The following is a 72,089-nucleotide window of genomic DNA, read 5'->3' as shown; positions in this document are numbered from 1 at the left end:
CATAGCATTAGAATTTACTTCAATCAACTATGAAGCGAGAAAATAAAGAAAACCATATATTTAAAATTAAAAAGTAAGAAAAATTTAGCTTACATGGAGTTGTAAGCTTTCCTTTGACTTGAGGGATTGAGGGTTCTACTCTTGTTTGAAGCAAGAGTAGCCACCAATTACTTTGGAGAGGATTAAGCCAAAAACAATTGAATTATCAAGAAAATTCAATGTAAATGGCTCTGGGTAGGAATAGAGTAAATGGCTCTGGGTAGGAGTAGAGTAACAGTGCATAAACACCATTAAGCTTTTACAGAGAGGCTTCTATTTATAGGAAAAAGTGAGCCTCTAACCAATCAAACTGATTCTAGAATTTTCCAGATCAGTTTGGTCAATTTCTTGACCATTTTGGGTTAGTTTATCTCACTTTTTGGATCTAGTTGAAATAGGAGAGAGGAGAGATGAAAATATCTCATTATTTTTTAGTTTAAAACTCCTCCACACATGTGAAATAGGTGCCTCCTTCATGAGGGGAGATCCCCACACTGAGGTGTCAAAAAATGCATCATTTTCTCTAAATATCTCTTAATTTTTAACTAATAAACCTTCCATGCAGTCAACTCTTTATCTTATGTGAGCATTTACTCATTTTTGGGGTTTTTTATTTTATTCATCAATTTATCTCCTCCCTACATTTGGATTAATCTTATTGGTCCATAGGAACCTTAATTGGAGCATAATTCAAAAATTTCTGAAAATCTGGACCCTTAGGCTAAGATCCTTTATACTTATTTTTAATTAATTCCAATTGCACATTGGAAAGTTCTTTTTGAATTTCCGTTTCAGGGGAAATCATTTTAGACACTAGGAGGATTTTTATATCCAAAATTATCTCAATTTTGAATTACGTCCCTCTAGACATTTTCTCTCTCTAGGCCAAAATAGGGTAAAATAGGATCTTTCTTTTATTTTAGAGAGGGGAATAGTTATAAGATCAAAAGGGGAGGTTCTTACACTTGCACACCTCAAAAGCTGGAGGAAGGAATCTTACAAAGTTTATTACCTTGTAGCTTGTATTCTTTTCTTGACTCCTCCACCACTTGGATTAAGTTGATCTATGTTCCTCAGATTCCTTTTTCTTGCTCTCACACTACAACAGAATGAGGGTTTAGCAGTGAAAATAGCAATGCTTTTATAACTAGAAGGGCACGAAGATGTCGGGCCTATATCGCTGCTAACATGCTGCCATTTTCACTGCAACAAGTTCGCTCTGCTAAGCAATGAAAGTACTGCATATGCATAGTAAAAAAAAGCTAGGGCAGACTAGGGAGTCTGCACAGGACTCCCCCCAGTCTGCCCAGCTCTTTTTTTTCTAATGTAGACATCGTAAAACTAACACAACACACATCATCATGGACAAGTGTAATTTGTAAAACTTGACAAATACCAAAAAGAAAAGACAATTGCAATTCATGCTTTTAGGAATGTCAAAATTAAATTACAATACTTAGCAAAATTACATAAGTGTATGATTCCAAAAAGCTCATATGCAAGATAAAGCGTAATGAAAACATATAGAGCTAGGGGCTATCTAGATCTCATGCTATGCGATTATTATTGTTCCTTGCAGCTCCACCCCCTTTGCTTCTCACATTTCCACTGCTACTACTGGCATGGACATTTGCACCACTGTTTCTAGTTACATGATCCTAAAACACAATAAAACTAACACAAGTGAGAATCAGTTTTGCAAAAACAAAGAGGTTTAGGGTTTAGGAATTTAATTACTTGCCATGCTTACCATTCTTCAGCCCTATTTGTAAGTACTTCTCTTGGTGTTCTTTTTAATTGTTGTACTGCAATTCTCTATTGTATTAGAGTCTAATCAATTAGTCCTTCTGGTATTAAAGTGTATTTTATTATTTAATCATTATAATTTCATGATTGCACCAATAATTTCAATACTATGTAGGTACTGTACAAGAGCCTCTAGTGCTCCATTATTATCTTTATATTATAAATTAATAAATCAAGTCCATGGACCTAATAGAATCACCCAAGATGCATGATGTAAATTGCTTTACTTTTCTTTTTGTTTACAACAAGTAGGTTCCATGGGTCATGAAGATTTAAGTCCACCACACTATGAATATTCTCACAATAGCAATTTAACTGTCCAAGAGGTAGATGAAAGCTGGAACTCACAGCAGCCACCTACCTCTCAAAGGAAAACGCGTCAATTTGGGTTGTTCAGTAGTGTGACATTTTTAACAAATTACACTCAGCCTTGATTTGGAAATGAAAACTGGAGTTCTCAGGAAAGTTTTGCAACATCCCAAAATGTGAGATGTCATGCAAGCTACCTCTCTTCCCATCATGGATGTCAAAAGTGCAATTGTCGAGAGCTTGAAGAACTCACTTTCTAATGTAAAAGGAGTACATAGCAAAGATAAGTTGGCTGCCCAAGAGGGCAGCACTACACATGATTGAAAATTGTAGCCATGTGATTCACATAAGTAATAGCAATGTTGCAGAGACTATTAACATTCAAGCTCGATGTTTGAAGAAACACCAAGTTGACATCCATGGTGTAGATTTCAAATGGGCCTAGGGTGTGACAAATGCAAAATTTGACTGTTTAAGTCCAGAGGTAGTGGACCTTGTGGTGGATTTTTGGAAGTGTTATACTAGGGTCTCTCCAAATAAGAAAGACATTTGGAGAAATTGAGTTGGTCGCAAATATTATGAAGTCCATCCTATCCATTTTTTGGAGGTGACATCAGTACATATCTCCAACTTTAATCATGATTTGCCTTGATGTTACAATTTTCCTCTTTTTTCACGTTTGAATCCTTTCTATTTTTTGTGTTGTCCTTTTTCACATGCCATAGTATCATCTCATTATCATATCAATTAGTAGAAGTGCTGTAAACGAAGTAGATTTGGTGTCACATGTACATGGGGGATGGGGCCTAGGCACTTGGGCTTAGGGTCATTTACATATGTGCCTTTGGGGGCCTTGGGCTATATGATACATAGGGCTCATGGGCATTGTACACACATTATTGATCATTTGACTATTACCTTTCTTGGAGCTCTCATGTCCAAGATTTCATGGTAAGCTTCTCCCATATGAGATGTGAGGATAGTGACCCACACCCATGTTATCACTCCATGCCTTGTGAGTGGCCAACCCTACTTTCTTGCATTGGTATCAAAGCCTAGCCTTTAATCCATTTTCAATTTAATTTCAAGAAAATTTGAGGAATTCTTGATTTTCTTGATCAAGAAATGGGATATGGATATCTTGCTTGATTTGATTTGATCTTTTGACTCTCATTTTGCTAAGCTTTTGGAGACTATGGTTACTTTGATTCATGTTTTGGTCATTGCAAGAATTTTCTTGATTTTTTTCTGAAATTTCTTGAAATTTGCTTGTTTCTTAATTTTCTTGATTCTAATCTTGCTCAAGAATGCTTAATATACAAGGATTAGTTAGCTTTGATTGAGATCTCATTAGATCCTTAGGGATTATGGTTCATTTTGATCTACTGGGGTTCAAATTTTGGACCGTGGACTAGATTTTTGGGCAATCGGACCAATTTTTGGGAGAAAATTAGCACTAAAATCACCAGTTAATCATGTTTTTGAAATTGTCTCCTTCTTCCTCAAGCTCTCCAAGGCTAGGGCTTAGCTTGCAAAAAGACTTTGCACTAAATTCTATGCTTTATGGTAATCTTTTTAAGGCTATGCTACACTATAATAATAATAAATACAATGCTGTAATATATCATGAAGTGTTTTAAAGTTGAAACAGGTTCTTCACTTAAAGTGTATTGAGCAACGCTTCTTTGGTAGTGGTAGCTTCAAGGGTCTACCATCAAGCTCCTCCCATGTGCATGGAAAGGGATCCTTAAATAGCTCCCGCAAAATGTCTTGTCTCCCCTCAGGTGTCTGCTTTGCCAGTCCTTGACTTCAAAGATAGCTTCCTTCAGCATTGTGCACAGACCAGCAGAAGAAGTAATAGTCTCCACAACTTGAGCATAATTGTATCTCTCTACAAACTCTAGAATAGTCCTAGTATGAGTGGACAACACCCTCAAGTATGGCAGCACACATTTCATCAACTCATTATCATCATCAACCTGCCCTTCATAACTACTTAAAGATATACAAATATGTTTTAGATTGAGCACTACTTTTTGAGCATTGTCCTCCCCACCAACAAAGTGTGCCTTGGATGAAAAGAAATATGAAACTCAATTAGCACTATAAATGGCTTCAAGAAAAGAAAGTCCGAAGGATGACTTGGATGTGCCTTATTTGCAAGCCCACTTGACTCTCCTTCTTGTTTTCCTTTGGCTCAAAACACCTTGCATAATGGTTGTGTAGCTTGCTCACCACTCAAAGGATTCAAGTATGTACTCTCTTCCACACCTGCACTAAAAGATTCTTTCCCTGCTTCATCAACACCATTCAAAGCTTCTCCAATGATGCTTTGGCCTACCACTTAATCTGTTCCATTGCAATCTCTAGTTACAGCATTGGTTACCCCCTCCTTGGCATAATACTTCACGATATTATCTACAACAGCATCCACATCAATAGTCATGTCTTCATCAAGCTCAGCCAATGCTTCCTCCTCTTGTGGATCAACAGAAGCTTCATTTGGTATATTTTCTAAGGTATCTAATGATGCTACCTTGGTGTCCACTGCCTTTTTTCCTTCAAAACAAGAATTAAATCTAGAATAAGCAAGCACACAAGATCACTATTTGCAATAACCATAGTATTAGAACTATTAGATCCAACATAACCCAATCACCAAACAAAAATAACACATACCTTGTGCTAAAAGTCCTTCCCCATTACCCTTGGTTGGTGATCCCTTGTCAGCCTCTTTGGTTGCCTTTAACTTCTTTTTCAGCTTGTACAGCAAAGATCGGACGGTTGAAGTCTTCTTTCGAGTTGGTTCCCCTGTGCTTTCATTGGATACTCTTCTTTCTACTTTTATACTACATTTTGTTTTGGAGCATAGACTAAATATGAAAAGAAAACCCACCTAAAAATTAACCAGCACCTCATAACAACATGATACATTAACACTGTTATGTGCAAGAATCCTTACCAACTTCAGTTCTTTTTCCCAGCTAGTGTAGGAGACATGCGAACTGGGCTACTTGTCTCTCCACCCTTGCTCTTACTTACTTGTTATTGCTTACTCTTGTATGACCACATCCTTATCATATGCACCCTCAACACCCTATTTTTCTCCTTCAGGTCTTGATTCCACAACCACCACCTTTGTAGAAGTTCTCTCCGAATTCCCTACACCTATAAAGTATGTACAAAAAACATGAAGCTAAAAGAATGGCCATTCCTATGACCAATTCTCTATTCAAATGATGCTTCTCATTGATAAATTCTCAATTCACAAATCAAACTCTAGGCTTGTGAAGCTAGAGGTTAAGAAAGTGGCCTTTTATACTTTTATGCTTCTAAAATTATGATAATCTTATGATTTAAATCCATAAATTGGATTTGAGTTTAGAAGATAGTTATACTATCATAATTGTATTACTAAGTTTATTCTTTTCAAAAATATTGAAAATTATTAGTAATAGCAATGGAGCTATGGTAAAATTTTTCAAAAATTGATACATAATTCATTCTTATGCATAACGTTAAAAGTGGACTTCCTACCATATTCTAGGATTGGTCATCCTATGCTAAAAGAATGATTTTCATCACATTCAATGGAAAACTAATTTTTAAGGTTTATGCATAATTAAAAAATTAAGAAAAGAAGAAATTGTGGTAATTTTATTTAAATGATAAAACAAGAATTCCCATGATATTTGGAATTCAATCATTTAAATGGAAAAAACGGAATTCTTAGCATATTGAATTAATGGATATTTTTATTAAAATTCAAAGAGAAATTTTAGATAAATTTATTTTATGCATGAGAAATATTTAAATGATAAAAGAGGAATTCCCATGACATTTGTAGTTCAATCATTTAAATGGAAAAAGTGGAATTCTTAGCATATTGAATTAATGGATATTTTTATTAAAATTCAAAGAGAAATTTTAGATAAATTTATTTTATGCATGAGAAATATTTAAATGATAAAAGAGGAATTTCCATGACATTTGAAATTCAATCATTTAAATAATAAAATTGGAATTCTTGGTATATTTAATTAATGGATATTTTTATTTAAGAAAAGATAAATTTTAGATAAATTTATTTGATGATAAAAGAGGAATTCCCATGACATCTAGAATTCAATCAATTAAATGTAAAAAGAGGAATTCCCATGATAATTGAGATCCATGAAATTAAATGAAAAAAAAGAGAAATTTTTAGCATAATTCAAATTATGAGTATTTATCAAAAGTGGAATTTTGAGCATTATTGGAAAATATGGGTAGAATTGATTTTTGTAAATCCCATGAATCTTTTACTCAAAAAGAAGAATATTGAATATATTTCACTTGAGAAAATCAAGAAAGAATATGAAAATATCCGTTGAGAAAAAGAACCTTTACCTAGGCCAAGCAATTGGCAGAAATGTTAGAAAAGTCCCATCGGTATCAAAAATAGAAAATGTTACGAAATGTGAAACGGATGTGGATGTGAAAGAAGAGATGAGAATGAGATATGAGGATATGTGAAAGGATGTGATATAAATGAATGTGGATGTGAATGTAAATGAATGTGGATGTGAATGAAGAGATGAGAATGAGATGTGAGGATATGTGAAAGGATGTGATATAAATGGATGTGGATATGAATGAAGAGATGAGAATGAGATGTGAGAATATGTGAACGGATGTGATGTAAATGAATGTGAATGTGGATGTGGATGTGGATGTGATAGGATGTGATGTGATGTAAATGAATGTGGATGTGGATGTGAAAGGATGTGAATGTGGATGTGGATGTGGTGTAAAGGGATGTGGATGTGGATGTGGTGTAAAGGGATGTGGATGTTAATGTAATGAGATGTGGATGAAATGTGATGTGATGTGAATATATGTGGATGTGAATGTGAATGTATGGATGGATGTGGATAGACATGCATGTGGATGATTGGATGGATGTGGATGAATGAGATAGAATTTGTATGGATGTGATGAGATATGGATGTGATGTAAGGTGGGTAGAATGTATGTTATGGGATGGGAATGCAATGAATGTGATGGATGTGAATAAATACGATGAGATGTGAATGGATGTGAATGCAACATGACGTAAATAGATGTGAATGCATGTGATGTGATGTGATATGAATCAAAATAGATGTGAATGGGTGAGATGTGATGTGAATGGATGTGAATGGATGTGAATGCAACATGACGTAAATAGATGTGAATGGATGTGATGTGATGTGATGTGAATCGGGATAGATATGAATGGGTGAGATGTGATGTGGATGTGATGTGAATCGGGATAGATGTGATGTGGATATGGGTAGATGAGAATGGATGAGATGTGATGAGGATATAATGTTATTAGATGAGAATGGATGAAGGGCGATGGGAATACATATGATTGGATGTGGATTAAGCAAAGTGAATTGATTTAGAAGAATGTGGAATAACAGGAAATGCTATGGAACGATGTGAAAAGATGAGAGTTCGTTAGAAACTGTATTTATGATCTATTTTTAAATGACTGTTTTATGTCAAGAATGTTGGGGAGGCATTTTGACCATCTTGTGAATGAGGTTGTGGAGACCTAAGTGATAAAGTTGCAACAGCTGAGATGGAGAGTCAATGGAGGACGTCTCGCATAGAAAGATTGACCGAGATCTTGACCAGCCTCGGTTCGATTTAAATGTGAGCTTCTGGTTACGGTGGATGAGGGACCAAGGAAGTCGCCTATGAGTGAAGTGCTAGGTGACTTGCGAAGGATCCTAGAGGGTGTTGACCATACAGTGCTCGGGCTCTAGGTTGCCGAAGATACCCACGCATGCATCAAGGAAGAAAATGGAACAAGGAGTTAGAGTTGTTTTTTGAACTCGGGCATGGATCTCGTTGTGATTGACCTTGCTGGTCCTCAACGGATGATTCCATGGCTCTTTTATATGGATCTATTGGTTGATTTTGCTGATCTTCAACGGAGAGTCCATCTAGATTTTTAAAAGTGAATATATTTCTGGGTACTATGAGCTAGGAACTTTTGAAAAGGCCCCTGAGTGGACAAGTGGTGAGCGTTCTGGTTGCCAATGATGCCATAGGTACACCGATGAAGAAATGATTGGAAATTAGAGTTCAACCTGGATATTTTGGAGGATTAAGATCAGTGATACTATGGTTTCATTAAAAGATTGTTTTAAAGACAGCTGAATCTGTGAAAAAGGCAATTTTATATTGGGTATGTAAGTGGTGTGACTATCTTGAACTTTGCTTGAAGCGCCAGCTAGGGGGCCTGGGAACTCTTTTCTCTCGTACCTGGGACAAAACATGACCAAATTCCTAAATGGATCCTATCACTACAGTGGTTGGCTAACCCATGGGACTGGATGGGGTTAGGCTGGACTGATGGATCCCTAAAATGAGACTCAATTCTATTATGGTACGATAGATAAACTAAATCCCGGATAGTCTTTGTTCTATGGAAAAGAATCAATAGCTATGCCTCTCGATGAGGAAAAAAGCATTGGTCTCTATGATCCAAGTGCAAGTCTTTTCCTTGATCTGACTATGTGACTTACGGTTTCGGTCGGAACAGTTTGGTTAGTTAAAGCTCTTGACTACGTTAGAATAAAAATATCCTGGAGGAATCGCCTATGCTTTCTGCACGAGGGACATTTTTTCGGGTTCAAGTTTTGGAAGAACCGAGGGATTAGTCTCTTGTCCGGATATCCGTGGGCGAGGCCCCAAGTGAGAGGCTCTACCCTGCGTAAGAAGTGCTACTTCCACTGGTGCTGCTGCTAGCACCCCCAAATTCGTTGCGCAGAGAGGACACGGATCTTTCACAGCTCTGGTATCATAGCGAATTGGCTAAAGTGGATCAACCGAGAAGCAAGAAATGTCAAAAATTTAGAAAGTACCAGTAAAACATTGTAATTGAGTCTTCAGATGGAAGTACCACAATTGTATGGAATCCCTAATTTGCTTGAGGCCTAGATATGATGGTATTTACCTTATAATTCCAAGGACCGTGACTATGCATATATATCGTGGGTATAACTCCAGCTCTTTACTGACAATATATATGAGTAAATCTAAGACCTTGAAATTATAAGCAAAAATGCTATGTAGATGATGAATTTGAATGCTAGTTAATATGATTTGAGAATTCTGGTTGAGAATTGATGAGTTGATTTGGATTCTGATTGAAAGATAATGATTCCTGAATTCTAGTTGAAAGAAGATAAGATGAACAAAGCCACAATGAGGATGAATGGGACGAATCCGAGTAATGATGATAGTAACTGGAATGACGATTGTGACTTCAGCAAATCACTATGAGATTAGTGGATTGTGCTTTTGACATATTGTTGTTGTTTGACCCTTGACCCAGTGGATCTAATTAAGCGATGACAAATTAAAAACTTGTATAACTGAAATTCTTGTGGAGGAATGATCAGATGGAATTTTTGATCTGATGGACTATTACTGTGTTAAAAATATGAATGAATTATTCTGTGATAATGAGTTTTGTATGTTCTTCTCTTAGAAGGGATCTTTATCCTAGGATTCTATGGGGGACTAACCAATCTAATGAACCCCAAAATCAGTTGGATCTAAAGTAGATTGGAATTATAAATAAAGGGACTTAACAAGAATTTTCGTATTGATAGGATCATGGATCGAGGTCGTCGTGGTAGGAATGATAATCCCCTACTCGATGAGGAAGAGCTCGACTTGGATATTCGTAAAACTCTTCATAGATTGTATCCTGGACCTTCAAGGGTGAAGGGGAAAACTTGGGCGAGGCTGTGGAGAAGTGGATCGAAGCAATGGAAGAATACTTCGATGTCATCGGGTACAACAAGAAAAGTAAAATTGCTCTTGCAAGGCTGAAGATAGTAGAAACAGTCAGAGTGGCATGGAGAAACCACTGCGAGACAAACCGTCTGGACCGGAATACCCAGACATGGAATGATCTCAAAATTTACCTAAGGAAGAGATTCTGTCCTCCCGGCTTTTAGAAACCAAGATGAACAAATTCTTAGAGTTAACCCAGGGGAGCATAACTATTGAAGTGTATCACCAAGCGTTCGCTCTCCTCCTCAAATACTCGCCACCGCTAGATGAAGAACAGCTGTGGCCAAGTTCATTAGGAAGGTCTGAACGAACCTTTGAATATCCTAGTGAAGAATGCCAAGCTAGTTTCCATGGCCAAAGCAGTGCGGATGGCGAAGGATTTCCCCAAGGCCTTTGATGTCAAGGTCCCGCTGAAGCCAGCACCATCATCTTAAAAGATTTCTAGCTCCTAAAGGTGATTCCAACCTTCCACCGCCTAAGAGACCACAAAGTCAAGCTCAGGATATCGAAAGTTCCAGAATGGAAGAAAGGTCCTTTTCTTGAAATTCAATCCCCTGGAATTCAACTTCAAAAGTTCCACCCTTGAACAAGGAAGTGAAATGCTATAACTGTCAAGGATTTGGACATCGCAGTATGGATTGTCCAACTCCTTTTGGATCAAGGTTTTCGGGGCGGTGAAATCAAGGACCAAGATTCCAGACTCCAGCTCCTTCCTTCCAGAGTAATTAGGGAAATCCCAGAGGTAGACCCTCTAACCAACCCTCAGTTTCAATCCAATGTAATGCAAGACCTCTGCCTCAAAATAAGGGAAGTCAAGGAGAGATGTTCCCGAATCGGCCGTCCACTTCCAAGGCAGTAATGTTGGAAGTGATTGAAGAAGAAGAAGACGAAAGAGATTATACTCCACCTGCAAGATGAGGATATCTCGCATTTTTTAAGTGGGATAGGATATAAGATTCCTCCCTCCAGCTTTTGAGATGTAAAGGTGTAAGAACCTCCCCTTCTCTTCTTGTAATTATTCCCCTCTCTAAAATAAAAGAAAGATCTTGTTTTACCCTGTTTTGGCTTGGAGAGAGAAAATATCTAGAGAGAGATAATTCAAAATTGAGATATTTTTGGATATATTTTTGGATATAAAAATCCTCCTAGTATCTAAAATGGTTTCCCCTGAAACAAAAATTTAAAAAGAACTTTCCAATGTGCAATTGGAATTAATTGAAATGTATATAAAGGACCTTAGCCAAGGGTCTAGATTTCTGAAAATTTTAGATTATGGTCCAATTAAGGTTCCTATGGGCCAATAAGATTAATCCAAGTGTTGGGATGGAATAAATCCAAAGAATAAAAGAAAGTACCCAAAAATGAGTAAATGCTCACATAAGATGAAGAGTTGATTGAGAACATGGTTTATTAGTTAAAAACTATGAGATATTACTAAAAAAATGAGATATTTTGAAATAATGATACATTTTGACACCTTGGTAAGGAGGGGGGAGACTTTGAGGTAGGCACCTATTTCACACATATGGATGAGTTTTTAATTCAAAAAAATTGTAATATTTTTGTATCTCCTCTCTCCTGGATCAAACCAAATCAAAAAGGGAGCCAAACTGATCCAAATCTTGTCCAAATTCAACCAAACTGAAGTTGGAAAATTTTAAAACTTAATTGGACTTAGTTAGTGGCCTCCCTCACTTATAAATAGACCCTCATTCTTTTGTATTCTCATCTTTGAGCTATACCACGCCAGTATTACATTAAAATAATGATATTTTCTATTATCCCTTAAAAATCCTCTACTTTTGGAGAGAGTGGAGCTTCTCTCTCTCTTCAACCATCCTTGGAGCTTTTCTCTCAACACACTAACTAATTGATTGGTTGGGGGCTTCTTCTAAGATAGAGAAGCAAGTAAAACCAAGAGGTAAGATGTAATTTCATGGTTTTTCTCTACTATTCTCAATGTTTTCACTTCTCAACCCCTCTCAAGCTTGAGAAGTTTCTAATTAAGTGTTTATAATACAAAAGCTTTTCTTAAGAGTTGTAATGAATAATTAAGAAAAGTTTACATTTGTGCTTAATTAGGATGCTTTTTATGTTTATCTCTCTCTCCCCAAAAGAATGGCCATTCCTATGACCAATTCTCTATTCAAATGATGCTTCTCATTGATAAATTCTCAATTCACAAATCAAACTCTAGGCTTGTGAAGCTAGAGGTTAAGAAAGTGGGTTTTTATACTTTTATGCTTTTAAAATTATGATAATCTTATGATTTAAATCCATAAAGTGGATTTAAGTTTAAAAGATAGTTATACTATCATAATTATATTACTAAGTTTATTCTTTTTAAAAATATTAAAAATTATCAATAATAGTAGTGGAGCTATGGCAAAAATTTTAAGAAATTGATGCATAATTCATTCTTATGCATAACGCTAAAAGAATGATTTTCATCACATTCAATGGAAAACTAATTTTTAAGGTTTATGCATAATTAAATAATTAAGAAAAGAAAAAATTATGGTAATTTTATTTAAATGATAAAACAAGAATTCCCATGACATTTGAAATTCAATCATTTAAATGGAAAAAGTGGAATTCTTAGCATATTGAATTAATGGATATTTTTATTAAAATTCAAAGAAAAATTTTAGATAAATTTATTTTATGCATGAGAAATATTTAAATGATAAAAGAGGAATTCCCATGACATTTGGAATTCAATCATTTAAATGGGAAAAGTGGAATTCTTAGCATATTGAATTAATGGATATTTTTATTAAAATTCAAAGAAGAATTTTATATAAATTTATTTTATGCATGAGAAATATTTAAATGATAAAAGAGGAATTCCCATGATATTTGGAATTCAATCATTTAAATGGGAAAAGTGGAATTCTTAGCATATTGAATTAATGGATATTTTTATTAAAATTCAAAGAGAAATTCTAGATAAATTTATTTTATGCATGAGAAATATTTAAATGATAAAAGAGGATTTCCCATGACATTTGGAATTCAATCATTTCAATTGGAAAAGTGGAATTCTTAGCATATTGAATTAATGGATATTTTTATTAAAATTCAAAGAGGAATTGTAGATTAAAAAAATTTATGCATGAGAAATATTTAAATGATAAAAGAGGAATTTCCATGACATTTGGAATTCAATCATTTAAGAAGTAAAAGTGGAATTCTTGGCATATTGAATTAATAGATATTTTTATTAAAGAAAAGAAGAATTTTAGATAAATTTATTTGATGATAAAATAGGAATTCCCATGACATTTAGAATTCAATCAATTAAATGTAAAAAAGGAATTTCCATGATAATTGAGATCCATGAAATTAAATGGAAAAAAGTGAAATTTTTAGCATAATTCAAATCATGAGTATTTATCAAAAGTGGAATTTTGAGCATTACTGGGAAAATATGGGTAGAATTGATTTTTGTAAATCTCATGAATCTTTTACTCAAAAAGAAGAATATTGAATATATTTCACTTGAGAAAATTAAGAAAGAATATGAAAATATCCGTTGAGAAAAAGAACCTTTACCTAGGCCAAGCAGAAATATTAGAAAAGTCCCATCGGTCACCTTTTTTTTCACATCCCCATGCCTCGAGTGGATTTAAGGCCTTATTTATATGCAATTCTTTATTGTGTTTTGCCACAAGAATTTGCCTTTGCAAATCATTAAGCTTGTTTTTTCCTCTCTTGTGTTGGGACACCCGGATTGTAAAGGAGCTAGACACTAATCTTGCCATTCTATAAGGCAAGTAGTAAGACCTCTCCTACCTCCCCATCATCATCATGTCAAAAGATACATATGTCATTGACAAGTTTGATGGAGAAGGGTTTCACACTTGGCAAGTCTAAGTGTGGTATGCTCTCATAGGTAAGGGTTTGTGGTCTTTGGTGAAAGGCACGAAGGTGCTGGATTTTGATGATTCCAAAGTTGTGGAAGATGATGAATGAGCTCAGTCCTATAGCTCTAAATATGGACAAAAATCTTATCCATCATGTGGCCAACATGAAGATTGCGAAGGCAATGTGGGATGAGATGGCAAAGTTCTATGGAGCAAAGTGCAAGCACTCCCGTATCTCTCTCAAGGTGAAATTTTTTGGCCTTGAACTTATGAAGAGTGGAGAGTACCTTGGAGGCTTCATAAGCAACATGAAGAGTATAATGGAACAACTTGTAAGCATTGATGCAAGAATCAAAGAGGAGGACTCAATGGCGGTTCTTCTCAAGGCGATGCCCGATGAGTTCTCCAACCTCGTCACCACCCTAAAGCACCTTCCCAACCCTACCTTTGAAAGCATCGAGGCAGCTCTCCTTGAAGAAGATCAACGACTATGTGTGAAGAATGGAGAATCTACATCGACTTCTCCTCCTACATCAAATGAGAATCTTGTCATGAAGTGTAACCTTAAATTCTCTTATTGTAACAAAAAGGGGGATACGGCCAATCAATGTTTCAAAAGGTATCCCCATAAGCTCAAATATAGTAGGTGTGGAGAGCAAGGGCACACTACTTCAAGGTGTCCACAAACATGCTTCTAAACAAGAGGCAGGGAACTTTGTATCCAATACCTCTACTCCTAATGATGGACTCATATGATAAAGGAGTGTTGTAAAAAGCACACATTGTAACTCACAAGCCAATTCTTATACAAGTCTATGTTATAAAGGCTTTCTCCTTGTTTTTAGTGTATGAGTATGTTTGATGCCTGCCCATGTCCCATTTTGGCCATGTCCCATGGTTAGCATTTAGGGGAGGGGTGTTAAAATTGTATACTCATGATAGAGATAAGGTGTGTGTGTGTGTGTAGCAAACCATCTCATGTTAGAGATAAGTTTTGTGTGTAGCAAACCCTAGCCTAGAAGCTATAAAGGGGTCAACTCTCTCTCAATATTGTATGAGAGGAGAAAGGAATGTGTAAGTCTTTATTTTAGCTAAAGCATGTGATAAGATTTTTGCTACATCTTTCTCTCTCCACATAATCCTTGCTCTCATCCATGCTTCCTAAAATTAAGTACTTGGATAGTACTATACAGTACTATAAAAGTATTAAATAGTATTCACGTAATCTAGTACATACAATGCTAGCTGTATCATACACTTTAAGTACTTTTATAAGACTAAAAAATACTATTGAAGTACTAAATAGTTTTCAAGTTATATAGTACTAATAAAAGTACTAAATAGTATTCATCTAATACAATTAAGTTATCTTTCTATCCTTGCTCTCATCCATGCTTCCTAAAATTAAGTACTTGGATAGTACTATACAGTACTATAAAAGTATTAAATAGTATTCACGTAATCTAGTACATACAATGCTAGCTGTATCATACACTTTAAGTACTTTTATAAGACTAAAAAATACTATTGAAGTACTAAATAGTTTTCAAGTTATATAGTACTAATAAAAGTACTAAAGAGTATTCATCTAATACAATTCTGGTTGTACAATTTTGGCTGTATCATACACTTTAAGTACTTTGATAAGACTAAAAAATACTATCAAAGTACTAAATAGTATTTAAGTAATCTACTACATACAATGCTGACTATATATTACACTTTAAGTACTTTGATAGTACTAAAAAGTACTATGATAGTGCTAAAAGAACTATCATTAATTTTGTAGAGCTTGTTTTCGAACATATAAGAACTTTGGCATTCCTTTTTTTTTCATTAGGTCCTCTATCCCGCTCTGACTATATATGTATATGTACATATATATATATATATATATATATATATATATATATATATATATATATATATATATGTATATATATATATATATATATGTACATATATATATATATATATGTACATATATATATGTACATATATATATATATATATATATATGTACATATATATATGTACATATATATATGTACATATATATATATATATATATATGTACATATACATATATATATACATATATAGTGAGAGCCAGATAGAGAACCTAATGAAATTATGCAATGATGTCCTTTTTAGTACTCAACAGTACTTTGTATATATATACATATGTATATATACACATATAGTCAGAGCCGAATAGAGGACCTAATGAAATTATGCAGTGATGTCTTTTTTAGTACTCAACAATACTTTGAGAGTACTATGCAAACCTATTGAAACAAATACATTTAATGTGCTATTTAGTACATATCAATACTTTGTAAGTTTTGAATGTGTCACTATGTAAAATTCACTATGCTATTTAGTTCATGTTAGTACTTTGAAAGTACTGAATGTGTCAATGAAGTTTAGGGACAAGGCTAGTTCTTTAGCACAATACAAGACTTTGGTCATACTTAAGCGATGTCTGTTTAGTGCATTTGACTACTTTAAGAGAATGAAGAGCATTATTTCAATGCAATTCTTGCTTTGGGAGTACTAAACGTCACGAGTTAATCTTATAGATGATATACTCCCTATTTAGTACATGTAGGAAGTACATCAAAGTGCTAGAAATAAAGAGGACTATTTTTAATGCAATTCTAGCTTTGGGAGTACTAAACATCACAAGTTAATCTAACAGATGATATACTCCCTATTTGGTACATGTAGGAAGTACATCAGAGTGCTAGAAATAAAGAAAACTATTTTAATGCAATTCTAGCTTTGGGAGTACTAAACATTACAAGTTAATCGAATAGATGATATACTCCCTATTTAGTACATGTAGGAAGTACATCAAAGTGCTAGAAATGAAATCCAACACATGCAAGGAAGCCTATCCAAGTACTATGTACCACTAATAGGTAACACATATACTAACACTTCAAGGCATTGAACTACAACCAAAAACTAAACATGGTCGGTACCTTACTACACTAGAAGTTTGAAAAAGTAGTTTGTGAACACATATGTGTACTTGAAAATCTACCAAATGCCTTACCCATAGCATCTAACCACTTTGCAGGCACTTCCTTCTTGACACACGTTGGATCATGACAGTGAGTGCTACTACGTGAGAAAGTATTCGCCACAAAAGACATGTGGTATGTGTTCAAACAAGGAGTAAGTAGTACATCTAAACAGTCTTACTCAAATCTATAACCGTAGAAACAACACCTGAAAATGATGCACAACACAAATGGAGTATGATTACCATTAAAGAACTAAACTATAAATCAAAAGTCTTAAATTCATGGACTCTAGTGATGCACATTCAAACATGTCAATGTGGACTGTAATGTCCTTTGAAGAATGTGCAGAATGTGCTAACAAACTTGGCTTCACAAGGCTCAAGCCACGTTCAGTAAAAGACCTTGTCATCTCCTCCAAGTTACACAGGTGTATCCCTACCTTGTCTACCTCCTCTTTAATATTCATGTGTTAAGCCTGAACATTCCCCAAGGTTTCCTTTGTAGCTTGCAATGTAGTTTCAAGTTCGATTAATGACTGACAATAGTCTTCTTTCAAGACTTAATTGCTAACACATTAGAATTTTTGTAATATAAAAGCACTGATACTATCATAGCCATCTACTTCTCTTTGTGATATACTCTCTTTCACTTGTATTCTTTTCAAATCTGCAACCAAAGAGAGTCTCCTGGACTCTACATCACTATGCCACATGGACACCATTTGTTATTCCCTAGTGACTTGCATTGCAGGTAGTTGATGAGTTTAACATCTGACTCTTCCTTCACCCTTGTCCCACTAATAGCCTTAACAAGGTTCCAACTTGTGCTAATGGAAGTCTTCCCACTTTACCATAACTTCGTGTTTGTGGGCTGTAAAGGAACCTACCGAAATTGACTCCACCTCATCAACAACATCTCTTGTATCATAAATATATTGGTACATCTCTAAGAACTCGGATACATAAGTATCCTTCAGAATTCTAATATGAAAACCCCTCCTTCTATCTGGTTTAATCTTACCCAAGACATTTGTCATCCACTCCTGCAGCTTCAAATGGTTTGTGGGCTTGGCACGTTGAAAGCACTGAAAGTCAAATGCACCTGTGTCTGTGTACTGTAATAGAAATTATCCAGTGGCTTGTGTTTGGGATTTCTTACCATGACAATTCTTTGGAGATGCCATTTAAAGAGAGTGCAACACCTACACTAGAAAATACAACATTTGTAGTCAGCTTTTGTGAACAAAATGTAGCCTCTCTCTTTCTAAAATCACATGTGGCTGCATCTAAATGGCATGTGGCATCACAAATGCTGACATGGGAAAAAACATTATGATGAGATTTTTAATTCATATTTTAGTTCACATAAAATAATCAGTGTGAGCTCTTAGAAAAAAAATGTGACCTCTCTCTCTCTCTCTCTAAAATCACCTATGCAGGTGCTAACATGGATAAATAGATTTTATTCTTCTTCTTCTTCTTCTTCTTCTTCTTCTTCTTCTTCTTCTTCTTCTCTCTCTCTCTCTCTCTCTCTCTCTCTCTCTCTCCAATTAGTGTTTCAATCCAATGGACTATTTTCTATGCTTGAGTGTAGAGACATTTAACCGCCTACTACATTTTCTCTCTACTCTCACACGCATGGAATGCAGATTGTGTTGATGGGTCAAACATGTAGCTGAGAGAGCTCAAAGTTTCCCTAGGTGGGAGCAAGGAGGGAGCAAGTTGACTGTAGGGGAGATTGTGAGGAATTTGAATAGGGACAACCCTTTGAGAAGGAGTGGCTACGGCATGTCTCACATGCACAAAGCGCTCATGCAAATCTCTAAGTAATGCTCATTCACCTACTTTAGTACCACGCTATCTCCTAACGTCATTGAAATTAATTAGACTCCTAGAATTAGTAATTTGGCTTACCCACCTTAAGTGGAAAAACTTTCACTCTATTTACCCATTACCCTACATGAAAAGTATAGTATAATGCATGCTAATAGTATGTACACCCTTTCATGCATCCACCTAGTAGACTTAAGAATTCTATATAGCAATTAACAATGTTATATAGAAGCAAGCACTACTTCTATATAATAAATGAAGCATGCACTACTATAGTAGACATTTGTGGCTTTTATTGAGAACCTAGTTGGCACAAGACCTATTGTTAAGGTGTGGTCAAAACAAGGAGGACTACTAGGGAAATAGTCTCCCCAGGGCTGCACTACTGAGGCTATGATGGAGGAACTTTGTTTACTGCAGGGATATCAGATTTCTTGGGATCAATCCAGTTTTTTTATGTGAAGGCGATAGATGGGATTTCCTTTGTAAAATTCTGAACAAGATCAAAAAGGAGTAGAGTAGTGTGGATGTGGGGTATTAGAGGTTGTGAGAAAGTCGAGTATGGGTGTGATATATATTGTTGGTCTGACTTTAAATAGTTAATATATATACTTTATTGTTCCCAAAAAAAAAAAAGCAAGCACTACTTCTATAGTATAATGCCTGGCTTGCCCACCTTAAGTGGCAAAACTTTCACTCTACTTACCCATTACCCTACATCAAAAGTATAGTATACTGCATGCTAATAGTATGTATACCCTTTCATGCATCCACCCAATAGACTTAAGAATTCTATATAGCAGTTAACAATGTTATATAGAAGCAATCACTACTTCTATATAACAAATGAAGCATGCACTACTATAGTAGACATAAGAATTCCATATAGAAGTTAAGAATACTATATAGAATTAAGAATGCTATATAGAAGCAAGCACTACTTCTATATAACACATAAAGCAAGTATTACATGGTAGACATAAGACTGGTAATATATAGAAGGAAATAAAGTAGGCAATGGGTATGTCTGTTGTGTACGAACCATGCATGAAAGCAGCAAGAAATTAAAAGATAGCAGTGATAAGACTACTATATATTAGCATTAATTGATTCAAATGATTTCTATATAAAATAGAAAGTAATTAAATATCAAGAAAGGATTAATTTGATTGCTATAACTCGGAGACAAGATTGCTATATAGAAGTCTTAAAACAGGCATAAGACTGTTATGAATTGCTATATAACAATGATAGCAGAGATAACTACAATCATAGACTATTGTTTGATTGCTATGATAGTAAGATTATCAGCATAACGCTAGCTAGGGTGACATGTGAAGAGCTGATACTAAACTTGTAGAAGAAATCACTACATATATGAAGTGAAGCGGCCAAGGCTCAAATGCCGGCCCATCAAGAATTCTGCAGGCGGATGGGAGCCAAATCAAAGAGATGGATGGGGAGTGGACAAGAAAGTGGCAGTCTGAACTCGTCATGTAAATGTGCCATGAGGCAGACCTTTATATATGCCACCAGAATCATTTTGGACCTTTTTGTAATATTTGAAATCTTTTTATCATCGAGTCTTGAGAGCTCATTGAGCTATACGTTCTTAAAATTTGAGGCCTTCCATTTTTACATTGTGAAGTGATAATGTATGTGCCAGTGGTGGTCATCGCTATTGACTAAGTTGTATGTGTGTGAGTGTGATAATGTATGTGCAAGTGGTTATCATCACTATTAATTATTAATTGCACCACATCCAGATAAACCTTCACACCACCACAAGTGGGAACAATATTGCACCCTACTAGACCTACTAACCTTCATTATCCAGTCCGAGTATAACACTAAATTGAGTATTCTTTCAGGAAAGGGTACGTTCCTTAGGTCTTGTAATTTTTGAAGAAACTCTCTAACCACTTGAAAATGTGATTATATTATATATATAAGTATACGTATTAATCCATGTACACACATATATTAATTGCATGTGTAACAAAAAGTGTGTACACTAAACTATTTGTCCTTAGTTTTTCTCGCTTTAAGAAACATAGATTTGTTTCATTTTGGAAAGTACCTGCTTCTTGGGTCCATCCAGTCACATTCCTTTCAAGAAAAATATACATCACATTGTTCTTTTCAAACCATGCATATATCATATGTCCACATCACATAACAAATATCCAAGTAACACATCAGCACATAAATCTCATCACACCACAAGGATACACCAATGAGCCCAAACACTCATGGACCATTGTGATCGGAGAAGCCCTGTAATGTCTCATATCCACCTCAACAAAAGTGCCAAATAATCCTAGAAGATGCTTCTATTGGTATCCCCCCTATCCTAGAAGTGCCAGTTAATCCTAGGAATTACTTCTATTGGTCGTCACCTATCCCAGAAGCACAAACACTCCAAGAGCCATGTATGACCGGTACCAATATGCATGCTTAGTGTTAATCCAAACATACAACCTTGCACACAAGAGAGAGGGAGACAAGAAGAGAAACAACCATGCAAAGGTCAAGCCAGAGATGTGCACATAGCCAACCCTAATAAGGGTAGGAGGTTTTGACTTTCTAGAGCCGAGATGCTCTATGTACATATTGCAACCTTTATATGAATAAAGAAATGTTTTGTAAAAAAATTCCCTGTTATATAAGTGATTGTTTATTATATGACGAATTGATGAAGCAAAATCTGTTACTCGGACATATGTCATAGATCTCCAATAAGGTCGTTTATCTTGTTTAAGCAATTATTTTCTGAACCTCTTAAGTCTTAGGATCTCGTTGTGAGACGAAATCAAAATAAAAATTTAATAATGTATCATTTTTGGTAGAATCATGAGGCGAGCGAACCGTGGCCGATAGCCAGATCCTCTCACTGATGAAGACCTCAACCCCGACGTTCGCAAGGCTCTTCACAGAACTCAGCCCCACGACCCTTCAAAGGTGGAGGGGAGAACTTGGATGGGGCCGTGGAGAAGTGGGTTGAAGCCATGGAGGAATATTTTGATGTCACCGGATACAACTAGAGGAGCAAAATGGAGGAATATTTTGAAGCCATGGAGGAATATTTTGATGTCACCGGATACAACTAGAGGAGCAAAATGGCTCTCGCTAGGCTGAAGATTGTGGAAACAGCCACGGTGGCATGGAGAAACCATTGCGACACTAAACATCTGGATAGGAATACCCAGTCCTAGAATGATCTCAAAGCTTATCTAAGGAAGAGATTTTATCCCCTTAGATTTTTAGAAACCAAGATGGATCGTAGTGCTAGACAATTGTCCAACACCCAAATCAACCATAAGACATATAAGCCACACACACTCAAGTGTAGCTGTAATAAAAGTTACCTTGTACTCAGCTTCACAGCTGAAAGTGGCCATTGTAGGTTGCTTCTTACTGAGCCATGATATACATGAATCACCAAGGCAAAAGCAAAACTCACTAGTTGACACTCGTGTGTCATTACATCTAGCCCAATCTGAATCACTGAAAGCATGCAGTTGTGACTCACACCCCTTTGGATAAAATAATCCAAAATACTGAGTGCCTTATAAGTAGCAAAAAATTCTCTTAACAGCCTACCAATGCTTCAAACCTAGGCTATGCATAAATCTGCTCAACTATGAGACCATATACTGTATATCTCGCCTCGTGTTGCACACATAAAGAAGGGATCCAACAGCATGTTAATACAAACTAGCATCAAAAGAGTCTCCTGCATCTTGAAGACTAAGTCGAGTACCTGTCTCCATAGGTGTAGCCCACAGGTTTAAAGTTTTTAAGATTAAACCTCTTTAGCTTTTGTATATATTTAGACTGTAGCATAACAATGCCATCATTGCGCTGCATAAATTGAATCCCCAAATAGTAATGCAAGGGCCCCAAATCTAGCATCTCCAAAATGATGACTGCAAATCATCCCTAAAGGTTGAAATCTGATCTATATCGAGTCCCGTGAGCAGCATGTAGCAACGTATAGAACGATGACCAAAAATGTGTCCTTACTCCTCTTCACATAGAGGGTACTCTCTGTTGGATTGTTGCAAAAATCATTTGCAACCAAGTATGCATGAACCTTCTCATACCAGGCTCTAGGAGCCTTCTTAAGGCCATAAAGAGCCTTTTCCAACCTGCATACTTTAGACTTTTCTCCTTTAACATCAAAACTAGGAGGCTGTGATACATACACCTCCTCATGTAAATCACCATTCAAAAATGCAGTCTTAATGTCCAACTCCTACGATGTGCTGCCAAAGCAATGAGACACCTAATGGTAGTCATACGAGATGTGGGTGCAAAGGTCTCATCATAATCAATGCCCTTTTGTTGGGCATACCTCTTTGCGACAAGTCTGGCCTTGTAGCGATCAATGCTACCATCTGCTTTGCATTTTAACTTGTAAACCCACTTAGTACCAATGGCCTTCTTGCCATGAGGTAGATCTGTCAAATACCAGGTGTCATTCTTGAGTATAGAGTTATACTCATCCTGCATAGCATGCATCCAATGATCATCATCATGTGCTTCCTCAAAGGAAACAGGTTCCTCCTTATCATTACATAAAGTAGAAATGAGAACATGATCCACATGAGAATAATCTACAAGATGAGGACCTGCACAAATTCTACTAGGTAAAGGAGCTGCCAACTTGCTATCCCTCAATGTCTACACATGCCATTTGGGCATATGCCTAGATTCTTCTATGGCTGCTCTCTCCTCATCCACTACATCCTCAATAATTGCCTCATTAAAAAGGCTGATTTGTAGGGTGATTTTGCACCTGCAAAGGCTAAATTTGAGCATTCAATTGCTCTACATATGGCTACCCTCCATTAAACAAAGATAGGAGCGAATCAAACATGTCCTGTGAGCATACATTCTATTGTTTTTTTGTATGAAAGCATAGGCTGAACTGAGTTTTTGACAAAAACAACATCTCTACTTACCAAAATCCGCATATAAATGTTGAGCTTGTAGTAGAGGTTTTGGGATCCACCTGAAGGTTGTTGTTGGGCAAGGTTGAGGTGGTGAGTGAGGATAGTTGTCCCGTGGAGAGCGTTTGGGCCGGAATTTTTTCTTGTAATATGTGGACATGTGGTTGTCGAATTGGTTGCCTACAAGGGGGACGAGGAGCTCAGGGTGTCGGTGTATGAGGATGAGAGTTGGACCATCAAGGGATCCACAAAGTAGAAGTGCCCTCATAATAGCCTTGCGTAGTTAGAAGCCTTTTAGGTACCCATTGTTGAGAAGGTGTTCCCTATGTTTGGTTGTTAGTGTGGTTAGGAGCGTTAGTGTTATTAGTTTTCTATGGTGGGTTAGTAGCTTGGGTGGCTTTTGAGATATGGGAGCGGGGTGGTAGAGAGGAAGTGAGAGACAGTGGTGTGTTTGGAGTGATGAGCAACCTCTTTTTGAGTGGTATGGGAGCTGTGTAGATTGGAGGGTGGAATGATGGTGGTGAGTTGAGGAGTGACTTCCTAGCATGGGGGAGCAATACATGTTCTTCATCCGTCATGAGGATAGTAACTTGGCCGAAGGCCAATTATAGGGTAGCTGTCCTTCTATCCCAGTCAATGTTACACTGGTTGTGGCCCATCCAACCCCGTCCAAGGAGTATTTCTTCACGCATTGTTCTGGCAAGCATCACATAAAACTTTCCTTCCAATGGATTATTTCCAATGTGGAACAAAAGTGTGACTGTGCCTAAGCAGTGAACATTTTGAGATGCCACTGTTGTTGTGACCATGGTTGGAGTGTCTTTCAATGGCGGGGTTGCCCAAGGGAAAGCCATGTTTCATGAGACATCAAATTGTAATTAGCCCCTGTATCTACAAGAGCTAATTTTTGGATGACGGCGTGTCAGGGTGGTCATTCCTAAACATAACCAAGCAAGCTTCACCTCCCATTCTTCCTCTTCGAGGTCTACCACTTGGGCCATATTGACCACTATATTTTTCTGCCTAAGTTTAGCTTGCCTTACTTTAGTCTCTTGTTGGGTAGTTTGTTTCATGTCCTTTTTTCTTTGCTTCTTGTCATGAATGGATCTTACAGTAGTTTCGATTAGTGGGCCATAGTAGCATTTTAACTTGCTACCGTTGAAATATCCAACCATTTCAACACTGTCAAGTGTCTCTATGCGCACAGCACCTTGCGAGGTTATCTCACTGACTAGGAAGGGTCCTAAGCCTCTAAGCTTGAGTTTCTTTTTGTGTGTTTTTGTGTTGAATAGGAGGACCATGTCACCCTCATTCATTTGTTTGTCATTTAGCTAGCCGTGAACCATTGTTTATGCCTTAGCTTCTCGACAATGATGCTATATACTGCTAGAAGGCATGTTTCATCAAGCTTTTCAAGCTCAAATAGGTGACAGCCTAAGACATTCCCCGTGAGCTTCTGTTGTACAGCAATGTGTAAGCTTGGGACCAAAAACTCCATTAGTATAACCACTTCAATACCATAGGTCAAACTGAAGGGTGTGACATTGGTAGCTGCCTTGTAGGAAGTTCGATAGGCCCAAAGTGTTGCCGGTAACTTTTGTTCCCAATCGTGTGACTGGACTCAACAATTTTGGTGAGAATGGCACACAAAACCTTGTTAGTGCTTTCAGCTTGGCCATTAGCTTGAGGGTAATATGGGGAAGATTTTCTATGAGTGACAAGGAATTCTTGTAAGAGAACTTAGATTACCTCATTAATGAAGTGCGTTCCATTGTTGTGCCCACAAGCTCAAGGGGGCAGCCGAAGTGTGTGATGACTGACTCATATAGGAATTTTGCAGTCGAGCATGTATCAGCTTTACAGCAGGTAGCCTGAGCGTCAACCCATTTGGTGCAATTGTCCGTGGTGGGTGGCAGCAATTATATATCGGGCTTAAGTGTATCTGGCTACAGGTAATAAGCCCAATGAAATCAATGCCCTGCTTTTCAAATGGTTGCAAGGACACAACAAGATTTAGGGCCATGTTGTCCTTAAAGCAAGGAACTACCGCTTGTTGACATTCATCGCACCGCTTGACATATTCTACTGCATCAGTCATTAGGTGGGCCACCATAAACTGGATGTGAGGACTTTGCATGCAGTGATATATATTGCAAAATGTCCCCAGCACAAGGAGAGTGAGCCTATTCTAGTAGAAGGAAGACATATTCGTCTTCACGAACACAGTGTTTGAGAATCTTATCTTTCATCTGCCTGTAGAGCTAGCCTGCAATGAGTTGGTATGGGGGACACCTATTTAATGAGGCAACGGGCACGGTCCTTGTTTAGGAATGGGTCCACTTGTAAGTCGTTGGCTATAAAGTGTGCTACCTCCTCACCCCACTCAGGAATTAGACATAATTGGAAGAGTTGGTAAATCATCATCGACTCTTACGGCGGGCAGCTTGCCGTTAGGGATTCTTAACATGTGGTCTGCCAAGACATGTTGTGATTCCTTCCTCTCACTGTGATAGTGAAGTCAAACTCAAGAAATATCAATAGCCACCTGGTGATTTTTCCTGTTATACAAGGCTTTTTTACCAAGTATAGAAGAGCTTGATGGTATACAAAGAAGATAAATTTGATGCCACAAGATAATGGCAAAACTTCTTAACGGTGTAGACCATGGCCAACCCTTCCCTTTCAGTCGTGGTATGATTTCTCTCGGCCTTGTTTAGTTGGAAGCTAGCAAAGATGATGGGAAAATCCATTCACCAAGTTGGGTCAGCACACTGGGCCAGCACACATCCAACAACAAAACTGGAGGCGTCGATGTGAACATGAAAGATAATGTCCTAGTTAGAGACCTGAGAATAGGAGCACTAGCCAAGGCTTTCTTGTTTGAGAGTGCTATAAGCCTGTTGGAATTCCTCCGTCCACTCAAAAAGGATCAAGAGTCCACAAAAAGGTCGAGCTATATCAACGTACATAAAAATGAAACGTCGATAGTAGCCAACATGTCCCATGAAATGCTGGACTCCTTTAAAATTGGTGGGTGGGGGCAGCTCAAGGATGAGTCACCACACCTTGCTATTGTCCGTGGAGATTCCCTATTGGGAGACAATGTGTCCCAGGATAACTCCATACCTAACCCAAAACTTGCATTTGAGTGGGTTCAATGAAATGCGATACAGATTGCATCGTTCTAACACCTTATGTAACATTCAAGGTGTGCCTCCCATAATTGTCAACCGCAAGCAACCAACTTGCAAATCAATACATGTTTGCATCCCAACATATCCAAAGCATCAATATGCATCCAATTAACATCTATCCAAGGCATTTTAACACCTTATGTAACATTCAAGGTGTGCCTTCCATAATTGTCAACCGCAAGCAACCAACTTGCAAATCAATACATGTTTGCATCCCAACATATCCAAAGCATCAATATGCATCCAATTAACATCTATCCAAGGCATTTTGACCAAATTTTGGAAAAATTTTGGCATGACCTTGATGCATTTATGAGCCAATCGCAATCACTATATCAATACCAATGTGTCCAATAATGCCAACTATGTATCCTTGCAAAATCCCATTGATTGTCAATTGCATTTCAAATCATTGTCACTTATATGCAGAAACCATTGCCCATTTGATTTGATATAGCAAGTCGATGGAGAGCTTTTGCTTGCCGATCTCCTAACCAAGCCTTCTCACCCCCTTACCAAAGTTTGAAATCTAATGGCAAGAGTTAAGGCCATGTCTTGATCACCAAGTACTTAATCCCCCTCCTTGCCGCTTTTCCAAAATCACTCACGAGACAAGGAGAGTTCAAGCCATGCTCCCCCTTGGCCTCTCCACCACCAATGCCAAGGGTACCCTCTCAACATGATAGATTCTAGTGCTTGTTTGGAATGAACCTGTACAATTTGATTGAGAATCTAACAATGTAAAGAGAGTAGAGTGTTTGATGGCTTACAATTCCAAGCATGTACTCATGCTCATGTACACTACAACTTTAGCATGTAATCATGCTTGCATTATGCTCCTTGTACACTTTCTTCATCAAAATCCTTTGCTCCAAGGCTTGTAATAGCTACCCAACCAAAGAGAAGCAAGCAATGCCCCCACCAAGGCAACCAAAGAGAAGCAAGCAATGCCCTCACCAAGGCATAACAAATGTAAGAAGCATCAATGATTGTATACTCTTCTCTTCTTTCAATCCAATTGATGGCTTCTTTACATGTATAGGGTAAAATGATTGGAAAAATATATGGGAATGATAAAGAGCAAGTAGAGGTTCAAAGCAATGCAAGTTATATGGAAGGGAATGATGAGAATCCCATGATATGCAAGAATTTTGCCCTAAACCCTGTTTTCTCCCAAAACCCTAATGACCTTGGTCAAATTAATCAAGCAATGCATGATTGTATAGAGAAGATCAAGGGAAGAAGGATTGTAGATTGAAAACTCAAGAAATCCCACCACAAATCCTAATCTTGAAGGCAATTCCCAAAACTAGATTTCTCTCAAGAAACCCTAAAATTGTGATCATTATTGCAAATTAATGATGTGAGAAGGTAGAGGAGAGATAGGAGAAGAGAACTAACACCCTGGATCTCCAAAATGTAAGTGAAAACCCTAATTTTTCAAGAAAAGCCCCATTGAAGCAAAGAGGGAAAAGCCCCATTGAAGCAGAGGGAAAACCACATGAAATCTTGGCTTAATCAATAACCAAATGCATGTATGAGTGGAACTAAGAGTGAGGAAAGAGATTATTAAAAAAAATTTCCAAAATTTATAAAAAAAACCCTGATTTTTCCATGGAAACCCTAATCTCAAAAGAGGCAAGAGATTGAAAACTGCAAGCATTGAAGAGATTGTCTTGCTTACTCATTGGAGAGACATCACCAAACATTTTGGCAACCAATCGCTGACAATGAGCCTCCCATTCTCCATGAAATAACGCGTAGCCCGTTGGGCGTCCTCATGGCCAAAAGCGATAAAAGAATCACCATTACAAGGCTTAAAGAAAGTCTTATGCTTGCTCACAATGTGTCAAAGCTTATGCAAGCTCTAATGTAAGCCACAAAGTCCTTGTAAAGGGAAAAAACAATGCACAACAGTAGCAGCCTCACAGCAAGGAAAACACGCAAGAGTTCTTCCCAAAGAGCTCAAAATAGAGACCAATGCTTGCTCCATTCATATCCACAAGCTATGGCAAACTTAAACATCAAGAAGGAAGCTCCATAGCTCTCAAAAATCAAGCAAGGAAGAGAGAAAGAAAAAAACTTTTTGATTAAGAACACTAATCTTGATTAGTAAAATCTTCCCCAATTTTGGTCTCGAGTTTTCAAATTTTAGTGCGGCTCCCTCAAAATTAGATCCACAGTAAAATCATGGCCCCAAAAGCTTAGAAAATGAACAAAGAAAAGGAAATTTACCCATTCAAGGTCACCATAACCAATTGAAATAAAGGAACCATATCCATCTTCTTGATCAAGAAAATCAAGAAAATCAAGAAAATGCAAAAAATTCAAAGAATTTCAAGAAAATTCAAGAGAATGGATCAAAAGCATGGCTCTGATACCAATTGAAATGAAGAAAACATAAGCTAAGATTTGGGATAAATCATCATGTGAATTAGCATCAAGAAACACACATAATGCCTAAGTGATTTAGCCTTTCACCGAAGGATGGAAATAACCTTCCATAGGTCAATGTATGGTAGCTTAAGGCTCCAATGTATGTTCAAAAGTCATATTACAAATGAGGGTCCATGAGCCCCTTTTATACTTGAGCCTTGTGACCATAAACCTAAGCTATATGACCATAAATCTAAGCTAACTATTAAAGTTGCTACTCTATTACACCTCGCATAATTACATGCTACAGATGTGACAAAGAAGGACATTATGTATACGAGCACCCAGAGAAGACAAAGAATCGAGTTACGATCGTGAACATGATTGAAGACGAAGACAACGGCGACCAACCAAATCAAGAGAGTACTCCAAATCATGACTTCTATGACTAACAAGGTAAGCCTAAAACTCATTCCTATACATTGTTCAATATAAAAAGAAATTTAAAGTCCATAGATGACCTTTTACCAACCAAGAGGAAAAAAATTCTTCTATGGTATGTTTATTGATTTCCTAAATAGTCAAGAATAGTGCTTAGTTAAATTCAATTTATTTGTCAAAATAGTTTCAATGACTGATATATACTTTCTAAACGCAAAAGAAAATACATATTAGACCATTTACTATTAAGACATCTGTGAACTAGCAATGATGCACATATGCTTTTCGTTTGATCATCTCACCAATCGATATATGTCACTTATTGTTATTTCACATTGAACCCATAGATTTTATTATGCATAAAATTACTTCAATTTATTACAATTATCTTCATCTCTTAGTAGGTTGTCTATGAAGGATACTCGTGATGATTTTCGTGAAGGATACTTTTTTTATATCCGTGATGGATACTGTAAATGATATTTATCTGTCATGTATAACTTATCACAATTAAGTGTTAAGAGGGATTCTATCTAACGAATACTCTATCATGACTCCTTTCACTTGCTAAAATGTAAATATGCAACTGAGAAAAGTTGCAACCCAAGCAAGAGGGATGTTATGATAATTGATTTATTAATTGTTGGGTGACCCAACAAGTGAAAAGAATATCTTGGGTGTTCAAGTTAAGTTGATTATGAGTGAATCCGATCAACGGTAACAAGCTAAGTTGATTGTGAGTAAATCCGATAAACGGTAATACATGCCCAAGCTAAGTTGATTGTGAGTGAATCCGATAAACGATAACACGTGTGAGACATGCCCAAGCTAAGTTGATTGTTGTGAGTGAATCCGATCAACAGTAACGTATGAGACGTGTGGTGTGAGTTTGATTGTGAGTGAATCCAATCAACTTTGTGAACACGTGTGACACCTGTGACGACATTATAAGTGAATCCAATGTGAGAGTGAATCCAATGTGAAAGTGAATCTAATTAATTATGTGTGATGCATGATTTATGTGTGAAGCATCGTAGTGAATTTAGATAATAATTTTCACTTATCAGTATTATTTTTGTAATGGATTCCAAAATAATTATGATATAACATTGTGGATTGTTTTTTAGTATAGATCATAAGTTCGAGACATCAAAGGTGAACATTGAAGTAAATCCAATTACTTGTGAGTGAATCCAATTAATTATGTGTGATGCATCATGGTTTATGTGTGAAGCATGAAAGTGAATTTAGATAATGATTTTCACTTATCAGTATTATTTTTGTGAATGATTTCAAAGTAATTGTGATCTAACATTGTGGACTATTTTTTAGTATACATCATAAGTTCGAGACAACAAAGATGAACATTGGACAAAATTATCTAACTGTGCACGTGTGCAAAATAATTAATTTTGTATGGTTTGACCTATTGTACATAATGTGGGCAAGGTTTCTTTTTCATGAGATACTTTAAAAGCATTGGACTATGGTTCAATTTTGTAAAAGCCCCCAAAAAAATATTCTATTTATGGCTCCAAGGGCTAAAATTTATGAAATATGATTTAAATACCGCATATGGAAGAGAAGCCACAGACATCGAGAGAGAGGATTGGACCCAATCTTGTGTTCTTTGATTTTACGCTCTTAAGTTATGCTATGGTGTCTATGATTTAAATCCTTATTATTCAATTTGTGGAATATTAAAATCTCCATATACTAAAGGTCCTATAACACCATTGGACATTCATGCAACATCATATGCATCAACAAAACAGCTTCTCAATTTCCCCCACAACAAGGTCTTCAACTCAATCATAAGAGGACACAAACGACATCAAGAAGGAAAAAATATTAACCCATTTTCGAATTGTTATCACGATAATCTTACATCAAATAATAAAGATAAACACACTAAAAGCATGTATAATCGAACTGTGAAGCAACAGTGTCTAAATTAATAACCTGAACGGTGCCCGAAAATGGTTTGACAGAATACTTATGGCGATTCTGCTCTAAGAACGTGTGGCAACAAGCTAGAATGGATTTCTTATGACTATGCTTCATGCATGTATTGTGAGATTAAGCATTTTATAAGAAATAGGCCACTTACAAGCCTATTTGAACACTTTGGCCTTGTATATAAGTCACTTTTTCTCGTAATGCAATATACTCTCCACATTGTGCAATAGAGTCTTGATCTTTGCTAATCCTCTTGCTAGTTATTTTCTCTAATGTATGCTAGTGAGTGTGAGAGTGATTTAAGATGAGAGGAGGGAGAAGCACCCGTAGTTTAACACAATGGTGTAACAATGCTCGCAAGAGAGCGACGAAAATTGATCCCTCAAAGGTGTGGAGATCTTGAAGCCGTGTACTCAAACTCGACCATTGAAAAGGTCCCCATGACAATGGTAGCTTGCAAAGGTAAGCTCTTGTGAATGTGTTTCTAAGAGTGACCAAAACAAGCCATAACACTCACCCTACCCCTAGCACTTCAAAAACTAAAAATTACACTAACTCTTCCACCATGAAAAACCAGCCTCATTTTTAACGACAAAGGAATCTTCTCTGTTTCAAAAAAAAATTAGACATTTCCTCAGTTACACCTTCCTGATCTTATTTATGTATTTCTCATCCAGATCTCCAAACAAAATTCACCCATAAATATCCTAAGATTCTCACACCGTGAGAAACCAATCTGGTTTTTCACATCAAGATAAATCTCAAAAAATATATGCTTCACATGCCCTACACCTTTTACATTATTACAACAATCCAACACTATCTTGCATCAAAATACTTTCTTTCATTGAACACAAGTTTCTCCAAACTCACACGTGAATATCCACTCTCATTATTCACGTCACAAAAAATCATAAAAATTACATGATCTACTAACCTCCACCCACCATATAAGTACTCTATGATACTAACATGCATGAAAAGAGTCAAAACTATATATTATTGCAGTCATGATATTCACGTCGTGAAAAACCAATCTAGTTTTTCACGTCAATATAAAGTTTCAGAGACTTTTCACATTATTTCCATCTTCTTGTACATTACCGGACCATTCTAACATCTTTGTGTCTCAAAATGCTGACATCTATTAGACTTGAATATCTTAAAACCAACCTAGTTTTCCACGCCAATGGGAGCCCTTCCAAATAACTGCACAAGCATTTAAATCACTTTTAGTTCACATTAACAATTGTTCATGTGACTAACCAATTAATATTAATGATAAAATATTAAGAATGATTAAAAATGATAAAAGAAATAATAAAAACTATTTGAGATTTATCCCTACTAACCATGCTTCACTCATACATCCAACTCGAGAATTTTATAGGTCACATGCCCATAATAGAGCACTACCTGCTTGACAGATACTTGGATGCAAAAGCATATATTGTCTTTAATAGCCAATCACATCAATGGGTAAGTTCATTAATTTACCAAGGAGCTCCATTTGCGTCGCTTCAATGTATCAAATGAGAAACTAAGATTCACTCTCATTCTGATGATTGCGTTGATGTTCCTCCGGACCCTCCATCTCTTCTTCTCCATTGCTAACAAGCCTTAGAATCACCATTACCTTAGAATAAACAATGCGAACATACTTAGAATTGCACCAGTGAGTACAAAATATTTCCAAAATAAAAAAAGAGCTCACATAAAGATACGAAAATGCAATCACTCGTTTTGTTTTTTTTTTTAACCACCTCGTTTCCTAACTAGCCTTTCCCATTCCTTTCGGCAGAACGATGACCATTGAACATTCATGCAATGTCATAAGCATCAACAAAAAAAGCTTCTCAATTTCCCACAATAAATTCTTCTACTCGATCACGAGGACATGATCAACGACATAAAGGAAGGGATAATGCTAACCCATTTTGGGATTAATAAGAGTTGCCACTATAATTCTATAACAAATAGCAAAGATGGAAACACCAAAAAGTAGGTGTGATCAAACCACGAAGCAACGGTGTCCAAATCTACGACTTGGACGAACGTTTGAAAATGGTCCGACGGAATACATATGACGATTCCCGTTCGAAGAGCGTGTGACAAGAAGCTAGAATGGATTCTCTGTGAATGTACTTTGCACATGTACCATGAGGTTAAGCATTGTATAAGCAATAGGTAACTAATGAGCCTTGGACACCCAACGGGCCACATGAACACTTACGGCCTTGTATAAAAGTCACTTTCTCTCATAGAATGCAACATACTCTCCCATCATGTAATAGAGTCTTGCTCTTGTTAGCCCTCTTGCTTATTACCTTCTCAGTGAGTGTGAGTGATTTGTATCTACGATCTGTATCTTGAGTGATACTCTTCACAAAGGGCTGTTTGATGCCCAAGATGGTGCCACCACTAGCCTGAGAGTGATCTGTAGAGAACTGTTTGTGGTCTCTAGATATAATCTCAAGATTCTTATCCAAAGTTTTTCCATCTACTTTGGCTTCTTGCAATAGACCTATGAAATCTGGGATAAGATTAGTGTACCACAGCCAATCTTTAATAACACAGACTCTTGCCTGGTCAATCATACCTTCGATATTGAAAGATAATATTTTGAAAGAGTTCTTTTCTTTTGGTACTTGGGGATAGGCTTTCCTTTGGCTAGCGTGGCTGTTTTTCTATAGCCAATGGGGAGTTAATACTAGCACCCAGCTTGGATAACCTCCTCTTGGTAGGGAGATTTGATTGGTGCAAGGATACTTTGGCTAGGAAGCTAGGGACATGACCTTTAGAGGGGGGAGGGGCTTCTCCTGACAAAGCTTCCTCTGCTACCTGAGTGGGGTTTTCGGCTCCTCCATCTTCTCTCTGGAAGTCCATTTCATCGACTTCTCTTTCTAGATCTAGGTCTCCATCGTCTTCATTGAGGAAGTGAGTTCCTTGAACAAAATCCCCATCTTTGAATTCTTCTTTGTCAGAGCCTTCCTCGCGTTGACTAGGGTGAGAGCTTTCTTCGAGGGGGGGAAATCTATTAGGGTTCTGTAGCGATTTGGTATTGTAACTTTCACACCATTATTAGGGTTTGTGGTGCACCATTGTTTTTCACACTAGTATTTTAACTTCACAAGGCCAGAAATCTCCTGTGATACTAGAGCTGTCCGTGGTTTTCATGTTGCATCCTCTTTTGGGGGCTTGTTAAAATCCGTCTTTCTCTTGAGATTGGGGGATCTCTGCTCATTCATTTTCAAGGGCTAGCCCATTCTTCATAGGGCAATTTCTAATGAAGTGGCCCTGCTTCCTACAGTGGAAGCACACATTGGGCAAATTCTTGTAGACAATGGGTTGTTGGATGCTAAGCAAAGGGGTGAAGGACTGCAGGTCAAGGGCAGGGATTTTCTCAGCCAAGAAAGGTCAAGATTTCTGTATTTTCTTTTCAGATTTACATCATTCTAATAAAGCAAATACACCATCCCTGGTGGGGGCCCTACAGAGAGTATTTGGGACCCAATATTGTGTCTTCTCCATCTCTAGCTCTCTCTCTCTATTTTCTGCACATCTTCATTCAGTTTGTGCGTTAATTCTGTCGCGAAAAGAGTGCTAATTTCTGAGCATTGAAGTTACCGATCCTCTCCAAAACTTCCCCATGTTATAGTGGTATCAGAGCCTACTTCAAGTGCAAAGATTCAACAAAGAAACCAGAATTTTTTCTCGCTCGTGTGGTTGGTTTTCAAACACCGGTGGACTACCCCTTTCGGAGTGACTCCTGTCCCTCGAAGGACGGTTGGTTTGATGTCATGTGCATGAAAATGCTATGGACATTCTCTGGAGCTAGTCCAGAAGGGGCAGCCAGAAAAAGATCCGAAGAAGACCAAAGTTAGGAGCAGGCTACAGTTTGGAGCCAGTATTGGACTGGAAAAGGACTTGGATCCCTGTCGGCTGAGACCAAAAGGGCTATCGGCTGAATCAAAACCCAGGCGGCTACAAGCACATCATTGTGATGATTTTATGTCCAGTCGACTGGCCGATTGCTAGTCGGCCAACACTCCATGAGGTCCAAAAGCCTATAAAAGGCGCAGATGCTCATCATTGTAAATCATTCATTCCTTTAAGGGATGGGTCACAGTTAGGGACTGAATGGGAGAAGAAGAATTAGGGTTAGAGTTCATTGATGTGTGGGAGACATACACAAAGAAGCAAGGGGGAGAGAGAGAGAGAGAGAGTTGTGGGGATAAGTCAACTCATGATATGAGTGTGTGACTCCCCTATCACACATGTATATTGCACTAGTACACATAGTGCACGTAGTACATTAAAAGTACTAAGTGTACTATGTATTATAACTTATGGGCTTGTACACACTATAAGGGTGGGCATAATGCCTTTACCCCAACAACCTCCCACTTAAAGGCAAAGTGCCCTTAAGTAAAGGAAAAGAAAAATCAGCATGTACATGATAATATACAAGGCCATATCAAGGCTGAAACTGGCCTCATCCAATGCCCATTAAGTGTCTGCAATGAGCAAACCGCTCCAGAGGCAAACTCTTTGTCAACAGATCAGCCGGATTGTCATCCGTATGAATCTTAACAAGCTGAATTTGCTTGTTCTCTATCACCTCTCTGATGAAGTGATACTTCACATCCACATGCTTCGTCTTTGCATGAAAAACAGGGTTCTTTGCCAACTGGATGGCACTCTGACTGTCACAATGCAACAATGGAATATCCCTTGTATAACCCAAATCAACCACTAACTGAGATAGCCATAATGCCTCCTTGCAAGCCTCTGTGGCTGCAATATACTCGGCCTCTGTAGTAGATAAGGCTGTGCACTTCTGCATCCTGGATATCCATGACACAGCACCTCCTGTGAATGTAAAAACATAACCGGTAGTAGACTTCCGGTTATCTAGATGACCGGCATAATCCGAATCCGTGTAACCATGCACTAATGCATCCTGTTTGCCAAAACATATGCACATATCCTGTGTGCCCTTCAGGTATCTCATGACACCTTTCACTGCTTCCCAATGCTTCTTGCCAGGGTTGGCCATGTATTTAGAAACCACTTCCACTGCAAATGCAATGTCCGGTCTAGTAGCAACCATGGCATACATGAGACTGCCACAAGCTGAAGCATACGGAATCTTGGCCATATCAACCCTGCCACTATCTGACTGTGGACTATCCATAGCACTGAGTTTCACATATGGAGGCAAAGGAGTACTAGTCTTCTTCCCCCCGTCCATATTGAACCTCTGCAAAACTTTGCCAATGTATTCCTTCTGAGACAAATACAACACATGCTGATTTCTGTCCCGAAGTATCCGCATACCCAAAATGTGATTTGCATCACCAAATCCTTCATATCAAAGGTTTGATGCAGCCTCTGCTTCAAGGCATCCATCTCCTTACGAGATTTCCCGACAATCAACATATCATCAACATACAAGATGAGAATCAATAGACCGCCATCCAAAGCTTTCTTGGTGTATTATAAGCAGTAATCTATGTCACTTCTCCTGAATTTCTGGGATTTCATGAATATATCAAATTTATGATACCATTCCCTTGGTGCCTGTTTGAGCCCATAAAGACTCTTTTTCAGCTTGCATACAAGCTTCTCCTTTCCACTTACTGCATAACCCTCTGACTGTTGCATATATATCTCCTCATGGAGATCACCGTGAAGAAAAGCAGTCTTCACATCCATCTGAATCAAGTCCAGATCATCATGCGCAACCAAAGCTAACACAGCTCTAAGTGTGGTCATTTTGACCACTGGAGAGAAGATCTCATCAAAGTCCACACCATATTCCTGCTTGAAGCCCTTAGCCACTAACCTGGCTTTGTATCTTGGCTTTGCATCTGGTGCAACTTTGAGCCTGTAAACCCACTTGCATGGCAAAACCTTCTTGCCTGCAGGCAAATGCACCAACTTCCATGTTCCATTTTTGTGCAGAGAATCCATCTCTGACTTTATGGCACGCTCCCAAAGAGCCTTGTCTGCCCTCTGTAAAGCCTCTTTGTAACATGAGGGCTCCCCACAGTCAGTAAGCATCAAGTAGTCAACCCCTGAAACAAACCTGTCAGGGGCTCTGGAGGGTCTTGTGGACCTCCGTACCCAATGACCATCATCTGCAGGTTGCTGTCCAGCCTGCATATCACCCATTGGTGGCTCCTGTTCCATGCCATAAGGCTGAAAAATCATGCCCGGTATCTCCTCTAACTGTGGTATATCCATAGGGATATCTTCTGCCATCTCTGGCTGTCCATTTGGACCATTTTCAGCACCATTTAAGGGCTGGTTTTGCTGCTGTAATGGCTGATTTACAGCCCTTGGTTGTTGTCCATGATGTCCATCATCATCAAAGATGACTCTCCTAGGCTCCTGTTGCCTTGCAGGCTCCTTATACATGCATGTTTCATCAAAAATGACATCATTGCTGCGTATAATCTTTCTATTCACGGGATCCCAAAGTCTATACCCCATTTCACCTCTGTCACCATATCCTAGGAATATGCATTTGTGAGACTTAGGATCAAGTTTGGTGCGCATTTCCCTACGTATGTGCATGTACGCAACGCAACCAAACACTCTCAAGTGCTTGTATGACGGAGGCTTCCTTGTCCATACTTTCTCTGGCACTTTCCCACCAAGCCTCGTGTTAGGTGACCTGTTTATAAGATGAACGGCTGTCATAACAGCTTCAGCCCAAAAACCATGAGGTAATGCAGCATGTGACAACATAGAACGGACCTTCTCCTGAATGGTCCTGTTCATCCTCTCTGCTGTCCCGTTTTGTGGAGGATCATAAGGAGTAGAGAGCTCCCTCTTGATGCCTTTAGCATTACAAAAGTCCTAAAACTGTTTGGACATATACTCTCCACCATTGTCAGAACGCAAAGCCTTCAGTGTTTTGCTAGTTTGATTCTCAACAAGAGCAACAAACTTTTGAAACACTGAGAATGTATCACTCTTCAAACGAAGAGGATAAACCCACACCTTGCGTGTGGCATCATCAATAAAAGACACAAAATATTTTGCCCCTCCCAAAGAAAGCTGAGGTATCTAACATACATCTATATGCACAAGCTCTAGCTGAGCATCTTTCTGTCCAAGAGCTTTCTTGTGGGGGCACTGCAGTTGCCTACCATATATACAATGCTCACAAAACTGAAAACTTGAAAACTTTAGAGAAGGCAAGTAACCCAAACGAGACAATTGCTCCATTCCTTTGACACTCATGTGTCCCAACCGGCTATGCCACACAGAGATTTCCGGCAGCTCGGTTGCATTTACATTAGCATGGTGACAAACACCTGCATGCATAAAGTAAAGAGTGTCCACCTTAGAGCCTCTGGCAACAACCAGTGAGCCCTTACTAATTTTCCACTTTCCACGACCAAATGTGGTAACATAATCAGCATCATCAAGCTGTCCAGTAGAAAGCAGATTCTTCTTGATCTCAGGCACATGCCTGACATCATGGAGCATAAGCTGTGAGCCATCTGAAAACACAAGCCTCACATCACCTCTGCCAAGAATCTTGCATGCATAGTTATCACCCAAATAAACTACTCCTTCATTGCCAGCAGTATACCTGACAAACAAGTCTCTGCAACCTGTGACATGAAAGGAGGCACCTGAATCAATGATCCATGAGTGCATACCATGACCACCTGTAAGAAGTGAATGGGCATCAAGTGAAGACGTAAATAGGACCTCATCCTCACTGTCACCTGCATGTGACACATTGATTTCTTCAATCTTGACTCCACTTTTGCCCTTTGGCTTTACATCTTTGGCTTCATCTTTGTCTTTGTCTTTGCCTTTTCCCTTTTCCTTTTGATCATTTTTCCATTTGTAGCATTGCTTTTTGATGTGTCCCTTCTTGCCACAATAATGGCATTCCAAGTCCTTTTTGGAGCGAGACTTGCTCCTTCCCCGTTCTTGGCTTTTACCCCTTTGCTGGGATCTCCCACGTGAATTCATTGCATTGGACTTTCCAACAGAGTTGTTTTTCCTGTTCATCTCTTCTTGAAGAAGAGCACCCTCAACATCTGCATATGACAGCATAGCATTCGAATTGCTAGTGGCTGTCCTGAATGTGTCCCAACTCTCTGGCAAAGTGCATAAGAGAAAAGTGGCTTTGAACTCATCGTCCATTGCCAACTTTTGATTTATAACTTGGCTGACAATACCATTAAACTCATTTAGATGGGCTGTCATAGACGCCCCTTCCTTCATCTGAAGACCTATGAGTTTCTTCAACCAATACACTTTGCTTGAGGCACTTTGCTGGGCATACAAGTCCTGCAATCTCTGCCACATTCCCCAAGCTGTCTTCTCTTTACGAATGCTGAAAAGTAAAGAGTCTGACACAGACAACATGATAGTAGATCTTGCCAGCTCATCCATATCTTCCCACTCTTCAGCAGTAAGAGAAGCGGGCATGACACCCCTTTCTTTGATAGGCTTGTGCTGCTTTTTCTGGAGCAACACATTATAGCACTGGGTTTGCCAAATATCATAGTTATGTGAGCCTTCAAGCTTCTTGATGTGAAGCAATGAAGAGCTCTCACTTGTGGTTGCCATAGCAATATGCAACCTGTCAATGCCTGACTCCCTGCAAAATGTGCAAACACTGCACCAAAAGCACACAAAGTGCTCACAGTTGTTCTCCCAAGCTTTATCTCCCACTGCGGAAGCAAGAATGCAACTTTTCTCCCACTTTATGTGATGAAATCACCAAAATCTGGTTGCTGCAGATTTAGGACAGCACCTTAAATGTGCTCTGTTGCCCTTCCAAAGTACTGTACAGCAGTACTAAGTGCTCACCTGTGATGTACCAAACCTGTACCGGCAAGTACAGCAGCTGAAATTGAACCTTTTCCTCACTCAAATCAGTGTACAGCCATGCCAAAACTTGCACAAAGCTGTGCCAAATTTGTACCAGCAGGTACAGTAGCAATAAATGCTCTCCTAGCTGTCCAAATGAGTGAAAATCAGACTTTTACAGTCCCGAACACTGCACACAACAGTCCTGAACAGAAATTGGGCAAAAGCCCCTTGACTGCAAGCTGATTTTTGAGGATTCAAGGCATAAAAGTCTTGCCTGCTGCTTTGCCGAGCTCAACAAGCATAAAATCTTGAAAAGCCCCTTGATTTAAGATCAATTGCTGATCATACATGGTACATTGACGCACATGAAGGCATCCAGAGTCTTTGCGATGCTTCCCCCTGGCCACATATACATCAAATACATGAAACCCCCTTGATTTACAGGCACATTGAGTGCTTGTCAGGCATCAACACATTGCCCAAAGCATCAACTGCGAGTGCCTGCATGCAAATCAACCAAATCGGCACAAAAGCCCCTTGATTTGCACTGCAATTTGCTGCAATTTTGCCCAAATGTGCGATTTCTCACATCATACAGCATGTATGACTGCTTAATTGCACAATTACATCAAAAGCCCCAAATTTCGACATCCAATTTCCTGCAAATTGATCCTGATTGTGACCAATGTCACCCAATTTTGCCAATTTCGCTCAAAATTTGAGCAATTTGGCACCTGTACCTGCTCAATTGATGATTGTACCTGCTCAATTGCAAATCCCAAAAAAAAAATTGAGGCAAATACCTTGTAATTTCTGATTTTTCTTTTTGTTGCAGGAAAAGGGATTGATGATTTTTTGCTGAAGGCGACCAAGCTCAAGCTATGGAACTTGCAGCCTGGGCTTCGCTGGTACACGCACCTTTCTGCTACTCCTCACTCGCCTGTCTCGCACGAGCTTATCCGCCAACTCAAAGCTGCCTACGTCCAGCGATAGCGGCCAGCGCTTCTACACGCTTTCTGGTGCGCCACCCAGTCGAATAGTTGAATGGCGCTGCTTTTACGTGTCCGCCTGCTGTGCGCTGACTCATAGACGGTTTTACGCCTTTTGACGCCCAGCGCTGACACCCCTTCTTCGCTCGCCTGCCTGCGACCTTCTACGCCATCGCTCCCAGCTGCCTTCGCCGCCTTCCTAGTAGCTTTACGCTTTATGTGGCCAGGCGCCTTGCTGCAAGCCTACGACTGGTTGTTGGCTACCTGCGCTAGGCAGCCTGAGCTTCTTACTCGTCCCAGATTTGACACCACAGCCTCTGCGCCTGGTGTATTGACGCCCACCTCCTAGGACTCAACTCGTCTAACGCCAGCAACAGTTCTACACACGCAGCACTGCTGCCGTGTGTTTGGATGGCGACCAACAGAGAAATTCGAAGGCTGTGTGAAACGAAATCTACTGCAGCAGAGAGATTCGAAGGGCACCGGCTCTGATACCAGTTGAATGGGAGAAGAAGAATTAGGGTTAGAGTTCATTGATGTGTGGGAGACATACACAGAGAAGCAAGGGAGAGAGAGAGAGAGAGAGAGAGAGAGAGAGAGTTGTGGGGATAAGTCAACTCATGATATGAGTGTGTGACTCCCCTATCACACATGTATATTGCACTAGTACACATAGTGCACTTAGTACATTAAAAGTACTAAGTGTACTATGTATTATAACTTATGGGCTTGTACACACTATAAGGGTGGGCATAATGCCTTTACCCCAACAGGGACTGTTTTGGTGATGTTCACCTTTTCAAGAAGACAGCCAAGGCAACCGTCCGGCCGCCAAATACGAGCGGCACTAGTGGAGAGCCCACCACCACCGCCCAGCTCGCGGGCGGCGGCGCCACCTACAGCCACGGTTCTTCCGTCGACCCCGCCGTTCTTCCGTCAGCGCCCCAGTCGGCTGCCTAGAACGGCCGACGCTTACCACCGTTCCGTTCCGACGCTGCTGTCCTGTTCCGCTGGCGCTACTCCAGCGTAGTGTTAAGTCCAAGGGGACCGTCTGTTCCGTTACCCACGGCGCCCACGTCATCTTGCTCCGTTCGAGCCAGCGCGTCCACCCTCCCTGCGCCTCCGTCTGCTCCGTCCCGGCTGGTCCAGCTTGGCACAAGCACCGGGAGCCTGCGCCTGACTCGTACGTCGCCTTTGTCCCGCCTGCTCGACAAGCAACTCCAGCGCCGTGCTGCTCCCTCCTGCTGCTCGCCCGATACCTGCCGCTGGGACCCGACAGCTGCACAACGCCCGTTTCTGCTGGTCCGCCACCGTCCAGAGCACGTTTCTGCTGGTCCGCCACCATCCAGCGCCCGTCTGCTACTACTCGCCTGCACGCCTGCTTGCCTACCTAACATTTGGTATTCCAGCACACGCCCGCTCTGGTTGGTCCGACATTTGCTCTCATCAGTCCTCTACAACGTACAACACATCGGTTCGACTCCCTCCAACGTCTCCACCTACAACGACTGGCCACCTCCATCGCCCAAGCTCATTTTCAAGTTGTCTGCTCCAAGCCTGCTGCCCTTGCCTGAAGGTATTTTTCTGTACAAATTTTTTATCAAACCCAAATACAAAATCTGCAGCCATTGCAGTGCAAGTCATATGCCGATTTTGCAGACAATGAATGCTGTGCAAGTCAGATTGAAAGGAAAATTGCAAGTGCAATTTGGGGGATTTCTCGATTTCAGGACAAATTGAAAAAATTGGGCATTTTGCTTTGCTTGCAATTTGGGGGTTTTCGAAATTGAGGTCAAAATCAGCAAATTGAACCTCTCTCATTTGCAGAAATTTGGGGGTTTTCAAAATTGAGGTCAAAATTGGCAAATTGAACCTCTTTCACTTGCAGAAATTTGGGGCTTTTGTGAAAATTGGCCAATTAGATGCACATTGAAGCGATTGGAGTGCATAAAAATTGGGGATTTTCTGATTGGAGCATGTAATTGGGCATTACAGCTGCGATCGCGTATGTATACACATTGTGTGTAATTGGACAATTTGGTGCAGGTTTACACTTGCTTTGGTTTGCAGGCATACATTTGCACAGGACATTTGGTTGCCTGGCAGTGCACATTGATGCTTGGTTTGCTTGCAGTTATACTTTGTTGACATGGCACAGAATGCTACAGATGTATTTGGTGTGCTCAACCAGGAGGACAAGCTGGATGGATCTAACTACTCCCTCTGGAGTTTTATGATCCGTAATTTGCTGGTAGCCAAAGGGCTTTAGGGCATCGTGTGTGGTGATGACACACGCCCACATACCATTCAGCCAACCACGCCTCAAAGGGGAGGTGCTCAAAGAGCTCCTGATGTAGATCCTGCTCCCACACAAGAGCAGAAGGGATGGGACTCTAGAGATGCACAGGCCACGTCATTGATAGCCCTTTCAGTGAAAAGGACTATTATTCCGCACATTCGTTCATGCAAGACATCGAAGCTTGCATGGGACACATTGGAAGCAATGTATCAGGTACGCAACGAGGCAAGAGTTGCCTACTTGAAGAGGCAATTGGATCTTCTTTCTATGGATGAGGGTGACTCCATGGCAGATCATCTCACCAAAGTGAAAGATTTGCAGGAACAATTGCTCAACATTGATGAGGTTATCCCAGACAGACAGATGGTCACCAACACTCTTCATTCTTTACCGCATTCCTACTTGGGCTTTCACACCTCTCTCAACCTCTCGATGAGAGGAGGTGGTGATCCCGTCACTTTTGAAGAGCTCGTGGGTTTACTCTTGCAGGAAGAGCAAACAAGAGCAAACATATTGAGCAACCGTAGTGGAGAAAAGGCATTTACAGCCAAGGATAAGGGTAAAGCAAAGAGCTTTAGGCATGGGGGACAACAGTCTAGCAAGGCTGGTCATGGACAGCCCTCTTCTAGTGGTGAAAAGTCTGACAAAGGGGATGCAAACAAGCCCAAAAAGAAGGGCAAATGTCACTACTGCCATAAGCCTGGACACTACATCAGTGAATGTAGGAAAAGGATTGCAAAAGAGAAAAAGAAAGAAGCAGGCAATGCAGTAGCAGACTCTTCGGATGACAAAGCACAGCAATCAGCTAATGTAATCCAAGAAGAGTACGCTTTTTTGGTCACATGCACTAGTGACACACCAAGTGCTTCAGACACTGATATGTCTTGCATTGCATCTGACAGATAGAATGCATCATGGTATTTTGATAGTGGTGCTTCAAGCCACATCACTTCATGCAAAGATGTATTTCAGCACTTGGTTTATGCTTCAAATGGCCGCACTGTATCATGTGCAGATCATACCACATATCCAGTAAAGGGAATTGGTAATGTCATACTTATTGCAGCCAATGGTGCCAATATATGTATGAAAAATGTATTGTATGTTCCAGGGATAAAGAAAAATCTGCTCTCCGTCTCAGCCATAAACGACCAAGGTTTCAAGGTTGAATTTGAAGACGGGAAGTGTTTGGTAAAAGACCCATCAAAGGGTTATGAAATAGTCACTTCTGGAACACGATACAAAGGCTTGTATAAGCGACAGCTATGACAAGCACACTTATGATGCAAATACAGTGGCTGCCCACACTCCTGCTATGCATGATGCAGAGCTATGGCATGCCCGTTTTGGGCATGTAAATTTTCAGAGTTTGATGCTTTTGCAGAAGCATCATATGGTTGATAATATGCCACCTCTTGAGTCTCCACCAAGACATGTTTGTGAGGGGTGTATTTTGGGAAAGATGCAACGGAAACCGTTCCCCAAAGATGGAGCTGTTAGAGCTGAAAGTAAATTACAGCTCAATTCATGCCCCTATGACCACCTGTAATGGCGTCATGGGCATCATGGAGAAGAGCTGCCCGGAATGATTTCATGACACATAGTCGGCCTTTGTAGAAAAGCCAACCATCGCGTATCAGAAAATGGCATGGTCGTGTGGCATCCAATGCCTGTTCCCACTGTGTACCGAATTCCTCGGAATCCGCGTACGTGTGCTTCATGTCTTCTAGTCCTGTACCAACAAGGTCAAGTCTAGTGGTCTGAATCGCAGATACTTGTCCCTTCCTGCTCAAAGCATCGGCCACTGGATTGGCCTTTCCTGGAAGGTACTCAATCATGCCACCGAACTGCTGGAATATCTGACTCCAGCGGTGTTGTCGATCACTCCACTGTGCACTTGGCATCGTCTGAATCCAGCGCAATGCCTGATGGTCAGTGCGAACCTCGAAGTCACGGCCATACAGGAAATGTTTCCAATGTTTCAAGGCCTGAATCACTGCTAGGAGTTCACGATCATAGACTGAGTAGTTCTTCTCGGCGGGCAGTAACTTACGAGACATGTAAGCTACCGGATGACCATTCTGTTGCAATACACCTCCAATTGCGATGTTACTCGCATCGGTGATCACTTGAAATGGTTCGTCCCACGAGGCAAGGGCTAAACAAGGCGCTTCTGATAAAGCCACCTTGAGGTTCTGGAATGCCTCCAACGCTCGTGGAGTCATTCGAATCTTTTGCCTTCTTGTCTTCACTCCCTTTAGCAGATCGGTGAGGTCTGCCGAGAGATCAGAAAACTTGTCAATGTGGGTGGAATATGCCTGGCATATACCCACAAATGATCTAATGTCATAAGCGGTCTGAGGTACTTCCCAGTTAACAATCTCGGCCACTTTAGCCGGATCAAGTCGAATGCCTTCAGCACTAATTACATATCCCAAGTAATGTACCTGGAACAGATAAAATTCTAACTTCTTTTCATTGACATAGAGTTCGTTGCTTTCCAGCAACTTAAGGACTTTCTCCACATCAATGTCATGCTGCTCAACTGTAGCTGAAAATATGAGTATGTCGTCCAGAAATATGAACACACACTCTCCAATCAACTCCCGGAAAATACGCATCATCATGCGGTTAAATGTAGCTGGGGCGTTCGTCAATCCAAATGGCATAACCACAAATTCATAGTGGGCCCGTTCTGTACGGAAGGCTGTCTTGGGGATGTCCCCCTCTACAATCCGTACCTGGTGGTACCCACTCTTTAAATCCAGTTTGGAGAACACCTTAGCTCCATTAAGCCTCTCGAGAATATAGTCAATTCGAGACATCGGGAATCTGCTCTTGATAGTCAGCTTGTTGAGTGCACGATAATCGACACACAACCGAGAAGACCCATCTTTCTTCTTGACAAACAAGATCGGTGCTGCAAATGGCGACACGCTAGGACGGATGAAGCCAGCTTGCAACAATTCTTGGAGTTGGCGATCCAACTCCGATTCCATTGCCTTAGAAAGGCGATACGGAAACTTGCTCGGGGGTTCCGAGCCTGGGAGGAGGTCAATCTTGTGATCCTCCGGTCTGGACGAGGGAAGCTGAGGAGGGAGACTGTCCCGAAGAAAAATCTTCTGGAACTTTTCATGGAGAACCGAGTACTTCTCGGAAGCACTGGCCACCGTCTGGGCTGTCTGGATGTAAATCATCGCACACTGTGCGCCTTTCCTGACTGCTCGCTTAGCCTGCAAGTGGCTTATGAGCGGAAAGTTTGGAATACCTGGCTCACACTTAATGGTCACCGGGGTGTTTAACACATTCCGATCGATCTGGAACGTGTGCTTGTCCCACTTGACATCAGGAAGAAACTTGTGAAACCACTGGATACCCAAAAGTATGTCTGCTCCTACAAGAGGGGCAACCATAAAGTCACGCACAAACTCTATGCCCTGAATCACTAACTTAGCACCTAGAGCTTCATACTTGACGCTCGTTGTCATACCTGTGCTAAAACCCTCAACTTGTTTGTCCACCGGAGTCAGCTCGAAACGGGCACGCCTAGCGGCCTATTCCGTGATCACATCCTCCGTGCTGCCGCTGTCAAACAAGACAACGACTCTCTGGCCACCTATGTAGCCAAAGGACTTGAGCAATTCGTTGCGCTCATACTCCTGGTCATGGGCGCCCTTCTGCTTATCTTCGAGCTCCCGGCTAATAATTGCTCCAACTGAAGCACCGGGGGTTGAAGAACTAGGGGTAGCCGCTGGGGTCTGTGTGGGAGCTGTGCTCACCACGGAAGCTGTGGAGGCGGCGGCGGCCTTTGGAGGCTTCTTCGGACAATCCCGAGAAGTATGTCCTTTTGTGTGACAAAAAAAACATCTACCCTCCTTCCTGTACTGAGAAAGCTCCTCAGCACTCAACTTGCCACCTGTCTTGCCTGCCTCCGCTTTCTGGTCTGGAGTAAGCTTAGACGCATTGTTCGAGTTCTTGGAGCCAGAGGCTCCTGGGCTCTGTCCTGGGGAAGACCCCGTCTGGTTCTGGCTTTTGCCCCCCGAGGCGTTAGCCTTGGGAGAAGCCGGCTGGGAAGTCTTGGGCTTGCCACCATTGTGTTTCATTTCTGCACTCTGCACAAGCGAGAGTGCGTCCTAAAAGGTGGCTGGCCTAAACATACGCACCTCCCATTGGATTTGCGTGTCCAGGCCATACAAAAACTGCCCTTTCTTGTCCGTATCAGATAAGCCTAATTGCAGACACAAGGTCGAAATTTTATTGGCAAACTGAATGACTGGTTGCGCGTTCTGACGCGCTCCCCTGAACTCGTCTTCGAGTCGCTCAAGGTAGTGGGGCGGTAGAAACCGCTGCTTAAGGTCGCGGACGAACTCGTCCCACACATAAGCTGCCATACCTGCTCTGGTGTGGGCATGAGCCCACTGAGTCCACCAAGGAATGGCCTCACCTTCCAAGTACCAACTAGCTAAGATCACTTTGTCAATATCTGTTTTCCTAACTGCGGCAAAGTAAGCTTCAAATTGATGTAACCATGAATAAAGAGTAGGGGGATCGAGTTTACCATTATACTTACTGAAATTCATTTTCTCGGAAAAATGATTCGAGGGCGCCGTCGGTGTCAATTTGGCGTCCAAAGCTCTGAGGTAACGCTCGTGTTCCACTCGTCGCATGGCGTCGTCTTCTCGTTGTCGAATCTCCAATGCACGCATCTGCATCTCAAGCCAGGAGCTTGGCTGCGGCTGTGACCCTGCGAGGGGGTCCCTGTGACGAGGATCTGGTATCTGGGGTACGGAAGGAGAGGGAGGAGGAGATGGAAAACGCGACGCTGGAGAGCGAGAACGCTTCTCCAGAGCCAAAATCCACGCCTTCTGCTCATCCAACTTGGTTGTATGGTCTGCGATTGCTCACATCATCTGCTGGAACATGTCTGTGACACTCAAGCCGGGTGCCCTAGCTGGGCTGCCTGGTGCACTCTGGTCCCATGGTTCTGGTTCTCTCGCGTCGCCGAAACTCGCCATAGCGGGAGAATGCAATTCCTTTCCGGAACGCAATCTGACCATCCACTATCTGTGTGGGAGACTTCCGGAGGCTTCCGGAGGCTTCCGGAGGCTAAAAACCAACCACACGAGCGAAAAAATTTTCTGGTTTTCTTTGCTGAATCTTTGTCCTTGAAGTAAGCTCTGATACCACTGTAATATGCGGAAGATTCGGAGAAGGATCGGTACTTCAAAACTCAGAAATCAGCAGTCTTTTCGCGACGGAATTAACGCACAAACTGAAAGGAGATGTGCAGAAAATAGAGAGAGAAAGGGGAGATGGAGAGGACACAGTATTGGGTCCCAATTACCCTCTGTAGGGCCCCCACCATGGATGGTGTATTTGCTTTATTAGAATGATGTAAATCTGAAAACAAATACAGAAACTTGACCTTTTCTTGGCTGGAAAACCTGCCCTTGACCTTCAATCCTTCACCCCTTTGCGTTAGCAACCTCTTGGCTGTCCTGGCCCGTGTTTGCTTGATGCACTTGGTGAATTGTGAGATGATCTCAATGATTATTGGCTGGAGTATTTATACTCCCTTTTGCATCTAGTCGGCCAGCTAATAAAAGCCCCACGACTAGGTCCTTTTCACTAAAATGCTTTCACACTATATTCTATATGGTGCTTTCACACTAGGCAGCCTGCTGGCCACTGCAGGGACAGTGTCAAGCTGCGCATACCTTCTGGGACAGCTCCTGGCTGCTGGGCACATCTGCGCATGGGTGTGGGACTGCCCCTACACCTGGCCTGACCTGCTGGGTAGGGTTTCTAACCCTGTCGGCTGCCTGTCCAGCAGCCCTAGGGCTGGCCGACAGCCCTTCCAGCCCATGCCATGGCTGGTGGGCACAGCCTGGGCCCTCCTGGCCCCTTGGGGGTGGTTCTACACCTCCCCCATGCCCACACTAAGAGTGCAAGTGCAAATCTTCGCACTGGGGTAGCCCTATGGGCTGGCCCCATCTCTACATGCAAACCTACATGCCTACAGAGGCCTAGCATCCAGTTGCAAACCAGATACACAGAACATCTGACATCATTCCAGAGGGAGACTCACAGCGCGGACTGGCACTGCTTCATGTGCAGGACAGTGCACACCTGACCTTGGACTCATGTGCAGGACAATGCACACCTGACCTCGGATGACTGAGATGGATCCCTGGCTGACTCGTCCCGGATTGGGCTCACATGGGACCAGTTCACCATCCCAGGTCCTGCACCTTCTGTATAGAAATGTCTACGTGGCATCCAAGTGCGGGATGCACGTGACAGTAAAGCAGCTAATAACTCATCTGGAGAGCTCTATGCAGCCTGTCCAAATGTAAGGGTAACTATAGGGGATGTGAAAGATGATCAGAACTTCTTTGTCCAGGAGATGTCATCGTATCCCCTCATCCTGGGGCAACCCTACATTACAGCTGTGAGGATGGAAACAAAGGTTTTGGATGATGGCTCAGCATATGCAAGAATAAGGAGTAAAGATGGCAAGAAAGCTGTTCAGTTCTTGACAGTTTGCATTAACCATGAAAGGAACCGTGAGTCTCTTCGAGCACAGTCACTCCCAAAGATAAACAGAGAATTCATGAACTACAGGGAGATGAAGGATTTTGGCCAGGTGCCATTGTAAAGCCGGATTCCAATGGTACAAGGGAAAATGAGTTCTCGCAGGACTCAATCAATGTAAATAACTTTTCAGCAAATTTTCAGGGATTTTCTAGCTATGGGTCACTGGTCTTTGTAAAAAGCAAGGATTTGAAGCGTGGCATGCGTCGACATGTACAAAATGAACAAAAAAATCTTGAGTAGTGTGGTCTTTTGGAGAAGAATGAGTTTATTTCAGGGGTGCTTAATGAGGTGTCATTTATGGATACTATGGGTGTGCTTTTTGCTATGGAAAGAGCATGCTTAAAGGGTGGAAATGAGATGATAGAGGTGTCATCTGTGGGGATATATGATATAATCCGGGAATTTGAGGGGATGGAATGTAAAAACATGAATTGTGAGATGGATGCTCATGTTGATACAAAGTATAAAACGGTTGCAAAGAAGGTGAAACCAGTTGCCTTGCCTTTGCCACCAGGAAGCAAGGAGAAAATAGATGAAGCCTCTATGCAACCGAATCTCAGAGATCCGAAGAAAATTGGGCATAAGTTTACACAGGAAACCCTAAAAGAGCTGAAGATTGGTGAAAAGGATTTTCTGTTGCCAGTTGAAAGGGAATGCTTTGAGGAGATGCTTGTAAAACATGGAAAAGCCTTTGCTTTTCAGCCGCATGAGATAGGCTGTGTTGATCCAAGTGTAACAGCGCCAATGGTGATCTTCACTGTTCCACATGTGCCCTGGAACCTGCGGCCGATTCCAGTACCAAAGGCTCTCTTGCCAAAGCTGATGGAATTACTAAAAGAAAAGATCAGGATGGGAATTTCGGAGCCATCATGCGCTCCATATTCCAACAGATGGTTTACCGTGCCAAAGAAAAATGGAACATTGCGCTTTATTCAAGACATGCAACCTATAAACAAGGTCACAATCAGGAATGTGGGAGCAGGTCCGATTGTGGACGAGTTTGCAGAAGCATTTGCAGGGAAAGCTATATACTCTATGGGTGATCTGTATTCGGGATATGATCAGTTTCAGCTGGATATACAAAGCAGGGACTTGACCACAATGAAAACTCCTTTGGGATTGGTAAGGATGTGTACCTTACCACAGGGAGCCACCAACTCAGTGGCGCATATGATGAATGGAATGAATAAAGTCTTGCGAGACTTCATACCACAAATAACTATGCCTTTTCTGGATGATGTGCCAATAAAAGGCTATGATGAGAAAGATAAAGATGGGGATTTGGATTCGAGGGGGTGCCGCAAGTTTGTGGCAAATCATATAAAAGATTGTGATATGATTCTATCCAGGCTTGAAGAGGTGAATCTTACTTTGTCTGGATCGAAATCAGTGTTTGGGGTTGGTGGAGTGCTAATCGTGGGGCATCTTTGTAGTACTAATGGACGCCGACCTTGTCCAGCCAAGATAGATGCAATACAAAGAATGACAGAGGTATGCATTAATGTTACAGAGCTGAGGAGATTTCTTGGTGCATGTGTCTTTTATGTTATATGGATCCCACATTATGCACATGTAGCAGATCCTCTTTATCAATTTTCGAGGAAAAATCAAAAATTTTTGTGGAGTGCAACGCATACTAAAGCTATGCGGAAGCTGAAATATCTGCTCCAATCATCACCTACTCTAAGGAAGGCAGATTATGAGTGTGGCAGGCTTGTGATTGTTGCAGTTGATACTAGTCCTACTGGGATAGGATGGACAATAGGGCAAGATGATGAGGATGATCACAGGTATGTAATCAGATTTGGAGCAAAGGTATTAAGCATTCGTCAGCGAAATTATCCGCAGATCAAGAGGGAGTTATGGGGAATAGTCACTGCTCTAAAATGTGAAAAAGAATATCTTATTGGGGCATCTGTACTTGTGGAAACTGATTGCTTGCCACTCCTTGGGATGATTGTAAGCTGCACCACTCCAGATATCGCTATGCTTAGGTGGATTGCCTATATCAAGTCACTAAATCCTGAGTTTGAGCATATTGCAGGAAAAGATAACCCAGTTGCAGATATGCTATCAAGAGCTAGGTATGAAGATGAAGAAGGGATGATTAGTGACATTGATGATGTAGGTACAAAATTCTATACTACTGCATATGCAAAAGGGGACCATACTTGCTTATCAAATGCACTTGAGTCTTTTACTAAGGAAATGTATGAAGGAGATTGGTTGCTTATTGGTCAATACTTGAGTACTCTGACAAGACAGGAAAATTGGTCTGACTCAGAATTTAAGAGGATCCGCAAAAAAGCATATGGGTATTTTCTAAAGGATGGGTACCTGTGGAAGCATCCTAAGCAGAGAAATGCTATGCCACAGAGAGTCATATGTGATAAAGAGACTCAAGGGAAGCTCATGAAAGAATTCTATGAGAGTCTCTGGGCTGGACATCGAAGTGTGTGGGCCACCTTTATCAAAATAAAGGAAAGATATTGGTGGAAAGGAATGTACAAGGATGTTTCCCAATATGTGGAAACATGCATGGTATGTCAAATGTACTCAAATGTGCGACATCGTGATGGCTTGCAACCAACCTACCCACCTGCCATGCACTACAAATGGATGGTGGATCTAGTTACAATGCCTTTGGGAATTTGGCAGATGCGGTACATAGCACTTGCAAGAGAAGATTTGACAAATCAGGTGGAAGGGCGTGCTCTTAGAACAAAGAGTACGGAAACAGTATGCAAATTTCTCTTAGAAGATGTGATTTGCCGGTATGGTTGTGCTGGGAAAATAACAGCTGACAGGGGTGAGCTAGATGTTGAAGAAGCAAGAGAATTCTTCTCTAGAATTGGCATCAAATTGGCCCTAACATGTGCTTACAACCCTGAGGGCAATGGTAAAAGTGAGCGAGGACATCCTCCAATCATTAAAGCTTTGGCTAAGGCATGCAGAGGAAGAATGCGAGAGTGGCCAAGGCTACTACCATATGCCTTGTGGGCTGACCGTACAACTCATAGCTCAGTGACAGGATATATGCCTGCAGAATTAATGTATGGTCAGAAGCGAGTAATGCCAGTTGAAGAAGTAGTTCCAACTTGGAATGTATTACCCTGGGTGGAAGGATTGAACAGGGAAGACCTCCTTGCATTGCGAATAAGGCAACTGGAGAGGAGGCCTGAAGATGTAGAGCTTGCTAAAGCTCGTTTGAAAGATGCAAGGTTGAAAAATAAAGAAAGATTTGATAGAAGACACAGACTCCGGCCAAAACCTATTGAAGAAGGTGATTAGGTCCTAATGTATGATAGTAGTCTTGACAACCAGTTTACTGTGCAAAGAAAGTTTGCAAAAAAATGGTTTGGCCCTTACATTGTCAAGCATGTGCATGGAAATGCCACGTATATCCTATGTGAGCTTGATGGAACATAGATAAAGAATCTTGTACCAGGCAAAAGGATCAAGATGTTTAAAAGAAGGCATGACAGTGATCCTTTTGATTCACAGGAGACTCAGGATGACAAGCTTGACAATGGTAGTATGGATATGGTTGAAGAGGAAGAGGATGATGTTCCTGGTAATGTAGAAGATGAAGACGACATCCAGATATATGTGGATCTTGATGATGATTTGGCACATACCAGAGGATGTGCAGGTTTAGAGGGGGTGGATGTCGTGCCATGGCACGTCTATGGTGTGAAACCATGCATATGAGGCCATCAAATGCAAATCCAGATGCATGAGATTAAGTGTCATGACTTGAGTCATTATATGATGCCTAAGTACATATGTCCATATTGTAAATAAGGTTCAATAAGACGAGCTGAGGCTGAGCCAGGTCTCAAAGCCTCTGTACATAAGTGTGGTGTGAATCATGGAATTTTTATGCTTATGGTAGACCTTGTAGTAGGGAACACCCCTCTCAACATGTATGGGAAATGTGAGAGCATGTATGATGCAAGGATTGGTTTTGAAAGAATGCCTTTTCAAGATATCGTGTCTTGGAATGCCATGATTTCTGTTCTTACTCGGAATGAGCAGAACAAGGAGGCTCTGGGTTTGTATGATGAGATGCAGCTGTAAAGGAGGCGATTGATGGTGGTGAATGGATTGACTGTGTTTCAATTGTTCCCCCCATATTTTCGTCTGTCGACGTGGCTAAGTTGGTGTCCCTTTGTCCATGTGTTCAGAAAGCGGAAAAAGAATCTAAAGCTATAAGTCTGGCAGAGACGTGTGTGATCAGTGCTGATTTCCTCAAGGTTTTGTCAGAGAAACTAGAGACTGAAGTCAAAGAGCTAGCCAAGATGTCCACAGTTGTAGATACAGTGACACGTGCGAGTCAACTTGCTTCAAAGGGGAATAGTTCTGATCCTGGGAGTGGTATCTCCACTGCAGTAGCTTCTGTAGATGATAAGGAAGTAAGCCATAAAGGAAATGGTTCACAAGGAAAAGCTGGTAAAAGGAAAGGAGATGGTGTAGTCTCTGCAAAGACCACAGTGCTTGAAACTGCGGAAGATGAATACGTTTCTGGAAAGGGATCAAGAGGAAAGAAGAAGGGTGGAAAAGCTAAAGGTGGAAGTCATCCTTTAATTGTAGGAGTTGGATCTTCCAACAAAGGAGGCAAGGGAAATATAGAAAGACCAGTTTCACGCGAGAATGAACTGCTATCGGAAGAGTATATTGCAACCCAGGTTCTCGAACTTTTCCAGAACTTGAAGGTGCTGGTATAGATGAGGAGGGTGTTGGCGTGCTATCTAAAGCCATTGCTGCTCACTTAAAGCCTGCAGTCATTTCCACCTGGGAAAAGGTTAAGCAAGCTTCCTTCACTGCAGCCGCTGAAGAGAGGCGTCATCGTGCAGACACTTTGCAGAGGAAAACCGATGAGTTGTATGCAAGCTTGCAGCTTTTTACAAAAGCTCTGGATCTGTTTGATGATGATCATGTGACTTTGGCTGCCCTTCATAGGCATTTGCTGCGGACAACTACATCTGAACTTGTTGACGCCTACCCACGGCGAACAGTGCCATCATCATCATGATCAACATCACAAGCCCAACACCAAGCTCAAGCCAAGCTTTCATCCATGGCGGGTACCACAGAGCAGCCACAGCACAGCCACCGAATCGGGCAACATAACCAAGAGCAGCAGCGCAGACGCAAGGTGGTGGCTTGCGTAGCAAAATGCGAAGGATTTTTCTAAAAAGGAATATCCGAGTATTAAGCTGAAAAAAAAAAAAAAAGGAAGCGCAGCGTATTTTTTAATTTGGGAAATCCGATTTTTTGGCTGCAAAAGTGAATGGAGCCCGATTCTCTTGCGGGAAAGAAATGGGAAAAAACCAGAAACGCAGAGAAGAGGGGGGGAATATGCAGAAACGGGAGAAAAGAGAGAACCAGTGTTGAATTCGACCAGAAATTCTGAAATTGTGAGGAAGGCTACTGTTTACGGCATCCTGGGGTTTGAATTAAAGGGGAAATGAAGCGCTATCAAATAACATGAACTTCAAAAATCCCACAATACATGATGAATACTGATTTTGGCGCATACTGCAGTGAAGCAAAATATGGGAAAAGCAAAAATTCAAGAATTCGCTTCTTTTTTTTTTACTCAAAGATAAGTATTTTTGTTGTTTTTGTTACTTACGATTTTCTAAAATCGTATAGCCTTTGGACAAATACACTACCCCTTTAAGGCTTTTGGGTAAGGCTTTGGGTAAGTTTTTTTTGTTTTGGAGAGTCTTGGAATAAGAAAGCATCAAAAATACAAAGAGATTCCTGGGATTTGGATTTTATTTTCTACTTGGTTGGATTTTGGATGCTAGACATGGAGTTTTCTAAAATCACATGAATATATTGTACATATGCCATATGTCATCTTTTGCTTTGTGAGTTGTTGAAATCTGAAAGCAGGTTTTCACGAGATCAAGAAACATCTTGAAATGATGGAATTGGCAATATATGATATATGTGATGTGAATGGTCACATGTATATGGAAATCGTTTGTAGATTGTGTTATGCCTACATGTGATATGTTTGAAGCATTTGGAAAAAGAATCAGGAGATCTATGCTTGGAACTGGTCATGCTCTTGACACACAATTTATGTGCAATCATCAAGCTGAATTTAGGGATGTATTGAAGTGAATTGGCACATGTACATGTCATCAAAAATGGAGATGTCTTATGCTCCTTGAAGAGTATATGTTTTTGTTTTCCATGCTGGGATTTGAAGCTACTCTCACAGCCAGAAGTCTCGCACTTGCCCAGTGATACCGTTCACGTCACGACACCGTCCAACTGACGGTCCACCGGGAACGTGGGGAGTGTCGAGATCTTCACATGTCTCTCGGCCATCTCAAACAGATCTACCATTGCGAGAATGTACTCTGAAAAGGGTGGGTGGCTGGGAACAAAGAAGAACTAATACCTGCAAGTGGCTGTCCAGCAAATCAGCCCGCCGTCCTCTTGCTTCTCCTCTTCCCGAACAGTCCAAAACAGTCCACCAATCAGCCACACAATAGTCCCCTTCTTGCTCACACAAATCCCAAGAACTATCTAGAGCCTAGGGCTCTGATACCATGTCAGAATACGTAGCGGAGATGATGACCAGATCTGGGACACGAGCAAAAAACGCATGCAAAAAAATACAGCACAAGAGAGAGAGAGAAGTAGGCGTGTAACTCTGCTCTATATACACAAGAAGATCCTGGGTATGATACACAAGTGGCAAGGGGGCTGGGGGCCTATTTATATGCCCCCAGATGAGCAGTCGGCCTACTGAAAAAAGCTCCACAACTGCAGCATCAGTCGGCCAGCACTAAATGAAGCCCATGACTGCATACATCCAGTCGGCCAGCAGTACAGAGGTCCACAACTGCTGTTGGGCAGTCGGCCAGCCACTCAGTGCTCCTGCCAACTCAGAACTGCCTCCCAAGCAACAGAAAAAATGGAAAAAATAAGGGAAAAATGCGGAGAGTGGGGAAAAATGATAAAACGCCTCATAAGGGCGGGCACACCCACAACAAAGGCCCTGGTGTATAAAACTAGACAGGAGATGACTTCTAACACCAACAGCCCAACCAGAACCAGTTGGTGGTCCAATTCGCCTCAAACCATTTTTTGATAACCTCTGCAGGGTGTCTAGGGCCATGCAACAAGCCAATAACCACAGTTTGAAAACATGTTTGATTGGATGAGTTCAGCAGAGAGGGGGGGAGGAGAATTTCATTACCTGTCTGATGTCCCTGATTTCCTAGGCAATCCCATCGGTTAGGTTCTCCAGTGGGGAGTCCTCTGTCAGTTCTGTGCATCTTCAGTGACATCCTCAACGATGGCTCCAAAAAGTTCCATACACTTTGCCGAACAGATTTCCAGGGCTTGATGTAGTGTGGATTCACTGGCGGTGTGTTGACTGGGGGGGTTGAAAAGGGGAGGAGCAGGGGCAGGGCTTGAAGGGCCCAACTCAACTCCATGGTTCTTTTTCTGCCCCTTGTCTCAGGGTTTTATCTTTGGAGCAGGGCCTCCTGACTGGGGCCGGTGGAGCCTGCTGTGGCTGAGAAGGTAGTTGGGCTGGTTCCAGTTGTCGGAGTACCTGCAAGCTGGGTTGTTGCTCCTGAGATGCCTCAGAAGGGGGTTGGGGCAGAGTAGGCTAAAGAGGGGGCTGTTCCAAGGCTTCCCCAGCTATGCAAATGGGGAAAGAGGGCACAAAATATCATGAGTGATGGTGCAGAAGAGGAAAAGCAATGGTCCCTGTGTGTCCATTCTGAGAGGCTGGGTCAGGAAGACACCCTGTCTGCATGAGCTCTTTGCTCATCGGATGTAGCAGGTCATACAAATCCTTGTCTTGTTGGTGCTTGTGGTCGCCTACATTGAACAAGTGTACTTTCTTCTCATGCTCGATTCAACTCTGACCAGACTTCCCCATTGCACCTGCTTTTTGTCTGGAGTTTTCCACCTCAGCTGCAAACTCCCACAGCCCTGCATCAGCATAGATATTTGACATCAGAACATATGCTGTGCCCTGCTTGGGCTGCAGATCGACTGCATGATCGAATGCCCTTTTTGCCAGCAGTAAATTGCCATGCATGTGACATGCACCCAATAAGCACAGACAAATGTTCAGATCAGCCTGCATTGGCATACTGCACAACATTTTCTCTACCATCTTGAAGTCCCCTGCACGTCCAAGGAGGTCTATCATGATCCCATAAAGCTTCAAGTCGGGATTCAATCCAAAATCTCTGCTCATGGATTCAAAGTACTGGAGACCTTTGAAAACAAGGCCATTATGACTGCAAGCTGAGAGAACTGAATGAAAGGTCACTAAATCAGGTTTTAAATCATCCAGACTTAATTTCTCAAACATGTGCAAGCTTGCTACAGAATTACCTTCTGCTGCATGACCAGCAATGCATGCAGTCCATGGCACGATATGAAGTTCACGAAGCCCATCAAATACCGCCTGCCCATCTAGCATGCTTGCACAAGTCCCATAGGCATTGATTAGACTGGCAGCCACACAGGGTATGCACTCATATCCATTGCAGACAATGTCAAAGTGAAGATGTTTAAGTGTCTCCAAACTTCCCGTTTCACTGCTAGCCTGCAGAAAGCAGAGAAGTGTAACATCATTCAGAGTTACCCTCTCCCTTCTCATCTCTATGTACAACTGTAAAGCTTGCTCTCCTTTGCCATGCTCGATGTATGCTGAGAGCATCACATTCCATGACACAACGTCACGTTGGGACATTGCACCAAACACATCCTCCGCTTCCATAATGGCCCCACACTTGCCATACATGCTCAAGAGGACAGTTCCAAAAACAACATTTAATGCAAAGTCATTTTTGCAGGCATAAGCATGTAATGCCTGTCCAATTTCCAAAGACAGTAATATGGTTGAATGTCCCTCTGTAACAGGAGCCTTCTGTGCAAGAGTAGTACATGCCTGAATAGCGAACATGACAGTTTGCTGATCGGGACTTGTGCCTTTGTCTTGCATCAATACATACAACTGCAGAGCCTTTTCTCCTTGTCCCTGCCCAACATATGCTGAGAGCATTGCATTCCATGACACTATGTCATGTTGAGATTGAATAACAAATGCATGCTCTGCTTCAACTATGGCTCCACACTTGCCATACATGCTCAGGAGAGCCGTGCCAACAAAGGCATCCATTGCAAAGCCTTCCTTGCAAGTGTCAGCATGTAAAGCCTGTCCGATTGTGAGAGGCATTACTTTGGTCAATCGTCTTTCCACAGCAACAGCTTCTTCCTTCTCTGCAAGGGCCACACATGCCTGAAGGGCAACCACATAAGTTCGCTGATTTGGACGCATGCCTTCATCTTGCATTTGTCTGTACAACTGCAGAGTCCTCTCTATTTGTCGCTGCTCAACATATACCAAGAGCATTGCATTCCATGACACAATGGTGCGCTGGAACAGGGCACCAAACATACTTTCTGCCTCTAAAACCGCGCCACATTTTCCATACATACTTACAAGGGTGTTGCCAGCAAAGACATCTGAGGAGAACGCAAAGCCCTTCCTGCACGCATCAGCATGTAGTTTCTTCCCATGTGAGAGGTTTCCTATGCTGCCACAAACTTTGAAAAGGATCACAAATGTATAGCGGTCTGGCTCCACACCATCGTCTTGCATGCACTGATACAATCTGAGGGCTTCATGGTTGCGATCACATTCTGCATAAGCAGCGATGATGGCAGTCCAGGAGAAGACAGTACGACAAGGCAATGTGGCAGACACATGGCATGCATGTTCAAGGGCATCGCACTTTGCCAAGGTCATCACCAGGTAGTCGCCCAGCAAGCCGGCAAGATCAATCCTATATTGGGCAAGGTGGCTATGGACTTTCTTGGCATGGGTGAGGCTTTTTCTCTTGATGCAAGCTTTGAGGAGGGAGAGATAGGTGGCGGTGGAGGGTGGGGGTGAGTGCATGCGGGAGAGGACATCCATGGCCATGTCCAGCTGCCCTTGTTTGCACAGAGTTTGAATGAGTGCATTATCATCCAAATCATTGAGATGATGGTGGTGATGGTGGTTGCGTAGCAGAGAAGAGGCCACCCAGGGGGGCTTCTGCTGGCTGGTAGATTCTTTGGAGGCCTTGTGGAGGCCATGTAAATGCTCAGGGTGTCTCGTCCGTTGGTGGTGTTGTTGGCTTCCTCTACTCTGTTGTTGGTGTTGATGAGATTGCGATGCTGGTGTCGAAACCCGTAGTAGTGGAGGCAAGGCAAGAACAGCCATCTCTCCTCTCGGCCAACGAACACATAATGCTGCACCGAGCGTAACGATGGCGTCCCTTAGACACGGGGTCTTGGAAGAGACCCTATCAGGTGGGATGAAAAATTTCGCTTGAGTTGTCTCTTCATAACCCCAAGAGTATTCTAACCTTGTAGGAAGAGCACAAAAAGGTGTTATATTTAAAGCGTCTCATGGTATATATCCACATTATGCATTTAACAATCTACATATATATATATCCACATTATGATTGCCACAGTATCAAAACTCTCAAAACAGTATCCACATTATGCTTGCCACAGTATCAAAACTCTCAAAACACTTAGTTTTTTCTTAAATAAGCACCAAAATTGGTATACATATGTATCTAGCATTCCAACCCAGGGTAGTGGTGACAACCAAACACACGTGCGTAAAACAATCTTCGAGTGATTGGATTATCTCTCTTTGGAAGCCTATGCTCCTCGCTCGCCATCTGTCCAAAAAAATATATATAAGACACTAACATTGGCTATGGTAAGATATAATTTTAAAGAAAAAAATAAGCTGAAAGAAAGAACCTTACAAAACTCATTCGGTGGATCAACATTTGAGACAAATGGCGTTTGAACAGGCTTGTAAATGCCAAATCCAAAAATTCTGTATTGTCCAGTGCCTATGCACCGAAAATCTATCCTATTAGGCTTTTCATAGCCTACAAACATTACATGTACATAAAGCTTATCCGCAATCTTTTGCCATCTTAGATTGTAAATTCCAAGTAGCCCAAAGTTCTCATTGTTGTAAGCGTCTCGACCATACAAACCTAGCAATAATCTAGGTTCCAAAATATAAAGATATTCCCTGTTTCAAGAAAATGTATCAATATCATTTTTTATATACATTAAAATGCCAAAAAAAAACCCAACAAAAGCTTATTTTTATACCGTAATACATCTATACACTCTAATAGTTCGATCATTAGAGATGTTGTAGCTTGTTCTTCCCAAGATGGAGGGTCTACAATTAAGCCATGAAAATTAAATAGATTATATTAAACAATGATAACTGTGTTATAGCAAACATCAAGACCAATACCTTCAATATCTTGTCCATCACCATAAATAAATGAAAATGATCTCCTTGCTACATCCATTCTATGCAGTATTACCTGTGATATCAAATACAACACTACCTCCACTAATCATTTACGCATGATTATGAGCTCTCTCTCTCTCTCTCTCTCTCTCTCTCTCTCTCTCTCTCTCTCTCTCTCTCTCTCTCTCTCTCTCTCTGGACGTTAAGTATTTCGAACTAAGCAAAAAGAATTTAATAATGCCACAGTAAAGGAAAGCAAGTCAAAAGCAAAACATTTTCTTATTCAAATATCCCTAAAAACAAAGAAGAACTTACCATACCCCTATAGCCATCTCAAAATTTTAAACCACTCCTGCAACAATAGATGGGGCACTCCATACTTATGGATCTACATGGTGGCTTTACCTCAATGTCAACCATTTATTCCAAACAATGTAAGTATATATATATATATATATATATATATATATATATATATATATATATATATATATATATCAATTCAATATTACCGACAATGGAAACGCCAATGTGGGAGATATATATCAATTCAATATTACCGACAATGGAAACGCCAATGTGGGAGATAAATTGTAGGAATTTTGTCATCCAACTCCTATTTATCTTCATGTCTTTGCATCAAAAATGTCAATCTAAAAGAAACATCAATCAACTTGAAAGCATGCAGACTTATTGAACGACAACATATATTGCACATGCCACATCTTGCGAACATTCTCCTTCCAAATGTTTTCTTGATTGATACAACGATAGCTACGAATGTAGTCTCTAGCATTTGTAGGCTACCTTATGGGCATACATTACATTTACATTCTTCTAGATGCCATTTGCAGTACCTCTTTGTAGATAACATTAGCTATGTAGACTTCATTTGTACCTTCGTTGCTACTTTCATGGTTCACGGTATCTTTTATATATACTTTCACTGCAGCTGATCATCTAACATGTGACATAGCAACATACAACTGTCCATGCATGAATACTTGTCTGGCCAAATAAAGTCCCAACACACTCAATGTTTGACCTTGGGACTTATTTATTGACATACCAAAAGCTAGCCTCACAGGAAATTATCTCCTTCTCATGTCAAAAGACAACTGAAGCATTGATGGAATGAATGTTATCCTCGGAATGAAGACCTTGTCTCCAATGTTTGTACCTGCAATTATTTCTGCTTCTATCATTTTTGAGTGAAATTGCTTACATATAAGTCGGGTACTGTTACAAATTCCCCGTCGAGGATCCAAATTATGGAGGAGCATGATAGGAGCATTCATCTTTAAAAGCAAGTCGTGAGGAGGGTAACCACCACACCTAGACTCAAACTATTCAAGCACTCAACTACATACAATATTCTGTCACTCTCAGAAAAAACAACTGAATCTGCACTAAGGTATTCTCTTTCAAGACCAAGTAATACAGCCAAGGCTAGTTCATTAATCTCATCCACCTCTTGATTTTGTGGCTGTTATGGCTCACCCTAACCCCCCTTAAAACACATCCAACAAGAGATTACCAAGGTGAACCGCAACTATCATGAGGATCTTTCCAATGGCCGAGCTCGTAACCCTTGAGGTCTCCAAGCTCCATAACTCCTTAAGAAGAAATTCCACCATGCCTCGCATAGGCATTGTCACACCACTGCGTTACACTACGTGCACTCTTCCCTCTTCTCACCTCATTTCACTCACACACTCACTAGCATGCATTAGAGAGAGAGAGAGAGAGAGAGAGAGAGAGAGAGAGAGAGAGAGAGATTTAGTAAGAGGATTAGTAAGAGCAAGACTCTATTGCACAATGGGAGAGTCCTTGTATCATGAGATATTTTCACTTATATACATGGCCATAAATGTTCACACTTAAATTGTGGTCGACTGGGTACTTTAGGCCCATATATTACAATGACTACTCTCATAAATAAATCCATGAAGTAAATCACTTGGAACTTCATCCTAACTTGCTACCACACACTCTTGAAGTGGAAATCGATAAGTATTCCATAGGACCATTACAAGCGCTCATCCAAGTTGTAGATTTGGACACCATTGCTTCATATCTTACATGTATGACCTTTTGGTGTATCTACCTTGACTTCTTGATATAAGATAATGGCATCCATGAAGTAAATCACTTGGAACTTCATCCTAACTTGCTAGCACATGCTCTTAAAGTGGAAATCGCCATAAGTATTCCATAGGACCATTACGAGTGCTCGTCCAAGTTATAGATTTAAACACTATTGCTTCATATCTTACATGTATGACCTTTTGGTGTATCTACCCTAACTTCTTGATATAAGATAATGGCGGTAGCTCTTGTTAACCCTAGGAATGGGTTAACAGTGGTGCAAGAATAGCGCGGTCTCTGAAGAAGCATGCATAATCTTCCACTCTTTGAAGATCTCTGTACACCCATTCTACCAAACTCAGCAAAAGGAGTTCCCATGGATCAACATTCATGGTAGAATTACCACTCTACCTTTATTGTTTGGATGGTCTATAGAGCCATCCCCAATTTGTAAAGTCCAATTGACAAATTCTAATCCTATAGAATCATAACCACTCTAAATGATCTACATGTTTTGGGTGAGCTTTAAAACATTCACATGTCTCCAAATATATGATTAGCACAGTGTTGCATCAAAAATATCCTCACGTGATCCCTTTGCAAACATTCGGTAAGATTTGCTTAAAGTCACCAACAAAGAGTATAATTTTACCACCAAACACTTTATCACTTTGCATGATATCTTTTAATGTCATGTCCAATGCTTCATATACATAACTATGCATCATTAGAGCCTCATTCCAAATTATCAATCTTGCAAGCTTCAACATCTCGGCCAATGGGCTATTAGCTTTAATATTATATGTGCTAGAAGAATTCTAAACCAATGGGATTTTGAAACGTGAGTGTGCATTGCATCCATTTAAAAGTAATAATGCAACTATTCCTAAAGATGCACATGCCAAAGCAACTTGATTATCTCCATATAATCGAGATAGCAAGGCATTACATATATATATTTTGCCTGATCCATCTGGTCCATCAAGGAAAAAAACACCACCATTGTTCAAATTAACGGCCTCAAGGATGGTATGGAATGCTCTAGATTGACAACTATTAAGACTCCTTTACATGGAAAGATCCAAATTACCATGTTGAACAACATCAAACATCATCTCTTCCATTAACAACCCATTGTTGATAGTAGCAACAGTTGATCTATCAAGAAGAGGCAACCCTTCAAATTCCATATTGTTGTAAGAGGTCTTGCAAGTGTAACTGAGTTTGATTCTTAGCTATAGATTGACAAATACTAACATCAACACACCTTCTCTGTAAGCCATGGAAAAAATCATCCGAAAGTTTAGCACAAAATTTAACCCAAAGCTATCCGGGAGATATAGGCTCACCAAAAATCAAAATGATGACAAAAAGTTGACGCAGTTGGAATCTTATGTTGTGAAATACATCTTCTTGAGGACATATATACCACTCATCATCACTTTCCAACATTCCTCTCGCTTCACATGCAGCCTTAAAAAAAACAGGGATACAACTGCCCATTCACTGTTCTTCGTACTTCCTCAAAAGATTTGCAGCCTTTACACACTGTGAGTAGCATGCGTAGATAGTATTTCTCACCTGCACTCAAGCTAACATTATACATACGTCCAATCACATTTCCCTTTTTTCTTTTAGTCCATGACCGAAGAGTTGAATTGCACACCCACTTGTAAGGGGAATCAACAAATAGCAAGCTATTTGCTTCTACATGCAATTGATTAGCTCTAAACCATTCAATGAGAGTAGTTCTTCGGTTCCTATCACAGCCAATTTCATCGCGCAAATCATCATGGTCATTAAATATAACATGATTTTGCAAGGGAGGATAAACATGCAACCTTTGTATATCTGGCTTTTTGTCATGCAGATCATACTGATATATGTGCCTTTGATGTAGACACGTACCTTGCATGTCACGTAGGTTGTAATGCATGTGACCGACGGCAGACCGGATGGCCATGTCCGGGGTTCAGTGGGAGAGGACGCCCATGCGGAGTCATGGGCGGCCAGGCTAGTGTGGACGGCAGGCCACACACTATATAGCCTGGGGGATGAGGGGCAATCCTCATTCTTCCTCTATGGCTGGCTGGTGAGCTAGAGCCGTCCCCTCTCGTGGTAACGCCCGTAGCGGCGTTACGGATATCTAACACTGGTATCAGAGCATGGTTCGAAGGGATCGTGAGAGTCCGCGCGCGAACGGGGGACCGGAGCCCACTCGGTGGTTTTCATCCACAATCTCCTCACCCTTATCTCCACAAGGGAATGTGTGGAGGAAGGAGGGCCAAGACTCTTGAAGGGAAGAACTCTTTCTCTCTCTCTCTCATTCTCTCTCCCCGTCACACACAGCATCGAGGTAAGCAAAATGTGTTTGTTTTCATTTTTTTTCTGCGTTGAATCGCTTTGAAAGCTCTGCGTTGAAGGTTTTCAAAAAAAAAAGAGCGTGTTTGTCGACATGGGGGGGGCGCAGACCAACCCCACGAAACCTGTGTGTGTGGGGGTGGGGCGGCGAAAACCAGCCGGCCAGTCCCACGTATAGGTTAATGAAGGGGGGGGCGAACATTCTCAGCTCGCACCTCTCAAGCTTTTTATGTCTGCTTTCGATGCGCCGTGGCTATAGCGTTTCAAAGTAGAGCTAGCAATTGAGTCTCACGACATTCGATTATGCTGTGTGTGGGGGGAGGGGGGGCGAACAGCAGCCCCTACCTCTCGTAATGCTGGCAGCGTTGAAGCTGAAATTCCGTTATGTGTGGGGCGCGCGCTTCAGTAGCCTCCAAAAATGACTGGCAGCGCCGTAGAATGCGTTGAGAGCCGACGTTCATTTACCAAGGGAGGCGCAGCGTAAGCTCGTGTGTATCCGCTAGCGTCTGAAGGTAACCGGCGGCGCAGCGTAAGCTCGTGTGTATCCGCCAGCGTCTGAAGGTAACCGGCGGCTAGCCTACTTAGGCGGCCAGCCCAAGCGCCTAGGCCAGCCAGGCCCAGGCGGCCAGCCATGGGCGGCGGCGCCGGCCAGCCAAGCGGCGGCCAGCCATTGCGGCCACCCAGGCGGCGGCGCCGGCCAGCCAACGGCGGCCAGCCAGGGGTGGCGGCCAACCAAATCAAAGCCGGCGACAGACGCCCACCAGCGGCCAGACAACCAGAGGAAAAGAAAAAAGAAAAAGAAAAAAAAACCATTAGTTTATATATATATATATATATATATATTTTTTCATTATCCAATTTGGAAAAAATTAAAAATGAAAAATTCAAACAAACGCTCTCTCTCGGCTGGGGAGGAGAATCATTCCCGCAAGAAATAATCCCGGCAAGGGATAAGTGTTTCCGGGGTTAATTTTTGTTATGAGTTGCAGGTATTTTCTCGTGGATCGGAGCATCCCGAAGCGTCCTTGTAGGGGCTCGCAACGCAACAAATCGACAGGCGACCGTAAAGGGGGGTGACTATTATTCTCTCTCCACCATTGCTCATTTTTATTAGCGTTTTTTTTTAGTAATTTTCGAGTTCTCGCATTATTTTTTGCAAGAATTAAAAATGTCTGCTAGGCGTAGTGTGTCTCCACCGCCTTCTACTTCTCTAGGTTTTTCCAGTCTCTTGTCCTCGGTCGCAGGTTTGACCCCAACCGAATTGTCAGGCCGTACACGCCCGACCGTTGTTCGGTCCGGAGCGCGCTTATCGATCACTCGTGATCCGCCAGCGCCCTCCTCGTCTATTGACCCTGCCCTAGGACCCAGCGAGCCCGCAGCGGCCGCATTGGCTGATGACCCCTTTCTGGCCGATGAGCCAGAGGACATGAACACTGACGTCGCCGAGGGGACCGAGGAGGACCTCTTGGATTATGACGACGATGACTATGACCTATTGGACCCTGCTGATGTCCTGACAGAGACGGAGCTCTCTAGTGGACTGTTTAAATATCTTAATGCCAAATTGAACACTATGGGTAAAGTCCAGGCTGATTTAGACACGATGTTACAGAGCATCTCCACACGGTTAGATGCACTAACAGCTGCCTCGGCTAGTACTCCGACTCCTCGTGGTAGCCGAGCTCCTGTGGCACGGGTGAGCGTAGCCTCGCTAGTGGTTGCAAGAGTACAGGCCGATGCGCCTGCGGGGCCATCCGTAGCGACAGCTTCGTCGTTGTTAAAAGACTTAAAGCCGCCAAGTTTTGGTGGCGAGGAAAAGGAGAGAAACAAGGACTCAGTCAATATGTTTCTAGCGAAGTGGTCAGATTTGCACGCGCTGCGACAACAGCCTAGCCGTATACAGCCCGTAGAGGCTAGCCTCTCTTTAACCGGCAAAGCGTACAAGTGGTGGATGAGTCTGACAACTCGCCCTGCCACTTGGACAGAATTTGAAACAATGTTTCGAAAAGAATTTTTGCCTGTTAATGAGGCAGAGAGAAGCTGGGAGTTATGGGACAAGTGCTCGATGGAGAACAAATCCCTAACTCAGTACATCTCAAACTACAGGGAGATAGTACTCAAGTTAAAAGGAATCGATGCATTCCAAACATTGCGGGGCTTTAAGAGAGGCCTCAAAGATGATTACCTTGAGTACGTAGAACCCCTACAGCCTAAAGACTTAGCAGAGGCAATTCAATATGCACAGATATTCGATGACATCAAGCGCCGTAGTGCGCGGGGTGGTTCTAGCAGGGCCGAGGGTAGTGAAAAGAGGAGGTCAGGCCTCAAAAGAAAAGGGTTCCGCAGTGAGAAACAAGGGGATACGACGGACCAGGAAGGACAGGGTGGTCATTGGTCTAAAAAACCGCGACCATCCAGGAAGAAAAGAGACACCGAAAACCAAAAGAAAGAGCAATATATTAAAGCGCGAAAGGAAAATCGCTGCTTTAATTGTAATGAAGTAGGACACACGAAGGCTGAGTGTCCAAAGCCTAAAGCCAGCACGAGTGGCAACGAGCCCAAAAAAGATGGTAAATCTTCTAGGCAGTTGCATACAGTGCAGAGACTCCCTCTCAGTTCCGCAGAGTTCAGAGAGGTGACAGTGTGTCATTGTGATTAGCATCACGCTTGTTCAGTGACACCAGCGATGTGGCAGCCTACTGTAGGTCCGCATGACATGGTGCGCATGTATGGCACCATAGGTGGCCGTAGAGTCACAGTTTTTATTGATGATGGAGCTAGTCACAACTTTTTGAACTACTCGTTAGTCAAGAAATTGGGATTGACTGAGACCCGGAGTGATCATGAGTATACTGTTGGCCTAGCCAACAGATATGACAAAACGGTATGGAATACCGTAGTATTGGGGGTCCCATTATCTATGCAGGACTACAAGGCTCCGCTTGACTTTCAGGTCATGCACTTAGCCAGAGCAGACGTATATCTAGGCAGGGAGTGGCTGTATGGCTTGGGCCCTAGTCTAGCTCGGAATTACTTACATAATACACTATGTTTTGAGCATGGAGGTAGAGTCATCACCCTGCAGGGTGACCGTACTGTCCCTGCCACACCACTTATTTCCTTCATGGAGTTGTGTACAGCGGTCCGCAGAGACCAGATAGCAGAGGTATATGCTTGTTACCCTCTTTTGAATTCTGTTTCCGTAGATGAAACGATAAATGATGTTTGCGTAGACAAACAAGAAAAACAAAATAACCTTGGACGAGACCCACTGTTTGAAAACCCTGTTTGGCATGCATGTGATTCAAACAAGAAAAAATCCAAGGTGAATGAGACATTAAAGAAAAAGTACGTAGATACTTTAACGAATTTATTAGAGGAATTTCAGGATGTTTTTCCTGATGATTTACCAGATGGTTTACCACCATCTAGAGAAGTAGACCATGGCATCGAAGTTATGCCAAGATCAAAACCTATAAGCAAACCTGCTTATAGATTAAGCCACTCCGAGGCACAGGAGGTGGAAAAACAATTAACGGAATATTTGAACAAAGGCTTTATTTGGCCTAGTTCAAGTCCGTGGGCATCGCCTATTCTTCTGGTAAAGAAGAAAGACGGATCTATGCGGATGTGCATAGACTATAGGGCTCTTAATCAGATAACGATTAAGAACAAGTATCCGATGCCACGCATGGATGAGTTGTTTGATCAACTCTATGGATCGAGATACTTCACAAAAATAGACCTGAGATCTGGGTATCATCAGGTTAGAATAAAAGCAGAAGATGTTGCGAAGACAGCATTTAGGACCCGTTTCGGGCATTTTGAGTTTTTGGTTATGCCATTTGGGCTAACCAATGCTCCAGCGACGTTTATGACGCTGATGGACAGTATTTTACGTCCATATCTGGGAAAATTCGTAGTAGTTTTCCTAGATGATATTCTTGTGTACAGTAAGACACAGAAAGAACACATAGAGCATTTGCGTCTAGTGTTCAAGTTGTTGCAAGAACACAAATTATTTGCAAAGAAAAGCAAATGTGAATTTTTTGAAACAGAAATTCACTACCTTGGCCATATTATATCCATCGATGGTACGCGGATGGAGCCAGAAAAAGTAGAGGCTATTCTTAAATGGCCAGCGCCGAAGAATCTCGAGGAACTGCAGATTTTTCTTGGCATGTCGGGGTTCTACCGACAGTATGTGAAGGACTACGCGAAGATCGCAGTCCCGTTGACTGACCAGTTTACGGTCAAAAATAAAAAACATTAGTTGGGGGGACGCCCAACAGAAAAGCTTTGACAAGCTCAAGGTGACCGTAGCAGCTGCACCTGTTTTGACAATTGTCGATCCGAATGAGCCGTTTGTTTTGGAAACAGACGCTAGTAATGAGGCCATTGGGGCCGTACTTATGCAAAGGGGACGCCCAATTGCATTTGAAAGTAAAAAGTTAGATCGTGCGCAGCGTAACTACTCGGCTTACGAGCGAGAGTTACTAGCGATAGTTCATGCACTGAAAAAGTGGAGACACTATTTATATGGTGCCACTTTTGAGGTCCGGACGGACCATGAAAGTCTGAAATGGCTTTCAAGTCAAAATGAACTGAAGGGTAGAAAAGCTCGATGGGCGGAGATTCTACAGGAGTTTGACCTTCAGATACGTTACCAGAAAGGTAAGTATAACGTGGTGGCAGATGCACTTAGTCGCATGCCACAGATTAATGAACTTAGTTTCACAGTCTTCAAGAATGATTTCTTGGAGTCCCTACGTGGTTTATATGAGCACGATCCATCTTTTACAGAGGTCTGGTGCGCTGTACGCGTACGCACTTCTTCACAGACGCGACCACCTCCCTCGTTGGCACGTATTGCTAGTCCGGAGAGACTGGCCGAAGGTGCAACGGGAAGGGAAGCGAGAGTTAGTCCGGAGAGACTAGCCGTGTCTTCTGGGTATAGTTTGGAACCGGAGAGTTCTGACGTAGGCCCTTCATCACCTTTGACTGCCACGGCTTCAAAGGGGAGTGATAAACTTCGTCGTCGGGGGGAGAAATATGCTAATTACTCCATTGACGATGGGTACTTACTCTACAAGGGTAGAATATGTGTACCAACTATTGGTGACTTTCGGGCCCAAATTCTTAAAGAAAGTCATGATAGTCCAAGTGCGGGTCATCCCGGGATTCAGAAGACCTATGCACTAGTAAAAAGACAGTTTTATTGGCCTAGTTTGTTTAAGGACGTCCAGACTTATGTGCTGAAATGCAATAAGTGCCAGGTCAATAAACATGAAAGTCTTAAGGTTGGAGGACTACTCCACCCGCTGGAGATTCCTCAAGGGAAATGGGAAAGCATTTCCATGGATTTCATTACTGGTTTACCCAAGACGAGTCGAGGGAATGACTCGGTGTGGGTGGTAGTGGACAGGTTAACTAAAATGGCAAAGTTTATTGCCACGAAGAAAACTGTTAAAACGCCAGAGTTGGCAAAACTCTTTATTGAACATCTCTACAAGCTATATGGCCTGCCCGCAGATATAGTGTCGGATAGAGATAGAAAGTTCAACAGTCATTTTTGGAGGGAAGTCTTCAAAAAGCTGGATACTACTCTGAGTATGAGTACGGCAGATCATCCGGAGTCTGATGGTCAAACTGAAAGAGTTAACCAAATTCTAGAGGATATGTTGCGTTCTTATGTTAGTAAGAAGCAATCTAATTGGGAAGAGTACTTACCCTTACTGGAGTTTGCCTATAACAGCTCCAAACACTCAGCAACTAGATTTACACCATTCATGTTAATGTATGGATTCCAGCCGAGATCTCCAATGGCTGTAGGCCTAGAAAAGGAGAAGATTCAATCTGTCAAGGATTTCCTTGAAGATATGAATGATATGCTCAGAGCCGCACGTGAGAGCATTCGTAGCGCTC

The 72,089-nt window shown here is 41.2% G+C and overlaps 1 protein-coding gene across 8 annotated transcripts; it reads right to left on the bottom strand.

The window, feature by feature from the left end:
• Positions 1 to 32,192: 32,192 nt before the first annotated feature.
• LOC147616898 (putative pentatricopeptide repeat-containing protein At3g01580) lies at positions 32,193 to 60,776 on the bottom strand. 8 transcript variants are annotated; one of them, XR_015262354.1, is made up of 4 exons: positions 58,766 to 60,776; positions 57,609 to 58,684; positions 33,146 to 33,284; positions 32,194 to 32,857 (listed from the first exon to the last, which is right to left on the bottom strand). XR_015262354.1 is itself a non-coding variant. In XM_086776536.1 (2 exons), the coding sequence occupies exons 1-2, from the start codon at positions 60,639 to 60,641 to the stop codon at positions 58,278 to 58,280; spliced, it is 2,283 nt and encodes a 760-aa protein (XP_086632662.1). In that variant the 5' UTR covers positions 60,642 to 60,776; the 3' UTR covers positions 57,013 to 58,277. The 8 variants fall into 8 exon arrangements, 1 of the variants encoding a protein (XP_086632662.1); XR_015262349.1 differs by having other exon boundaries at positions 32,193 to 32,857; positions 33,065 to 33,284; positions 57,609 to 60,776; XR_015262350.1 differs by having other exon boundaries at positions 33,146 to 33,267; positions 57,609 to 60,776.
• Between the last annotated feature and the right edge of the window lie 11,313 nt (positions 60,777 to 72,089).

This window comes from Cibotium barometz, chromosome 37, assembly GCF_041138505.1.
Source record: "Cibotium barometz isolate CiBa-2024 chromosome 37, ASM4113850v1, whole genome shotgun sequence".
In the NCBI taxonomy this organism is placed as follows: Eukaryota; Viridiplantae; Streptophyta; class Polypodiopsida; order Cyatheales; family Cibotiaceae; genus Cibotium; species Cibotium barometz.
The sequence above is the reverse complement of the archived record's forward strand: the minus strand, read 5'-3'. Positions and strand labels throughout refer to the sequence as shown.

What these genes read in the sequence shown, in the direction of transcription:
- LOC147616898 (XM_086776536.1), bottom strand. Translation starts at nt 60,641, where the DNA reads ATGGCTGTTCTTGCCTTGCCTCCACTACTACGGGTTTCGACACCAGCA. An exon ending in TGCTGGTCATGCAGCAGAAG is followed by an intron (nt 58,685 to 58,765) that starts GTAATTCTGTAG and finishes CCTTTCATTCAG; the next exon opens with TTCTCTCAGCTTGCAGTCAT.